Source organism: Equus caballus, chromosome 8, assembly GCF_041296265.1.
Source record: "Equus caballus isolate H_3958 breed thoroughbred chromosome 8, TB-T2T, whole genome shotgun sequence".
Taxonomy (NCBI): domain Eukaryota; kingdom Metazoa; phylum Chordata; class Mammalia; order Perissodactyla; family Equidae; genus Equus; species Equus caballus.
In genome coordinates, this window is record NC_091691.1 from 82,483,454 (window position 1) to 82,554,745 (window position 71,292).

A 71,292-nucleotide genomic window follows, 5' to 3' on the forward strand; every position below is an offset into this window, starting at 1 on the left:
CTGATGAAGGCTTCCAGAAGGAGGTGATTACTGAGATGGAAAACAGTGACTAGAATTAGCCAGCCCATCAAAAAACTTTTGTAACTACGTATGGTGATAGATGTTAACTACACTTATTGTGGTGATCATTTCACGATATATACGTTATGGTGTATACCTGAAACTAATTAATGTTATATGTCAATTATATCTCAATTTAAAAAAAAGGAATGAGCCAGCCCATCAATTTCTGTCCTTTTTTTTCTGGCTTTTTACATATCCTTAACCCCTTTCATGATATTTGGACAGAAAAGAGGTGGCTGGGGACAGTGTCACCCAGAGGGACTTCCACGGGGGGAAGGAGGGCCCGGGGACACCCTGTCCCTTCACTATTCGATCGTTCTTCTCCTTCCACTCCTAAAAGCAAACAGTTGAATCTCACAGGCCAAGACCAGAGAGTGGGCCCAGTGCTTGTTTCCAGCCCATGACCTTGCACTACGCGTGCCTTAGAGAAGCAGGGTAACTCGACACAGGCAGTCTGATCTCATTTGGAACACCTTCTGATAGGGTTCAGTTCCCCTTATGGCCACCATGTGGTTACAGTGCTTCTTGCAGCCCATTGGCCCCCTTGTGGCCCCTCACCCGACAGTCCCACATCTCCCACAGGGGCTGCAGATGTTGACGTCCTATTTTAGACTGTGGCACGAGGAAGTGGATCGATCTGGACAAACGGGCCTCATACCTCGGGGGACAGCATCAGGACCTCGCTGCCTCTGCCGCCTGCTTTGGGTCAGAGTCCTCGCCACTCTTTACAGCACTTTACAGCTTACAAGGCATGGATGGCTCTTGCTCTCTCGCCGACTGAAAAGCCAGGAGCTTTGAGGCTATGAGGGGAACTGTCAAAGGTCACATAGCGAGTAAGAGATAGTCTGGACTGGAACCCTGCTCTCCCACTTTGATCCGTGTGGAGTGTCCAACTGCCAGCAGAACTAGAAGGCATTAGCTTTAGGGAACCATTTTAAAGGAAGAAACCTTAAAAGGCCATGGTTTCCAAAACAGAAGATGCACATTATGTATACACATATTCAATTACTAGAGCAATTATACTTTTTCAAATCCTTAGGAGTTTAGGGGTAGAGATAGAGAAAATAGTAGAGAAAGGTAGAAAAAGAGAACATTTCACATTTGTTTGATCCTCAGTAAGAGCTGTCCCCTCCATGCTTGACACATCATTGACACTCAATAAATATTTGTTGAATGAATAAATTCATTAAACACAGGCCACATAGAGTAGAATTAGTACATAGATATGTTGGCTGAGGCTTGCCTATTAGGTAATGTTGACAACAAGAAAAAGAGTGAACAAGCCCATGAAGTAACTACCTACTTCTGTTTTTATAGTTCGGTTTCACACACAGTGTACTTATATTCTACTCGGTATTTTCTCCTAATATAGTTCTAGTTTGAAAGTACCAGCTGCACCAGGCTGCCCAGTTGTATATGACTCAAGAAATCAAATATTCTTCCCAATTACTAAAGTGTTTTTATGCAATAGTGGTTACTTTTGGTCTGTAATCAATGCAGAACTTGTTAGATAAACAAAAAGCTATCTCCTTCGCTTTAAGTGTAGGCTAACAAATCAATTTATTATTTCTTCTCCCTTGCTGTCAGCCTTTGGTCTTTAGCCCTGATCTATATTAAATGGTACGTGAGTGTGTGTGTGTGAACACATACAGCTATGTTCATTACTGAGACACATGCAAATACATACAGCATATTTTTGATTCCTGGGATCAGTATAGCACCATATTCTTATACAGCCGTTGAGGTAAATGCACATACTCTAAAATTTGTACAGCCTCTTAGTGGGGAAAAGCTCCAGAAGCAGCACAAAAAGTCATATCAGCTGCTGAAGAGGAAGCAGCCTGGGCCTTGAAACATTTCTGCACCTGGGCTAATGTCCACGATATTATGTCATTAATAAGCATCCATCATCCTATCCTTGTGCATCTGAATCTCATTTTTAAAATGTGCTTTTAATTTTTGTCCCCAGACTAATCTGCATTTCCCAGGTCTTGCTGAATTCTGGGCAGAAAGAGGAGAAGAGACGGGTCCCTCCCTCACTTGCCCACAGGCCTGGAACACTTAGTCATTTTGTCTGGTTAAGAATGCAGGCAGGAGAGCTACCTCAGGAAAAGATTAGAGTGTTCCAGATCATAACAAGTGATAACACTTTACAGGTTTAAAAAACAAAAACAAAACGGAACAGAAAAACCAAAAAATGTAGTCAGAGCAGGTTTCGATGTGTGCAGTTCACTTGTCTTTTATTGGCAGCTAAAACTCATCTTGTCTTTAAGAACATTTTGAAATTTGTCCCTGTAATGTTTCCACTTAGAAGCTTTCTTGCATGCGACGCATCAAGGGAAAAACAACACTTGGAGTCAGAAGGAAGGTGCTCCCAGAGACAAATATGATGAATGGGATAATCTTGTAGATTACAATAGTTAGAGGCAGTCGCTGCCATTCCTCGCTCTCCGAGGACTGAGACTGCTCACTCCGATACAGGCAGCTGCGCATTCCTCAATACCATTATTATCCAACGCAAGGCTGCGTTCGGCATGTTCAAATTCCAATAATATCCACATTTGGCAATTTCCTATTGTGCAAACTTCAGTTCCAGAAGTAAAAGCCTCAAGTTCCATGTGATTACTTGATAGAGTTTACAAACGGAATTGATTTTCTAAAGCGTCATTAAAGGTTGCTCTGTGAGAAACCAGACAAAAGAGTGTTCCAACAAGCAAAACAGCTTTTATGTGGCACATTGAAAACATAAAGGGCAGTCCTGTCATCTGCCAGTCAGTCCCCCAGAGTTCCCCTGAGGGGCAGGTGAATGTTTTTATTCCTAGTTTACAGGGAAGAAACAGCCACAGAGAAGTTAAGAGACTCGCTCCGGGCTTGGCTGAACTGACGGTGGAGTCAGGATGAGGAATGCCAGGTTCTCTCTCTCTGACATCTATGCTCAGCCCACCAGGCGAGCCATCTCTGTCTAGGACGATTGCTCAGCTCCCCAGTGAGATCCAATGCGGAAAATATCCGTTCCCCTGTGTCTCCATAGCAGATGCGAGTTATAGCGATTTTGGCTGGAATTTGATTATAACCTTTTCCTTTTTTCTTTCTATGGTGGAGATAAAGCCTTTAAATAATCTTTAGTAAACTTTTGAACAAACAATAATTCCGTCTTACGTTTGTCCCACTCCATTTTCCACGTTAAGCCCTCTTCCTCATTATTAACATTTGGGGAACATTCTGACGAATCTTCACTTTTTCAACTCTAAGCAGAATCTTCCCGGTTTAATGTGTTGCACCCTTCAATATTTTGCTGTTTGCACCGGAGTTTTTAGCTTCTCGACCTTCCCTCTGCAAATTCTCTCAGATAAACAAGACATAAAGCTTGCCCTGAGTAAAACTGTAACTCAAAGGAAGTTTTTACTCAGTGCCCTGCTCCCTCCTGGTTGCACTGTTTTCCTCTCAAAAGGTAGAGAGATCCCCCTACCCCCGACCTGAAGGTCAGTGTCTTGAGTCCATTTTCAAGTAAAAACAAAAATGTGAAACTGTTCATACTAAGACATAAATAACTGATGACAGCTTAAAGTGTTCATAGGCATTTGTGTCTCGAAATATCCAAAGCTTTAAACTATAGAGAAGACGTTAGTTTGATGAAAGTTCAGGTGTGCAACAGGTGCAGGGAGATTTGAATGGTGTGGAGTGAGGGAGAGGGGAGTTCTTGTATTCCTGAAATCATTGTGTGTATATCAGCGGTTCTTAAACTTGAGCTTGTATCAGCATCATGTGGAGGGCTTGTTAAAATAACCGGCCCCATCCTGAGAGTTGCTCATTCAGTAGGTGTGGGATGGGACCCAAGAATGTGCATAATTTAACAAATTCCCCAGTAATGCTGCTGGTTGGTGGACACTCTGACATCGACACTGCGTGTTCCATGGACACAGGAAGATAGACCTCTCAAGAGCTATTCGTGATGCCCAGAATCAAATAAATTAAGCTTTTAAAGAAAGGGTTAGTACCCAAATCTGAGAAGGTAAGATGACCTAGGAAAAGGTGGGTAGGTGGAATGGAGATTTTGGCTAAATGGACTTGCTTTGTAATTCTTTCTGACCCAAGTCATCCAGGAAAGGAGACACATGAGCTAGGGGTACCTCATCAAGGACAGCTTTTCAGCGTGTTTAGATAGGAGGACTGCACTCTAATTGACCTCAGCTGTCACAACGGTACACAAAGAGATGCAGCTCGGTACCCAGGGATCAAACATCGGGGGGTTACAGATCAATATCCACACCTTGAACTGCACTTGAAAGCAAATTAAAAGCCTGTGTGGATTGCACAGTGTACAGCCCAAGGTGTAAACAACAATTCGCAAAAATTCTTTAATTAGAGTCAATAAGAAATGTCTTTTGCTTTTTTTTCTTCTATTCCACCCAGCTTGCTAGTGATTTTATTTTTCTTTCAGACATCATAGATGTTGTTTAGGAGGATGGTGCAACATTGACCATCTAAAAACCTGAGCTTTTATAAATTTATACCAATTGGAACCTATTACCACATAGGAAATATACGAGTCAACTTATGTACTATAAGACCTAAATAGAGAAAACAGTTACTGAAATCCAACTGGTCTTCAACATGGGTGTTACCGATGTCTCTAAACATCCACATTATTAGGAGGTTACAGAGAGAGAGAGAAAGAGAGTGTGTAAATATAGACTGCCTCCTTACCTCTCCACCTGTAGAAAAATAAAAAACATGTTGTTTCCATTATGTACAGTGAAAAAAATGAAGAAGAAATGTGACATTAATCTTCAATGTCTATAGTATACCCTTTGGTATAAAATACATCTAAATCAATTTTTTGTCTCTCATAGAGTCAGAGAGCACACCACAAGTTTTCGGATTTAGAAGAATATAGCTTCTCCCTGCTCCTCTCCCTTCAACAGAAAACTTCCTAAGGAACTTGAAAGGCAGGCTTGGCTATAACTTCTGTTTAAATATACATGTAGACTTTTGAACTAATATAAACATCTTCATTACGTTTGTTTTCCTCTTTTATTCTAGCTATGTCCACTGTGGTTTCAGGCTTCTCAATGCCAAGTTGTGGGCAATCATTTTCTAAGACAGTTAAAAGGCCTTTAGGTGAAGCAGTAGTTTAGACTATAATAGTCTGTGGTGGTTTCCGAATGCAATCCTGCAGAGGGAAAGAAAACACGTCAGTCCTCTGGAATTCCCCTTCTCTTTTTCCAGGGCTCAAGAGCACGTTAGGTGCCTTAAACCATGAATATCCCAAAATTATACAATTGGGTGGAAAATTAGATCAATTCCTTTTTTTATATATTGTTCATATTTTGGAAAATGAATAACTTCCCTTTTCTAAGCTGAAAAGTGTGCAAAAATGAATTGATACCTCAATGTGTTTGGGGTTAAAATGTTTAAGTTTACTGAGTGTAGTTAGATGTACAAATAAGAATCAAGATCACCACCATCAACTTACTCTTGTAAAAATCCTTAAATGGAACTTTCTCTTCCTCACTGACTTCTCCAATCTAATATTCGTTTCCTTTTGGAGGGGTGGGGGCAGGGGGTTGAGGAGACTTAAAATTCTAGTCTCCCAGAAATGGTCATATAGTAGTTTAGCAGCATTCAGAAAACTGAACCTATTCAACCAAACAATTGGCTGAGGACGATTGCATGCCCCAAACTATGTTAGGTACTATGGGAAATTCAGAGGTATTTAAAGAGACAACATTAACACAAATGCAAATACTGAAGAACGATGAAAGATGGCATTTGACTGTGTACTACATTGTGAGATGCTGATTGTAAGAAAGAACAGGAGAGTTTAACCCTATAAAAATTCTGGATTTTGTAGCTAGAATCAGATTCAGCATTCTTCTCTCACTTGGCTGAGAATGAGTGGAAAGCAGAGTTCCAGGGTGGAAAGTGGACAGATTTGACACCCCAGGCACTAGATGTGTGAACTCCATCGAATTCTGTAACCTCTCTAAGCCTCTCATAGTGTAGTGAGGATTAAATAACACCTCATTTATAAAGCAGGAACAGTAAGGCACAGAGAAGTTACACAATTTGTCTCAAGTCACACAGTGAGAATAGAGCAGAGCCGGGATGACAGCCCAGTTCTCATCCACAGTTCTGTGTGACTTCCACTAACATGTTGCACCTAGAGCTTCTTGCAGTATTTCATCACTTTTCCGGGAAACCCTTAAGACCATAGCCTGATATTGTGTGGAACAGAGTGAGATGGTTTATGTTCAGTCGTGTGTTCCCTCAATAAATATGCATTGGGTGCTAACTATATGCCAAGCATTCTTATAGGCACTAAACACCACAGTAAACCAAGGAGACAATGATTTCTATCCTCCTGAAGTTTACATTCTGCTGAGGGAGAAAGACAATACACAGGTAAAATATTTGAGTTCTTAGGAGAACCTAAACTGATATTGATAAGAAGAAAAATAAAGCAGAGAATAGGGGTGGAAATTGGGGGAATTGGTGAGTTTGTGGTGGGAGGAGGGGTGTTGCGATTTTAGGTAGGATGGCCAGGAAGAGGGCAGTGAGAAGGTGGTGCCTGAGTAAAGACTGGGGAGGTAAGGGAGCTGTGCTTTGAAATATCTGGGAGAAGAGAGTTCTAGGGAATAGCAAGAGCAAGCACAAAGGCCCAGAGTAGGGACTGTTCTTGGAATGATTGAGAAACAGCAGGTCCGCTGTTGTGACTCAACCCAGAGAGCTGAGTGAGTTGAAGAAAGGAGTGGGAGACGAAGTCAGAGGAATATGGGGGCGGCCGGGGCAGGAGCCAGATTGCAGGCGGAGGCATGAATCGCTGTCAGGACTTGGCTTTTGCTCTGGGAAAATGCGGAGCCTGTGCAGAGTGTGGAGCAGTGGAGTGTTAAATGACATTAACAGCTGCTCCGGTGAGCATAGACTCAAGGGGGACGGGGCAGGTGGCAGCAGGGAGACAGTGAGGAGCTACTGCAATAATCCAAGGGAGAGATGATGGCGGCTTGGGTTGTGCCCTCACCTCACACCTATTCTATGATGAACCACAGGTAACTCAGAGAGTGGTGCTAATGAGGTCAAGGCAAAGGAATCCTCCACGTAGCCTTTGGGCCGGTATTATCAACCTGAGCTTCCAGAACTCTGGAGGTCCTCAACTGGGTCCTACGTTTCAATCATCCTAAAGGAAATCATGGGAAAGTTTACTCAGGCTAAAACACCAGGTTTCTTTGCAGTGAGCTGGGCTTGCATCACCCTGGCTTTCTACACTGATCAGAAGTTTGGGTTGATAGCAATGCCTGTCTATAGGGGGTTTTTTTAGTAGGAAAATAAATGAACACTTAACAAATGAGGTTTGTTTTGTAGACTTAATTTTTCAAAGCATGAGGCCCACTGTGGGGGCCAATGAATACATTGATTCCTGAATGGTAAAATAGTGAGAACCATTCAGGTAGATGATGGCAATAGATCCTTTTTCCACTCCTACCTGGGCACCTCTGTTCTTGATTTTCTGGAGGAGAAGTTGAAGGTGTGTGCCTGGGTCAGCATAAATGCTTCTCTTCACTTCCAGCACACAGCCTCCGGGAAGGACACAGTGTGCTAAAGGGACAGTGAGCTGCTAGTCAGTACAAGTCACCCAGGGCCTCCGTCTGCTCATCTGTGGAATTAAGAGATTGGGCTAAACGATCCTTGTGGTCCAGCCCAGCTCTAAGCATCTATGATATGGTGGAGGGTTTTCATCCATGGGGAATGAAGGAGAAAGGATCTCGTTTAACATCCGGTCAAGAATCCAGGTAAGCAGTCCAGCATTTAACTCTTTTGCACACCCGGAAAATGTGAGCATGTGTAAATCTTTTTCACTCTGAGCATAAGAAGGAAATTTTAAATCCATCTTACAGGCTAACCATGTAATGTTTTACCAAACTCTGAGTTTAGAAAGATGTTATAAAACCTGCCTTTTACTGAATATATTTGGATAGATGATCAAGTCATGCTCCTGCTATATATTGGGGTCATACCCCATACCTCAAGCTCTGGGGTGGGCTTAAGCCATATCTCTGCCATAGTTCTTCTTCTTCTCTGTTTTTTAAGAGCAAAGAATATGTGGAAATATTTTGTTTTGTTTTTTATCAGTCTCTGGCGCTCATGTGATATACTTAAGGGCCAGCCACACTCCGGCGCTTGTTCTTTTGGCAGAAAAGCCAACTGTTAGAAGGTCAAATAAGGGCCCATTTCCTCTCCTCAGGCCAGCCCAGAACTTCCATTCCCAGCCTGACTTTTATTCCTTCAGTCAAGCCTTAAGGCATTGTTCCCTAATAAAACACCACACGTTGAGAAGATTGTCACCTAAGTTACCCCCAGATTTACTTTTTAAAGATTGAGAAAGATTGAGTCAGGGTGAACTTTTGGTTAGAACAGGAGGAGCGAGTAGACCACATGCTCTTGCGAGAGAAGAGATGCGCCCCTGGGATGCAGAGGATTTAGGAACCGGGGCCTGGAAGCACCAAAGTTGAATGGCCCCTTCTTGCTAGAGGCAGAGTCCCCTCTTGCAGGCAGAGTCCCACAAACCAGCCCTGTGTGGCTCCCAGTGCTCAATTTTCCTTGGTTAATTAAACTCAAATATTTATTCATATTTACCTAAGCATACCCTCTCAACTCTTTTCGTGCTGCCTTCTTGATTTTTGAATGATTGACATCATTGATCGTGGCTCTGAGACTCCTACAGGTCACTAAATGCAGATTTCCACGCCAAATGGAGCTTCGCTTTGGCCCACTGAGGGCCACTCTGTTTGTGCTTAGATCTTTCCAGTGACAAGGACCCCACTGCTTCATAAGGTGCTGTGCTTAAATGATGGGCTATTTAATTCTTTAGGAAGTTCTTCCTTATATTGAATCAAATTCTCTCTCTCTAAACTTAAACCTATCGTTTCCAGTCTCCCAGAATTACTTTGATTAGTAGATCTCAAAGTCTAAACTCAAACATTGTCACCTGATGCTCAAGGTGGTCCTCTTTATTGTTCCTTTCACTGGCCTAGTTTTATGAAAAAGCCTATGAAGTCTTGGTGACTGCACATCTGACAAGCCCACGGCTCTTTCAAAAGGCAAGGAAAGGTGAGGGATCCTAAGCTAAGCTAGTACAGAGTAGACCTTAGTTCAGCTCGGATACTCCGCGAGGCAGGTGACATGCTCCCTGGAGACACGCCTAATGCTTTAACAGGTTCTTTTTCCACGTTTGATAACTGATAACATCTTCTAATAGTTTCTAATATCTTACTTAAAATTAATCCACAATGACTATTTTGATACAAAACCCCAAAGGAAATTGCTTCCTATCCAAATTAATGACAAATTGAGAAAAAACTTTGAAAGGTTCTTCTAACAGACTGCACATGGTAAGACTATATTTCTCTGGGCTCTTCGTGACATCTAGTGGTGAAGTCTGGAAGAGCTTGCACTGCTCTAAAAGCTACCGAGAAGGTGGGAAAAAAAAGTTTAATCTTATTTAATATTTGCTCTTTGAATATTTATTTTGTGAAACTGTAAATTGAATTCACTTTTAAATCCACTATAATGATATACTCATCTTTATTTTAGGCATCTTTACTGCTTTATATGTTTTATATCTGGGCTTACTTTGAAATCAATCAAATCTATTTTTTCACAGATGTCAGAGAAACACACCATCCTCCTTTAGAAAAAAAGGCATTTTGGGTAGGCATAAATAACCGTATTTTGATCTGGAAGCACATTACAAAAATGTTTGCATAAATACGTTCATCTTCAAATGTGGTTGTAAGACTGGATTCCTGTGAAATCTGACTCATTTATAGCTAACCTTGAATGTATTGTTATTCACAATTAGAAGCAGATAAATTTCACAGGCAGAGAAGCTGACAAGTCTTTAAGACTTCACACTTAGTTTTGCAGGAAGAGCTGAAGTTAATTAGAAGCGATTATACATACATGGCATGTGTGTGTGTATTTGTGTTGTTGCACACAGACACCACAAAGGCCTTGAGAAGGTTGCTTTTTTTTTTTTTAATGTTTTAAAAATAAACATAATCTCCTTCCCATGTGTTGCTATAAGCCCAGTAAATCTAGGAAGCTCAGCAGGATTGAACAAGGTCATTTCTTGTCAGGACTCCAAGGGGGAGCAGGAAGCAACCCTGTGCATCAGATGCTGGCATTCTAATCCCCGCTCAGCACGGGCTTCCCGGGCATGGGGGACGGGTCGTGCCAGCACCAACACACTGGCAGACTGAGGCTTTGACGCTAGCATGATCCGTATCAGGACCATGGCTCCCTACCTATGGAAATATATCCTCACCCTGGTAATACAGGCAAAATTCCAACTGAGTTTGCTCACTTCTTGTTTCTGGTAAACAGGAAAGCAATTATGAAAACATATATCCAATCACTACCTCAAAATCAAACAGGCTTTATTGATTTGTTCTGCTTTTTGTTGAATTTATATATATTTAATATATTTTTTAAATTAAATATAATATGTATATCTAATTCAAAGGCAAAGCTCTTCACCAGTCAGCTTGTCTAGAGATTCTGGGTAGCCTATCTGATATTGTCCAAGGGTGGGCTTGTTGCTAGAGTCCTTGGGTGGGCAGGTCCGGTGCCTGGGTCCACAGGAGCAGGCCTACAGCCTGGGTTTACTGGGTCAGGCCTGGCATTTGAGTCTCTGGTGATGGGCGTGGACGTGGGTGTGTGTGGTTGGACCTGGATCTGAGCCCACAGGAGCCAACCAGCCATGAGGGACCATTGGGACAGGCCCAGCTTCTAGGTGTGTGGGCACCAGTCCAGTACTGAAATGGGCCTGGATCCTGGTTTCATGGGAGCTATCCTGAAGGCTGGCACCATAGGGGCCCGCCTGGTGCTGGGGCATGTCAGAAGCCTGGGTCCTGGGTCCTGGGGCCGTGGCCTGAAACCTGGGGCCTCAGGGGATGGTCTGGCACTGGGGTGGCCTGGGGGCCTGGGTCCATGGGAGCTGGCCTCGAAGCTGGGGCTCTGGGGCCAGCCTGGTGCTGTGGAGAGCCAGGATCCTAGTTCTGTGGGAGATAGTCTATACTCTAGGTCCGAGGGGCTGACCTGACATGGGCTGGGGATCTGGGGGCGGGGGAGCAGGCCTGGTGCTGGAGAGGGTTAAAAGCCTGGGTCCGTGGTAGTCAGCCTGACGGTGGGCCCAACTGAGAGCCTGGGTTCACCAGTGCCCGCCTGGAGCCTGGGATCGGTGGAGCCTGGTGCCACAGGAGCCAGCCAGCGCCAGGGTTAGCTGGGAGCCTTGGTTTGCAGGAGGTGCCTGGGGCCATGGGAGCCAGCAGACAATGGGGGAATCAGGGCCTGTGTGTGCAGGAGCCCACAGGGAGCCACCCATGGCCCCAGGAGTTGGCCTGGTGCTGGAGCAGTCTGGCTCTGGGGTCCACGGTGCTCACTTCACTCTCCTTCTCCCATAGGAAGGGGGTGTCTCTCCACGCTGGGCTGTCCAGGCTTGCGGGAGGGGTAATGGGGGTAGTGTGAATTTCTTTCCTACCCAAAAGAATGCTAATATACTACATTAAAGACAGACAAACTAGACTTTAAGGCAAAATCATGACTAGAAATTAAATTCACTTCTTAAATATAAAGGTTTGACTTACTATAAAGATATAGCAGTTCTAAATCCATTTGTATCTAATAACATGATATCAAAACCAGGAGTTAAAAACTGACAGAATGTCAAGGAGAAACATACACACACACAAACTTGATCTGACATAAAAAATGTATCCAACAATTAAAGATACACATTCTTTTCAAGCATATTTTCAAAACCCACATTTATAAAAACATTTACAAAATTGTATTATTATAATGATAAGAAATTGATTATATTATATTAAAATTTATGTATTATAATACATACATAGGGCCATAAGTTAAGTTTCAACTGATTTCAACAGTTAAATCATATAGAATATGTTTTCTGACCTCAGTGTAAATAAGCTAGAACTCAAAAACAAACATATCTAGAAAATCTCCATTTGTTTGGAAATTAATAGATATACTTCTACGTAGTTCATAGGTCAAAGAAAAAATTAGAAAGTATTTTGGTCTAGACAAGACCACATCTTGTGGGATGCAGTTAAACCAGTTCTTAGAAATACATAGCTTTAAAGCATATATTTTAAAAGTAAAGCTGAAAATTAATGAGGTAAGTCTCCACTACAAGAAGTAGAAAAAAAAGTAAAAGAAATGTAAAGAAATCTATAATAAGGGAAACAACAAAGATAAAAACATAGATTAACAGAGCAGAAAAAACAGAAAATACAGAGATTCAATAAAACCAAAGTTGTTTCATTAAAACATCTAATAAAACTGATAAATCTTTAATGAGACTGATTAAGAACAACTCAAATTTTGATCAACAGGTGAATAAACAAGTAAATTTTGGTGTATACAATAGAATACTACACAGCATTAAAAAAGAATAAACTATAAATATACCCAACAACATGGATGAATCTAAAAATAATTAGGTTGAATAAAATAAGAAAAAAAGACGTCATATTGTATAATTTTATTTACATGAAATTCTAAAAAAAGCAAACTAATCTATAGTGACAGAAAGTTGATCAGTGGATGGCTGAGGGGGAGGGTAGCAAGGGTTATGAAGGGCACAAAGACAATGTTGAGTGTGATGGATATGTTCACTCTCTTCATTGTGGTCGTGGATTCACAGGTGTATACATACACTAAAATGTATCAAATTGTAGACAATGTATAATTTATGTGTCAATTATACCTAACATTATTTAAAAGACCATTAAAAAGAACAAAAACGTGAATAAAAATGAAAAGAAACAATGGTCCATAGAAACAGACTCACAATAACTCAAATAATTGAATTAACAGACACAAACTTTAACCTATAGTTAGACTTCTTTATCTATAAGACTTTACCAGTATAGACTCCAGCTCCATGACGGAGTAATTCGTGGCAAAACCAATGCTCCAATGACAACAACTGAAAAAACAGATAAAATGTGATTGCATCCACATCGGAAAGTTCTTAAGGCAACCAAGACTTGATGGGCTAAGATCACAGAGGGAGGAGCTATTGAAAGATGAGTCAACATTCTGTAGCCACATTTTCTCTCATTGCATAAGGCTGAAAGTCTGGACAAAGTTACAAGCAAAAGGTTACCACTGGGAAGCAGAGAAACCAGAATAGCTTTTGGCCATCCCCCAGAACTGGACAGACAAAAATTGGAGATTTGAGAATCCAGGATTCCAGTGAGAACAGAGGAATAGAGAACAAATCCTGACACATAGCTGATAATTCTTTCAAGATATTTGCCAAATTATGAAGCTGCGTGGGACTAGAGATAAGAAATTAGAGGAATTCTGAAAGCAGTGTTCATCACTCTCACAGTATTAAGGAGATAAGAATAAACGTTCAAATTTTCCAAGGGGAGGGACCTCAGTAAATACATTAGGCTGCCTACCCTCAGCTTATTGGATAGACTCATCAGATAAAGTAATCTGCCCCACAAAGTCTGCCTAGCAGAGGAAATTGTAAACTCACTCTGAAGGAAGACAATATCATCCAGAGCCTTTACTAACTGTTCATACGCAGTGTCTAGCATGGAATAGATATTAAATACATATTAATAAAACATTATCAAGTGTACCAAGAGAGAGTACCAAATGACTGAAATCCAAGAGGAAAAATAGACGATAGAAACAAATTCACAAGTGATTCAGATATTGGAGTTAGCAGAAAAGGACTTTAAAATAAGTACAATTGCTATGTTGAAGGAAACAAATGGAAATTTTTTGTAAATGAATGAAAAGACTCGAGAATGTCACCAGAGATTTGGAATCTTTTGAAAAGAATCCAACTGCAGAATATACATTCTTTTGAAGTGCACATGGAACATTCATCTAGATAGACTATTATGCTGGGACATAAAACAAGTCTCAAATAGTTCCAAAAGATTCAAGTCTTAGAGTATGTTCTCTTACAGAAATAGAAACAAATTAAAAATCAACAAAAATAAGATATCTAGAACATCCCCAAATATTTGGAAATCCAGCAATATATTTCTAAATTACCCAGGAATCAAAAAATAAATTATAACAGAACTTGAAAATATTTTTAATTGAATGACAATAAAAAATAACACATCGAAAATTTTGGTATGCACTTGCATAGCTCATCAGGAAGTTTATAATTTTAAATGCTTATATTAGAAGAAAGATTTCTATTATGATCAAAGTTTTTAGATTAATAAGATAGAAAAAAGAGCAAATTAAACACAACTTAAGTAGAAACAATAATAAAAAGAAGTGTATAAATTAATAAACTAGAAAAATAACAAAACCAGAAATTCAATCTCGATAAGATTAATAAAATTTATAACTCCTTTGCAAGAATGATTCACAAAAAGAGAGAAAAATTTATCAATAATAGTAATCAAAAAAGGCCAGACAGATCTTTCAGACATTACAAGTTAACAAGGGAATATTGTGAAAAACTTTATGTAAATAAATTTTGACAACTTAAATGAAAGACAAATTCCTTGGAAAATAAAACTCACCAAAGTGGACACAGGATGATATAGAGAATCTCAATGACTCTAATATCTATCACATATAACAAATATGTATTTTAAAATCTTCCCACCAAAAAACTGGTGAGTTCTATCAAACATTTAAAGAGTAACCAGCACATCCCTGATATCAAAATCTGGCAAAGGAATTACAATATAAGAAAAGTATAGAACAATATCCTTCATGAGCATAGACACAAAAAATCATTAGTAAACTAATTTAGCTAATTTAATCCAGCAATATATGGAAATAAAAATACAGCAAGACCAACTGCAGTTAATCCAGAGAAAGCAAGGTTGCTTTAACATTTGAAAATCTATTTACATTATTCACCATATTAACAGAATAAAGAAGGAAATACACATAATCATCTCAAAAGATGCAGAAAAAGCACTTGGTAAAATTTATCCCCAACTCACAATTTTTTAAATTCTAGCAAATTAGAAATAGAAACAAACTTTGTCAATTTGATAAAGGACAGCTTTCAAAAACCTGCAACTAACATCACTTGAGCTATCCTCCTAAGATCAAGAACACAGCAAGGATGTTTACTCTCACTACTTCTATTCAATATTGTTCTGGAATTCCTAGGCACTGCAACAAGACAAGAAAACGAAATAAAAGGTACAAAGTTCTAGAAAGGAATAATTAAAAGTGACTGTATTTGCATATGGTTATTTACATCGAAAATAATAACGAGTCTATAAAAAAATCACTAGAACTAATAAAGGAGTTCATGAAGGTGATAGACGACAAGGTCAACATTAAAAAATTAACTGTGAGGCCAGCCTGGTGGTACAGTGGTGAAGTTCACGCACTCTGCTTTGGCAGCTGGGGGTTTACAGGTCAGATCCCAGGCATGGACCTAGCACTGCTTGTTAAGCCACTCTATGGTGGCATCCCACATAAAATAGAGGAAGATTGGTACAGATGTTAGCTCAGTGACTATCATCCACAAGCAAAAAGAAGAGGATTGGCAACAAGTTCAGGGCCAATGTTCTCACAAAAAAATAAAAAATAAAAATAACTGTATTACTATATACTAGCAGCAAACAATCGGAAAATGAAATGTTTAAAATTCTGTTTGCAATAATGCCAACAAACATCAAATAGCTAGGAGAAAGTCTAATGAAAGAAGGGCCTCCATGTTGAAAACTATAAAACATTGCCTTGAGAAACTAAAGACGATCTGAGTAAGTGGAGATTGTATATATCAACCATGTTCAGAGACTGGAAGGCAGTATTGTTAAGATGTCATATTCAAGGCAATCCATCCATAAAGCTTTCTTTAGAAATTGATGAGCTGATTCTAAAGGAAAAATGCAAAAGACCTAGAATACTGAAAAAAAATCTAAGAAAATTGGAGGAATTACACTACCTGACTTCAAGGCATACCTATGAAGCTCAACTAATCAAGACAGCATGCTATTCACATAAAAGTAGACAGATCTATGGAACAGAATAGAGAGCCCAGAATTAGGCTTATACAGGTCATTATTTTCGGCAAAGGTGATAAAGTTATGTATTCACAAATACAGCTAATTCCTGAAGTGGCATACCTACATTAGAGTCCTGATACCAACCGCATTAGGGCACTCTGAAAAGCGAGTATGTTGGACCAAAGTTTTTAGCTTTTCCCAAATTCAATGGATTCCATATTTTGATTGGTAAGAGGAAGCTTTGTGGGTTAAGAATTTTCAAATTGCCAGAAAAAAAAATTTTTTTAAACTCAAACCAAAATGTGAACACCCAAATAGCTTCCCCTTGCAGTTGCTAGAGTCAAATGAAAACTCAGATGAAGTGACACCTATTTGCTTCTGTACAAGCCTATCCCCGTGGTTTGAGTTGGCCTATGCACTTACACCCAGACTCCCTGCCGTTGTCCTTTTGGAGTTAAATACACATTTTTAAACTTAAAAGTCACCTGCAGCCAAGACTAAACCCATGCAGAAGCCATCCTAAAGCTGTCAATGTGCTGACGCCTTTGAGAGAACTACGTGTCCAGGGAAATGAACTGCGCCACTATTTTTACTATCCTTTGTCACAGGGAGATTACAGGGCTCTGATAAAGGAGGTCCCTATTACTCCAAACCCCAGGAGAGCAGGTTTTAATAACTTACCTGTTTACTACTACCCTATAAAATTAGAAATTTTATTACTGAGCAACCTAAATGACCCATCCAGGGCCCAGAGGAATTATTTTTGTGAAATTAGAAACTTTTAGGAGAATAAAAGCAGTTGTGAAAGAATGTTCTAGAATGACAGGACAAAATTTATGATTACAAAAAATACCAGAGGAAAAGCACTTGATTATGAGAAAAGACTAAAGCCCTTAATGACAACTTCAAAGAGTTTCATATTCTCCCTTATGGGATGTTGCCATCAATCTCCACACCTTGCTAATTGTCTCGTAAAACTATTCAATGGTAGACTATGAAACCTAAATTTCTTTGCAAGAAGGGTTTCAGAATAGTTCTGTCTGCTGATGTCCCCTTCAACCAAAAGATTATTAATATAATCAATGATTCTTATAATTAAGCACTACAAACTTTTTTTCTGGGGCTGGCCTGGTGGTGCAGCGGTTAAATGCGCATGTTCCGCTTTGGCAGCTCGGGGTTCTCTGGCTCGGATCCCGGGTGCGGACATGGCACCGCTTGGCAAGCCATGCTGTGGTAGGCGTCCTACGTATAAAGTAGAGGAAGATGGGCACAGATGTTAGCTCAGGGCCAGTTTTTCTCAGCAAAAAGAGGAGGATTGGCAGATGTTAGCTCAGGGCTGATCTTCCTCAAAAAAAAAGAAAAAAAAAGATTTTTTTCTACAACTTAATGGATTGACAGTTGGATATCCCTACTAATTTCAATTTGTCTACATTTGATAATGACTCTTGAATTCGTCTAACACTTTACCAACTCCTCGTTTTTCCTTCTACATTCCCGAATACTTCTGCTTTCTGGGTTCCTCTGCAAATTCCTTAATATTTATTAGTATTCCGTAGTATTTATTCTTTAGTTTCCTCCTCTCCCTTTACATTGTCTAGATGATCCCATTAATGAACCTAGTTCAACTCCCATCACCTGACTCCTAGATTCCTATTTCTAGCCCTAAGATGTAAAATCCCATTCCTGTGTACCTATTAGACCTGAAAGCCAAAAAGGCATTTCAGACACATTAATCTAGGCAATGAATCCAAAACGATATTCGCCTTCCCCTCCAAACTTGCTGCTTTTCCTAAGAGCCAACATTTCTGCATCCAATTGTAAAAGTGAGACTTATGCGTCATCGTGGACTCCTCTATCTCCCTCCTCCCATAAACTAAGGGTAGCCTTATCTCTTCACATGGCAAGGAGTTCCATGTTATGGTTTCTACTTGCTCTTCCAGCTTCATCTCCTTCCTCATTTCCCTAAAACATCTTTTATTTGAACCTCATTCTATGTATACACCATGCACTTGCTTTACTTCTGCTAATTCTCTTTCTTACCTTGCTGAATTACAAACTCCTACAATCTCTCAGCTTTACCTCAAGGGTCTCCTCTGGAACCTCAAAATTTGTTCAATATTATGTTTATTGATAATAGAGCTCAAAGTAACTTTGGTTTGGCACTGGGGACAAATCCTCGCATTACTGCTTGTAAGCTAGTAGAACAAATAAGACTACAAATAATTACAATGTAGTTTGGTAAGGACCAGGATGAAATGACCACAGGGTGCTATGGCAGCAGAGGAAGCATATGCAATCATCATGTGTTACCTCTATCAGTTTTGCTTCGGCTGAACCTTCTGGACAAGGAGGAATTTGTCAAGTGGACAAGTTAGGCCAGAGGAAGGCATTAGCTATCTGGGTACACTCTGGTAACTGCTAGTAGGGTGCAGCACACAGGGGAGGGGGAGAAGGCTGCAGAGGGAGGGATCACATTATAAAGACCTCGAAAAAGAAACATCACTAGCAGCCATGTGGAGGACACATTACAGAGGCCAAATCAGAGGCAAGGAAACAATTACGAGGCTACTGCATTATGCCTAGCAAGAAATGATGGCCTTTAAAAAGCAGAAAAGCAGCAGTAGCCAGATAGGAGAGCAGGGTGCAGAAGATTACTACTTATCCTTGTTCCAGATACAAAGTAACATGCATTTAACCTTCATAACAAGCCTAAGAGGTAACGTTCCTATTTTTTCACAAGAGAAAATTCAAGCTCCTAAGGATGTTACTTGCTCAAGACCACACAGCTTACAAGTAGCAGGAGATTCAAACTTCAAACTTGCTCCTAAGTAGCATAAATGTGCCAATATCTCAAATGCATGTCCAGGTATAAATCAACAAACCATGTTTTCATAACTAATTCTGGCCTGCTCGACTTACCAGAATTAAGTCCTAAATAAACTTCCTCTTCCATAGAGAAGCATAGTAAGTGTAGAGAAAGGAGAAATACTCCAGCAGGTTTTGGGTTTCATATCGTAAGATTTTAATATTATTCCAAGCTGTGTACAATTTTACTAGCATATTCAAATTCTAAAGTTATCTTATGGGAATAATTTAGTTACACATTCTCCAATTAATAATCTTGCATGGGGCACAAAGTTTAAAGGTAATCTTATTAGCCTGTAAAATCTCCACTCTGCCTACTTACTCTTACAGTGCTGAACATATTAAAAAATGTATTGACCTAAAAACAACTTGAAGTGAAAATATGCTTAAGATGACATCAATAGTCCTCCTTAAGCAATACAGATTTAATTAGGGAATAAAATATTCACTATTTTTAAATTCATTTCTCTGAGAAACATGCTATATGTATATTATAAAACATGTTTGGAAAACTTTGTAAAATTCAGAGTAACACCTCTAGTAATGAGGTGTTAAAGCTAAGTGAACACAATATTCCTCCAAAGTTTTCCTTTAGCATTCAGTGAATGGATTTCTTATTCTAAGTTACTTTTCTTAAAAAACCCCAAAAAACTAAGGTTTGAAATGATCAATTCCAGAGGAGACATATACCTAACACAAAACTTAACTGACCAAATTGAACTTTATAAATACTACTTAAAAGCAACATAGGTGAGCCCTATTATTTCTTTCATTCTTTAAAGCTTACAAAGGAGAGGGTTTAAGTTGACTAATTTACAACTCCAATGCTTTATTCTTATTATAGTATTACAGATTTATTTGAGACATTAAGAACTCAGGAAGATCTTAACTGCTTTAGGCAAAAAAAGCCCCCTCATATCAAACGTATTAATGGCAGCCATAAATAAAATGCAGAGGCCAAATGTACAGTAACAACACAGCTGCAAACACTACAAGAAATACACTATACATCCTCAAGCCTTGAGACAAAGATGGCAGACAGGTTCCAACTCATATGTCAAATCCAAAAGATTAAGTGGCCACCTCTAACACAAGATTGGGAGACAATTTGGCCAAAATGGATCAGGAAGGCCTGCCATGGGCACAAGAGTGTGGGAGCCTGTGTGCACTACTCTTGCCCTTGGCCTTATGCTGACAAGGACTTTGTACTGAAATACTTCTGTTTCCATTACGGACAAGGTATTTTTCATGGTTGTTTCACATCAGAAAATGCATCCTGACGTGAAATATAACAAAATATGCAAAATCAAGGGAAACTTTTTTGTTTTTGCTATGTCTGACAAAACAAACAATAAACCTAATATGAGTTTTCTAGAAAACACTATCTAATGGATGGCTTTGGTTAAAATAACCAGGGTTACATTTTTCAAATGCTCTTCTTACTCATCTGGAAAATTCAGGGTTATATATAAATATGTTATATATATGTATATATATGTGTGTGTACATATATACACACAGTTTTAGGAGAAAACACTAGAATTTCAGCTTGGTATTTTAAATAATGTCAACTATGCATGTTTATTTGTAAAACTTCCCATAGTGAAACATGTTACAGTTACCTATAAACATTCATTTTTCACTATTTACAATTTGAATAATTATGGAATGGTTGTATAATGCTGGAACCAACTGGGTTATAGAAAAGTCACACAAACAATATAAATCTGATGCCTTATCCTTTACAAATATGAACTTACTTTCACTGGGTTTTCAAACTGTCAAGTATAAATAGGATGAGGTCAGCAATACTTAAGATGAGGCACTTTAACAATTTTAGTTTACAAAATGTAAAACAAAAAGGCTGTTAGTTTACAAAAACGTAAAACAAAACTCTTAAGATATTAATCTTGGGGCCAGCCAGGTGGTGTAGTGGTTGGGTTCACCGGTTCCACTTCATCGGCCTGGGGTTCACGGGTTCGGATCCCAGGCACAGACCTACACGCTGCTCACCAGGCCATGCTGTGGCAGCGTCCCACGTACAAAGTAAAAGAAGATTCACACAGATGTTAGCTTAGTGACAATCTTCCTCAAGCAAAAAGAGGAAGATTGGCAACAGATGTTAGCTCAGGGCCAATCTTCCTGAGCAAAACAAACAAAAAACAGAAGATATTAATTTTATCCTTAATTTCAGACATGATTAATCTGAGATGGTCTATATTAAGGAGTGTTACAAACTTTTATTTCTTGCCCTTCTGCCTCCAGTTGACCCAAGGCAACATAACTGAAATACATGATATAGACATCACCACAGGCCAGTTATGTGCTTACATACAAAGGAACTAAACATTATCTAATGACTCTAGGGTTTCAGAAAGCGACTATTTTTAACACAAAAACTTCTCCACAATTTTTCCATAAATGTGTATAAATACATTGGTCTCCCAAAGGTAAACAGTATCTCAACCATGTTCTTAGACAAAAATGCCCTCAAATGTATTATTTAAATAACTGAATCAAAATTAATAGTCTTATGTACTCTTTTCAAACACAATTTTTAAAATACTCAGAAATTTAAAAATTAAATTTTAATTTTAAAAAGAGAAATTAAATAATTAAAATTTTACCAATACTTTCCAGATTACAGTTTTGAGATCAAAGAAAAAGTAGTAAGAAACAGATTTTTTGCTTTGCCAGCCTTTTGTGAAAGACCTTTTAAACATATACATTTGGTCAATTCATTGTCAACCTTAAATCATATTCTGTGTATTTACATTGATTATTTTTGAAGTTAAGATAATACATACTTGATTAAAAGATACTAATTCCTGTTGCTTCATGAATTCATAGTACCATATTTTCCCCTACCGTCAGATTTCAACATACCTCCACTAGTACAGAAAATGGCTGACTTGAATTTTTAAGGTCTTTCCAGAAAGATTAAAATCTGTGGTCCCATTAACTAACAGTTTAGGTGAAAACAGTTAAATTTCATTTAACTTGTGTTTATTTCTGGTAGTTTATAATTTGAGTAATTTCTATTGCCCAGATACCCAAATGCTGTTTAATAAACATATGAGTTAGTACTCATTTGAACACAGTTACCTGTTCCAAGCCCATTTATCAAAATCACTTGCTGTGTGTGTGTGTGTGTGTGTGTGTGTGTGTGTGTGTGCATATGAACACACACACACTCCTTAATTCCCTAAAAGAGTTTTGCTCCTCTAAGGAGAGAAACTGGCTTTTGATCAATATGCTACCAGACACTTAAGTCTCTTCTAAGGTCAAAAGTTGGCCAATTTTCAAATAAATGGAAAGAGAACACACTTATTTAGAATGACAAAAATTGAGCTTGGCAAAAGTAGTGACTTTTATTTACAATTGCATGTATCAAGATTACAATAGAAACACTAGTGATATCATCTGAACAAAAGCAATGATTTATTGGTAATGGCAATGAATGGAATATTGACAGTCTCTGGCGAGAATCAAGCAATTATCCAGGAGCTGTAGATCTGATTGCAACATGGTCTTCCAGTGTCTTTTGTACCTTAGTGGCTTTCACCTTTTTTGCCAACTACCTAGAAAAACAAAAATAACTTTTATATAATCTTATTGATGTAGAAATATGGGTTATTTTCAAAATAATATTACTAATTGGTAATCATCTTTAAAACCAGGTATTAATTTTCATCTCTGCATTTTTTTGGCATGCAGTATATTTTCATTGTTGAAGCAAACTGTGTCCCTCCCTCCCCTCCCAGCCTCAAGAAATTAAAAATAAAACACATGCAGGCTATTTCTGGTTTCCCACACTGTTTTAAGAAAAAGTAATACAATTTTTCAAAACAAGGTTAACAGTTTAGAGAAGTTAATAAAAAAATGATGCTATATAAGTAAAACATATTGGGCATACCTATTTTTAGGCAATTAGAAATCAAATGTCAATCACAAAATAATCTAGAATTAAGATTATGCTAAACTTATGTCTTCATGCCCAAGATGACAGGTTTCTACACTTTTCTCTCAGTATATAGACATGCAATGAAAACAGATTAAAAATGATTAATTTTGCTTAGTTTCCATTTTTAAAACACCCTGGTTGCTACAAACGTACTATTAAAAAATATAAAGAATAAATCTTGTTTCTGTCAATGATTAGAAAATTTCTCTACTGCAGTGGCTTAAAAAACATCCTACTTGCTATAAATGTGGCAAAAAAAATGCAGAGTAAACTTGGTTTCTACCAACAGATTTAGAAAATAAAGCTTCTGCAGGAGTGTTCTATAACTATGTTCTGATTGAATACTTTACTTCAAATCTAAAGGTTATCAATAGATACTGTATTCTCATAGCAGAAATGCCTCTAAAGAAATCTACTCACAAGCTATTGAATATATATTTGTATACAAAAAGATTTCTACGTATATTTGTAAACGTAATTTTCATACTTTATATTGATTCTGTTCTAAATAGCAGTGTGCCTGACTAAAGCAAGACTCATAAAGGTCTTCAGTACATGTCTGGTCTAAATCAGAACATGCCTGGGTCAATGTCATTCATGAGGGAAGATTATAAAAACTTTTTCCACTGAATTCCCAATTACATGATGCTAGAAATACTATTTTCCCCACCTTGAGGAAAACCACTTTTATTACTTTGAAAGAACTCCTCTCTGATCGAAAGAAATCATGTGTTAGAAAGTCCAAAAAGCCAGAAAGATGAAAGAGATAGTTTCATAAAAGAGTATGTGGATGAAAATAAGAAATTTAGGTTTTCAGAGCCAAGGGGAGCCTTCTTAAGAAAGAAGGGGAGGTGGCACTATTTGTATCACAAATAAATTTAAGCAGATAAACACTGAAAGCATTATTCATCATTATATCACTTGGGAACATGCAAAACACAGAGCTATTAGATTAAGCAAAAGAAAACAAAAACAACTAATATTAAAAATTAAAATTTTAGCAGATGTGATACAGAAGACACAAATCTGCATACTGTTTCACAGGTTGATAACTCTCAACTTGCCAATGTGTACTCTCTGTAAAAAAGAAGAAATTCAGCATTCCAATATAGATTTTTCTCACCCCAATGGTAAAGCTCTTTTATTCATTTTTAAGGCTTTATATTACACCTCAGACAAGCAAAAGTCTAGGTACATCAAAATTAGATGCCAAAAAGAATCCAGTGATCTTCTATGTTAATATTTTAACCCAGCCTAACATTCAGTCCATAAGACTTTCAACTGGCCTTTAGCTCACTTGGGTAGGCAAAGCAGAGGACACGCCCACAATTAATCAGCAAAAAAGCTTCTGGCCAACAGTTCTAATGAGAAAAGAAAACTCACATCTCTCAACTACAGCCTAATCAATATATCATACTAGTACTGGTAAAAAAGAACTTGAGGAAACTGTTCATATTGATTTCCAAAATGATTCTATAGTTCCTAAAAAACAAAATTTAAACTTTAGATTGGATTAAAACATTATCCAACAAATAGTTATATCTGAAAGCATTTACAACAACGTAAGTTTTGTAGCAGTATTATTTCTCAAAATGTAGTACAAAATTTAATATGAGACAGGAGAAAGTTAAAAAAATAACAAGTCGGGGGAGCAACATGGTATGGTAATGAAATTAAAGCACACCTAGTTGCAAGCCCAAAACAAAACCAAAACAAAACAAAAGGCCAATTGAGAAACATGACTAGAATGTGATGTGAAGAGAGAGATGGTTGAGGAAATCTAGGTAACAAGGCTGATCCAGATGACAGAAGCTGTAGAAATCTTGCACCAGCAATGGCGAGAACATGGGAAGGGTGAGAGCAGACAGGTGCTAGATGAGCAGAGAAGCAAGGAGGGGAGTAGAGTGAGATAAGGCCAATCTTTATATTACTTCATTTTAAAAAATCTTCTGTTTTTAGTTCATTTGAGTTGGATTAAAAAAGCTGAAAAATAAACAGACAGAAATGTTACAAAAATAGCTGATACGGTGAACGGCCAGTTTAGAAGTCTATTTTTATTACAGTGATAGAAAATCTGCTCTGCTTTTCACATGCACCTCATTCCTTAAAAAGCAGAAGTCCCTTCAATTTTGCTCATTTTTGTACACTTACATTTTATTACTTTTGTATTAAAATAAAGCAACCCATGTAAAGAGCCTATTTTAGCAAAGAAAACATCTACTTCCAATTCAGATGGCAAGCTTCTCATGCCGAAACACAAAGAATCCATTTACAACTACAAACAGCATAAGTGTATATTATAATCTGTGCACAATGCCCATACGAGCCAAAACCAGACAAGTGAAAGGTGTGTACTAGTCTATCAAATCTTAAAAGTATAACCTAATAAAATGGTAATAGCATGCAAGGTGGTCTAAGATTTCTATCCACATCCAAGATTCATCAGCTTTACCTTAGCTTCTGCCATCTTAGTGACATAAGGAGAAGGTCAATGACATTCTCAAAGCTAAAAATTATCTAAAAACAACTCATACAACATAAAAACGTAAACTGAAAATGCTAATTGTATTTTATCATTCATTAAACTATTTTATATGGCTCTCTTCACTACACAAAAAGGTATCAAAACTTTCCTGTCGTGATAAAGTACATACCAAATCTATTTTGAAATTTTAAATTCTAATTACTATGGGTTCCCTTTAAAATTCAGACTAAACAAAGGGAAAGAAGTGCTGTACTTGACCTGTCCTTGAATGAGTCGTGCACCTTCCCACTTTCATACCCAAATTCCATTTCTCCATTCCACCTGGAGTGCCCACTGCTATCTTTTCCTCTATCCATTTCTACTCTCAAAATTTAGTTCAAGGCCCTCTTTCTCCACAAAATATTCTCATGCTTTCTCACCCATTTTGGGGAAGAAGGATCTATCACTGGGCTGGGAACGTAGAAGAGAGAGAATACTCTGTGGAGGAAGAGAACCTTGAACTAAGCTTTGATTAATTTTGATTAACTTTCCAAATGTTTTGCATTATACTTCAAGAATATAAACTCGATATAGACAAGGATCATGACTGTACCTAGAATAGTAATATAGAGACAAGTCCCATACATGTATTTGTTATTTCCTTCACTAGAAACCAAACTCATTTATAACTTCTAACCAGTGACTCTATCCATACAAGGACCAAACCAGCTAATTGCAGTTAAACATAAACTAATTTTTTTTGCAATTTTCCTACATTGAAATTGCTGATTTAGCATAATACAAAAAAAACACTGAAATATTAGCTTACTTTTGAGGAATAACCCTACAGGGCAATGAATGACACAAGCAGAACAAATCTCATTCAGAAACTATTAAAAGGAAATGTAATATTAACGTACATAATAAAATAATTCAACCAATTAAAATTTATCAAACACTAAAGCAAGCGACTAAGAAATCCAGAACACCAAAAAGGGAGTCCATTATAGTATTAAATTATTCTTGCAGCAGTTCTCAGTGTGGTCCAGGCTGGGGCTCCCTGAGACTCTTTCACGAAGTCTTCAAGGTCAAAACTATTTTCATAATAATGCTCAATTGTTATTTGCCTTTCTAACTTTCATTGTCTCACAAGTGTACAATAAAGTTTTCCACAGGCTACATGACCTGTGACAGCAAAAGCGACTGAATGCAGAAGCAGATATGAGAATGAGATGATTCTATTAACTAGACAGTAAAGAAATTGATAAAAGTATAAAACAATGCTCCTTTTCTCACTAAATTGGTTTTGTCTTGGAAAATATGTATTTTAATTTAAAAATATTATTTGTGTTAACATATGAGCTTATTATTTGTAAATATAAATTTAAATATTTTTAAATTTATTTTTAATTTCTTAAATGTTAAAACATTAGATAAATATACCCCACATAAATAAAAGTTCTTTTTGGCCTTTAATAACATTTAATACTGTAAAGGGGTCCTGAGACCAAAAAGTTGAGAACTATTGCTTTACAGTAATTTTAAATCAGGTAAAAAACTATTTAGTTAAATGAACAAATAGCCAAAATATAAAACAAACACAAATACTCTCAAGCAAGAAAGGTCTAACACTTGTGCTATACCAAAGACAGTCCAAAAAAGGTAGTCTGGTAGTCAAAAAAGAGAAAAACGGGGTGGGAGGCAGGATGTTAAAAACAAAGAGGTGAAGACAGATTCTCAGATGGACAATATTAACGCACATTAGAAAAACTATAACCGAATGGCAGGTTGGTAAGAAGATGAACAAGAGAGAGTAGTGATTACTTAGAGAAGAAAACAGAAATCACATAGCATAAGTTGAGATGAGACACAGAAACTAGAGACAAATTAATCTATGAGGAAACAATGGGATTTAGAGCAATAGATTTTATGAAAAGATTAAGCTAACAAACTATGCAAGGCACAAGAAAAGTAAAATCCAATGGCATTTAATTCAAACGAGCAAACTAACAAAGCAGGCAACCAAAAACATCTCTGCTGCTCACACATTTTCCCAGCACAGCATATTTCATATCATAAAAACGTAGATGTTTAATCTCTGCTTCTTCTGACCTGTCATTATACATATGTCAAACACTTGACATGACTGATCTAAGTACCTAATTGTTCCTACAGCTCCCAAAAGCGAATTATACTGTGAGACAGTAAGACAGTAGTTGAAAAATGACCAGTTAAACTATCTATTGTCAGGTTATCAATTTTGTCAAAACAGCATACAATTTTACAAGCTCATCCACCATTACGCAATTTTATGAATTCTTCTGTAATTGAATTAAAATTAGATCTATAGATACCACTAAAAGAAGCAAGTTTTCAGGATGTTCCACTGCTCTAACTCCCCAAACTGGGGTCTAAATTGTTAAGCTGGGTGCCTCTTCCTCCATGTGCCAGCAGCCCTAGGGAAACTCTTCCTCTCTCATAATAACCTCAAGTCCTAGATTCTGCTACAGGCAGCTATCAGAAACACAGTGATACCTACATCTCCTGTGCTGCGGCACGTTTCATCTGTGTGTAGCAACTGGGTTCTGTGCTGATAAAGCTCTCAGTGGTACTTCTATGACCTGTGGTTGTATATTTTAAGAGTCACCCTAAGAAAGTGTTACCAATTAGAAGCAGTTCCACGAATGTACAAAATGTTCTCATTCCTAAAGTTCCCATGTACCTTATAAATTCTTTGCAAACCTTAGGACTGTGTCCTCAAAAAAAAAAAATTAAATATATAAAAATAAAACCTGACTGTTCACTGAAAATTTGTTTGCTGAAATGTTCTTTCAGCACACAGACATGGTTTGAAAGCATTTCAGAGTAGTAAAACTGAGTCCACTCTTTTTGACCAAAATTATTCAAGTCATTTTAAGTATGTTTTCATCAGAATGATAATCATAACCTTAATGTAGCAAAGTTCTTAAAAATTGACTAATAATAATGATTTAACTTACTTCTATTTTTCCATTATTCCTAACTACTTTCTGTAACCAAACAATTATTCTTACCCTCTTATTTGGATGCCATTCATTAACAGACACTATTATCAGCAGGACTTACCATTTTTTATTACAGATTTCTTTTAGTTGGATATTTAAAAATGCGATTAGGAGAACTTACTGTCCTAGTTTAACTTTCAAAATTTCATGACACGATATCATTTTGGTCTTTACGAAATTATTTCTTTAAAACTGTATTTTTACTTCTCCTAAGCATCATTCAAACAAACTTACTCGTTTGAAGTCATTCATATTTGTTGCCTGGACTGGAGTACCAATAAAAGTAAAATATGAAATTCTTGTTGTTTCTTCTTCACCTTGATTGGACTGAACAAATATCTACCAAAAAAAAAAAAATTTACATTAACAATTACAATTCTTTTTTCACAAACATGTTTTAAGATTGATTTCCTTATATTATTAATAAAAATGCCCTCCATTCTTTTTTTTTTCCTTAAAGATTGGCACCTGAGCTGACATCTATTGCCAATCTTCTTTTTTTTGCCTTTCTTCTCCCCAAAGCCCCCCAGTACACAGTCGTATATTCTAGGTGTAGGTCCTTCTGCTTGTGCTATGAGGGACCTCACCTCAGCATGACCTGATGAGCGATGCCATGTCCACACCCAGGATCCAAACCAGCGAAACTCTGGGCTGCCGAAGCAGAGCACACAAACTTCACTCAGCCATGGGACCGGCCCCTGCCCTCCCATCTTTTTAAGGATGAATCCAAATTACATTTAGACTTGGTACTCCTACAGAACTACTGATTCCACTATTTGCTCTGCTATTCTCACCCTCTCCAGGGATGTCATGGCAAGACACCCAGACATACAAGAAGTTCCTGACAATTTAGTGTAGTCGTGGGAGGGGTCATAATTAAATTCTTTACAGAGAATGAATGTTAAGAGAGTATGAAATTCATGATTACAATGCGCAGATCACTGTTGAAATTTTATTAAAATTGTAGTTTTTCACTGAGGAAAATTTCTGTAGTTATATTATTTCTGATACTCATTCATTCACTGTATTTCCAAGGATATTAAGAGGGAAAAAACAGTATTGGAAATCATCTGCTAAAAAGATACTACAGCCTGCATATTTTTCTAAGCTTGATTCTTTATTTCTATTTAAGAACTAGCCTGGGTATGTTAGGAGACAGAAGTTTTACTCACAGATCCTTTTTCGATATATAGAAATTAATTTTATTTGCTCCATTTTTTAAAACACAATACTTTAGATGCTGTCTGCTTAAGAACATTGCTTCTCTGGATTTGGACAACATACTTCTTTCATTCTCAAATGGCATTCATGAATTTTTATTGTTATAGGCAACCACACATTCATCTCAAACTGAGATTATCAATTAGAAACTCCAAATCTTTAAGTAGACTACTAAATAAGCTCTCCATTCATTTATTTGTAATGCTCTCTAAATCTAAGCAAAAGGTTATATTCACACTTTTGAAATTCATGTACTGGGGGTGGGGTGGCCCTCTGCAGGAAAACCTTCGCTCTCCAAGTTCCCTCACAGCCCATGGCAAAGTCCCACACAGAGGTGGCTAATGTATTGCAGGGGTGTCTTCATCAAGCCAGTACCCCAGGACAGCAGAGAGTGAGAGCAGAGCGAGAACAGCCCTGGGATCATGCAGGCAAAAGAAAGTGCCCCTCTCACCACCTGGCACTCAAGCTCAGCCGGTGGGCCACAGTGCCAGCATGTAGGATAGAAAAGCAGCAGCAGCTGTGATCGAGCGAGCTAGGGTCGCGGCAGGCTCAGAATATATAGCTTTTGACCCCTACCCTGTGGGAACAGGTGGAATCTGCAACCAAATACTATCACAATGCAGAGGGACAAATCCACATCATCAAACAGTATGAAAAAATATATTAACACTCCAGACTAGCAGGAAAATGACAAACAGCTAGAAATCAATCCTGAAGGCACAGAAATTTATAATCTAAATGACAGAGAATTCAAAATAGCTATCATAAAAAAACTAATGAGTTACAAGAAAATACAGATAGACAGTTCAATGAAATCAGGAACTTCACAAAATAGATTGAAACTATAAGGAAAAATCAATCAGAAATGTTGGAGATGAAAAACAAAGGATGAGATAAAGAAAAATCTGGACTCCCTGAATAACACAGCTACTATTATGGAGGAGAGATTCAGCAGTAGGGAAGACAGAAATTTAGAACTGCTTCAGGCGGAGGAGGAAAGAGAACTAAGAGTAAAAAGAAGAAAATTCTCCATGAAATATCTGACTCAATTAGAAAACGCAACATAAGGATTATAGGTAATCCAGGGGAAGAAGAGGAGAATGGAGCAGAAAGCTTGTTGAAAGAAATAACAGCTGAAAACTTGCCAAACATGGGGAAAGACCTGCAAATACAAGTGAAGGAAGCTAACAGATTTCCTAATTATATCAATGTAAAAAGACCTTCTCCAAAGCATATAGTAGTAAAGCTAGCAAAGTCAATAACAAAGGAAAAATATGAAGGGCAGCAAGACATAAAAAAAAACTTACAAAGGAACTCCTATCAGGCTTTCAGCAGATTTCTCAGCAGAAACCTTACAGGCTAGGAGAGAGAGGAATGATATATACAAACTTCTGAAAGACAAAAACTTTCAGTGAAGAATACCCTATCCAGTGAAAATACCCTTCAGATATGATGGAGAAATAAAACTTTCACAGATAAACAAAAGTTAAGGAAGTTCATCACAACAAGAACCCCACCACCTACAAGAAATGCTCAAGATGGGCCTCACACCTGATAAAAACAGGAAACAGTTTATGAAGCCTTGAGCAAGGACAGAAATAGGTAGACAAAATCAGAAAATTGCAGATCTCTATCAGAACAGGATAGCAAACAGTTTTATAACGTTAAAGATGGAGGGAAAGAAAACACCAAAAATAAATCTAATTTTATCATTTTAAGCACAAACTCACAAGACAAAATTGAATAAGCTGTGACAATAATAACTTAGAAAGGGACAGAATCAGCTTAGTCTAAGGAAATAAGAGGATAAGAGAAAATGGACTATCTCATCTAGGAGATTTTTTTATACAAACCTCATGGTAACCACTAAACAAGTAACCAGAGCAGAGACACAAATGATAAATAAAGACAAAACTAAGAAAACCATCACAGAGAACTACCAAACTGAAGTGGTAGTCTGAAATACATGAGACGAGAAAAAAGAGAAAATGCAGAAGAACCAGAAAACAAGCAATAAAAATGGCAGCATTCAGCCCTCATATATCAATAAGCACTCTAAATGTAAATGGATTGAATTCTCCAATCAAAAGACAGAGTGGCAGGATGAATTAGAAAACAAGACTCAACAATGTGCTGTCTGCAGGAAACAGATCTCAGCTCTAAAGACAAATACAGGCTCAGAGTGAAGGGATGGGAACACAATACTCCAAAGTAATGGAAAACAAAGAAAGCAGGTGTTGCCAAACTTTTATCAGACAAAGTAGACTTCAAAACAAAAAAGGTAGTGAGAGACAAAGGGGGACAGTATATAATGATAAAAGGGACACTCCACCAAGATGACATACACTTATAAATATATATGCAATGCACCCAACATATGGGCACTGAAGTACATAAAGCAACTACTAACAAACCTAAAAGGAAATATTAACAACAACACAGTAAGATCAGGAGACATTAATACCAGACTTACATCAATGGATAGATCATCCAGATAGAAAGTCAACAAGGAAATAGTGGATTTAAATGAAAAACTAGACCAGATGGACTTAATAGACACACATATATAGAACACTCCACTCAAAAACAACAGAATACACATTCTTCTCAAGTGCACATGGAATATTCTCAAGGACAGACCATATGTTGAGAAACAAGGCAAGCCTCAATAAATTTAAGAAGATTAAAATCATATCAAGCAGCTTTTTGGACCATAATGCTATGAAACAAGAAATCAACTACAAGAAAAAAGCTGGGAAAGTGACAAACATGTGGAGACTAAACAACATGCTAATGAACAACCAATGGATCATGGAGAAATCAAAAAGTATCTGGAGACAAATAAGAATTAAAATAGACCATACCAACTCAAATGGGACGCAGCAAAAGCAGACCTAAGAGGGAAATTCATAGCAATACAGGCCCACCTTAACAAACAAGAAAAATCTCAAACAAGCAATCTTAAACCACAGCTAACAGAATTAGAAGAAGAATAAACAAAGTCCAAAAATACACAGAAGGAGGGAAATAATGAAAGAGCAGAAATAAATAAAACTGAAGCAAACAAAAAAGGATCAATGAAACAAAGAGCTGTTCTTTGAGAAGATAAAAATTGACAAACGTTTAGCAAGACTCACTAAGGAAAAAAAGAGAGAAGGCTCAAATAAATAAAATTAGAAATTAAACAGGAGAAATTACAATGATACCATGGAAATACAAAGGATTATAAAAGGATACTATGAAAACCTATATGCCAACAAATTAGACAATCTAGAAGAAGGGGATAAATTCTTAGCCTCATACGATGTCCCAAAACTGAACCAAGAAAAAATAGAGAATCTGAATAGACCAATCACAAGTAAAGAGATCGAAATAGTAATCAAAAACCTCCCCCAAAAAAGCCCAGGACCAGATGGCTTCTCTGGAGAATTCTACCAAACATTCAAAGATTTAATCCCTATCCTTCTCAAACTATTCCAGAAAATTGAGGAAGAGGAACACTTCCTAACACATTCTACAAGGCAAATATCACCCTGATACCAAAGCCAGACAAGGACAATACAGAGAAGGAAAATTATAGGTCAATATTGCTGGTGAACACAGATGCAAAAATCTTCAACAAAATATTGGCAAACCAAATACAATGATACATTAAAAAGATCATACACCATGACCAAGTGGGATTTATATCAGGGACACAAGGATGGTTCAACATCCAAAATCAATCAACGTGATACACCACATTGACAAAATGAGAAATAAAAACCATATGGTCATCTCAACAGATGCAGAAAAAGCATTTGACAAGATCCAACATCCATTTATGATAAAAACGCTCAATAAAATGGGTATAGAAGGAAAATACCTCAATGTAGTAAAGGCCATATATGACAACCCACAGCCAATACCATACTCAATGGGGAAAAACTGAAAGCCATCCCTCTGGGAACAGGAACAAGAGAAGGATGTCCACTCTTGCCACTCTTATTCAACATAGTACTGGAGGTTTTGGCCAGAGCAATTAGGCAAGAAAAAGAAATAAAAGGAGTCCAAAGAGGCAATGAAGAAGTGAAACTCTCACTGTTTGCAGACCACATGATTTTATATATAGAAAACCCTAAAGAATCCATAGGAAAACTATTAGAAATAATCAACGACAGCAAAACTGCAGGGTACAAAATAACTTAAAAAGTCAGTTGCATTTCTATACTCTAATAACGAACTAACAGAAAGAGAACTCAAGAATACAATCCCATTTAGAATGGCAACAAAAAGAAAATATCTAGGAATAAATTTCACCAAGGAGGTTAAAAACCTATACAATGAAAACTATAAGACACTATGGAAAGAAATCAATGATGACATAAAGAAATGGAAGGATATTCCACACACATGGATTGGAAGACTAAACAGAGTTAAAATGTCCATACTACCTAAAGCAGTCTATAGATTCAATGCAATCCCAATCAGAATCTCAATGACATTCTTCACAGAAATAGAACAAAGCATCCCAAAATTCATATGGGACAATAAAAGACCCTGAATAGCTAAAGCAATCCTGAGAAAAAAGAACAAAGCTGGAGGCATCACAATTCCTGACTTCAAAATATACTACAAAGCTTTTGTTATCAAAACAGCACAGTACTGGTACAGAAACAAGCACACAGATCAATGGAACAGAGGTGAAAACCCAGAAATAAAACCACAAGTATATGGACAGCTAATCTTCAACAAAGGGGCTAAGAACATACAATGGAGAAAAGACAGTCTCTTTAATAAATGGTGTTGAGAAAACTGGGAAGCCACATGCAAAAGAATGAAAGTACACCACTATCTTATGCCAACCACAAAAATTAACTCAAAATGGATCAAACACCTGAAACCACAAAACTTCTGGAAGAAAATATAGGTACTACACTCTTTGACATCGATCTTAAAAGGATCTTATTGAATACCATGTCTTCTCAGACAAGGGAAATAAAAGAAAAAAACAAGTGGGACTTCATCAGACTAAGAAGTTTCTGCAAGGCAAAGGAAACCAGGATCAAAACAAAAAGACAACCCACCAACTGGTAGAAAACAATTGCAAGTCATATATCTGACAAGGGGTTAATCTCCATTATACATAAAGAGCTCACACAACTGAACAACAAAACAACAAACAACCCAATCAAAAAATGGGCAGAGAATATGAACAGACATTTCTCCAAAGAAAATAGGCAGATGGCCAATAAGTACATGAAAAGATGTTCGACATCACTAATCATCTGGGAAATGCAAATCAAAACTACCCTAAGATACCATCTTACACCCAATAAAATGGCTATAATCACTAAGACAGAAAATAACAAATGTTGGAGAGGTTGTAGAGAAGAAGGAACCCTCATTCACTGCTTGTGGCAATGCAAACTGGTGCAGCCACTATGGAAAACAGTATGGAGATTTCTCAAAAGAACTAGAAACAGAAATACCATATGACCCAGCTATCCCACTACTGGGTATGTATCCAAAGAACTTGAAACCAACAATTCAAAATGACTTATGCACCCCATATTCATTGCAGCATTATTCACAATAGCCAAGACATGGAAGCAACCCAATTGCACACTGACTGATGATTGGATAAAGATGTGGTGTATATATATACAATGGAACACTACTCAGCCCTAAAAAAAAAAAAAAGAAGACAAAATCATCCCATTTGCAAGAACATGGATGGACCTGGAGGGTATTATGTTAAGTAAAGTAAGCCAGATAGACAAAGACAAACATCAGATGATTTCACTCATATGTGGAAGATAAACAAACACTTGGACAAAGGGAACAGTTCAGTGGTTACCAGGGGAAGAAGCTGGGGGGAGGGCACTGGGCATGAAGGTGAGCACATATATAGTGGCACACAAGTAATAATGTACAACAGAAATTTCACAATGTTGTAAACTAATAACGCAATTTAAAAGAATCTGAAAACACACGCACACACACACAAAAAATGGTGTTGGGAAAACTGGACAGCCACATGCAAAAGAATGAAAGTAGACCATTATCTTTCACCATACACAAAACTTAACTCAAAATGGATCAAAGACTTGAAGGTAAGACCCGAAACCATAAAAGTCCTAGAAGAAAATATAGGCAGTACACTCTTTTGACATTGGTCTTAGCAGGATCTTTTCAAATACCATGTCTACTCGGACAAGGGAAACAAAAGAAAAAATAAACAAGTGGGACTTCATCAGATTAAAGAGCTTCTGCAAGGCAAAGGAAACCAGAATAAAAACAAAAAGACAACCCACCAACTGGGAGAAAACATTTGCAAATCACATATCCAACAAGGGATCAATCTCCAAAATATATAAAGAACTCACACAACTGAACAATAAAAACAACCCAATTAAAAAATGGGCAGAGGATACGAACAGACGTTTTTCCAAAGAAGATACACAGATGGCCAAGAGGTACATGAAAAGATGTTTGACACCACTAATCATCAGGGAAATGCAAATCAAAACTATATGAAGATATCACCTTATACCCATTAGAATGGCTATAATCACGAAGAAAAAAATTACAAATATTGGAGATGATGCGGAGAAAAGGGAACCCTCACACACTGCTAGCTGGAATGCAAACTGGTACAGCCACTATGGAAAACAGTATGGAGAGTTCTCAAAAAATTAAAAATAGAAATACCATACAACCCAGCTATCCTACTACTGGGTATTTATCCAAAGAACTTGAAATCAACAATTCAAAGAGACTTAAGCACCCCTATGTTCACCGCAGCATTATTCACTATAGCCAAGAAGTGGAAGCAACCCAAGTGCCCGTCAACTGATCACTGGATAAAGAAGATGTGTTATATACATCCAATAGAATACTACTCAACCATAAAAAAGACAAAATTGTCCTATTGGTTACAATATGGATGAACCTTGAGAGTATTAATGTCAAGTGAAATAAGCCAGAGAAAGACAAATACCATATGATTTCACTCATATGTGGAAGATAAACTAACACACGGACAAGGAGAACAGTTTAGTGGTTACCAAAGGGAACAGCATTGGGGGGTGGACACAAAGGGTGAAGGCGAACATTTATATGGTAACTGACAAATGATAATGTACAACTGAAATTTCACAATGTTATAAACTATTATGACCTCAATAAACAAAAATTCATCTACTTAATTTGATTAGACTTTCTGATCAAAACTGTCATTTCGATTTTAACGTTATCAACAAAAAAGTGACAGCCATGTTTTCTGTGTCTTAAGTCACTGACTAAAACTCTGATTGAGACAGGACACAGGATGTAGAGACTTGAGTCTATTACAAGATAACTGCACTCAGAGATTCTCAATGACAGAGGAGATTACATCAGGATGTCTGGGTTGAAAGGGCTTTTTCCAACAAATAAATGCCTTCCTCCCATCACTTAAGAAACAGGTGAGGATATGTTACAAATACAAGTATGGTCAGGAAAATATTTTATAACCAGTCTTCTAGTTTAATATAACCATTTTCTTCAATTTCATTTGGGTAGAACATTTCAAATACTGAAAACTCAATTTAATTATAACCCTTCATCTTACTACTAACGACAGTCCGTGAAACTCCATTGAAAACCCCCTAAGGACACGTGCTACAGCATTCTTCTAATTTACAAAAACAGAATCATTCCATTAAAACAAAGAAATCACATTAGTTTGGCAAGACTTCTTCTCAGTGAATGTGCTGGCTCCTAACTCTTTTTCTAGGTGTTCTATGATTCTCTTCTAACCTTCCTGCCTCCCCCTCTGAAGGACTGGGCTGGGGGGGGTGGGGGGCAGGGAGCATGTGCTGGGTTTCAATACTAAAATTCACAAAAGCAATTAATAACTGCTAGGAAGCAGCTGACAATATAAATTAAGACGATGTAAAATTATCTTTTTAAAAAGTCATTTTTACTGAGATCATGATCATTGCACTATTAAAAACTCTATGTTCTAGAAAAGTTAATTGGATTTTTACAATGTATCATCACTCATCACCAGGTATGAAGGATAAAGCAGGAATATCTTCAGTGTAAGTATAAAAGTTCTAGAATAAACTTTTAACAAAAGTTGCCAAATACATATAAAATAAATAAACTGCTAAGTCCACAAATTTTTAAAAATTAACTTGTCCTGTCTCTTTCGGGCATATAGATAATTAAAAAGAAGAAAATTTAATTAGCTTATTATTCATTTCAAACCAAGTGGACAAATAACTACATTAAAGGATCATTTAGAATCACCTACACCACGAATTATAACCCACAAACTCATGAAATACATCTGGATAAAATGCTACTTACAGTTACACTGTTAACATTCTGAAACTTAACATAACGAAGTGGGACAATGCCATCTTCTTTAATATCATCCTCTGTTAGTTCCAGAGCTTGAGTTGGTTCACTTCTTTCTGCCTCTTCAAAATCCATAGATCGAGGTAGATTGATAAAAATTTTTACGTATTTAGGACCCTGACCTATAAAACGGTAGAATAAAATTAAATGCTAAAAACTACAAACATACAGTACTTCTTCCCTTTATCATTACATTCACACTATACAGACACACATACACACATACCTACATATATACACCTTTGTAGACCTCTATCTTTAGAAATTGTAAGAAAGTCAGTATTTTTATAGCCGTTTTGGTTTTTTCAATAGACATTTACTGGTATACCCCTTGGCCTGAAAGCATTATACTAAGTATTAGGAATACTAGACTAAAACACATACATACATATACATGTACATACACATACAGAGTTCTCAGCTTCAACTACAAAAAACATACTATGATAAATGTAACGCTACTAGTGAAGAGGTACAGGGAGGGAGGCAATGGAGTCTGACAGTATATGGATGTTAACAAAAGTTTCATAAATGCAGTAACATTTGAGCTGGGTCTTGCAAGTGCCAACAACTGGTACAGTTTGTTAGTTAGGAGGAAAGCGTTATCTGTGACAACATTTAGCCAAAAGGAAATGAATTATACAAACTGCCAAATTTCATCTTAGGGATTAGGATGTGCTCAGTGGTAAGAGCACTTTTATAGAATGTCTTAGGTCCTTTAACTTCATGGCATAGTCTAAGGTCCCTATTCTATGGCTGATTAAGGAATCTTAAATATTCACATTGCTTAAATACTCACTTCTACAGTATTTTCAAATATTTTGTATTTTCAGAATAAAGGTACAATTTTATAAATGAAAAATCACGAATACATGAAAACTTAGAATAACAAATGAGAAAGGAATGCCATCTGATAAATAGGGTGCTGGCTGTTTCTCCCAATCAATTAAAAAAAAACAAAAACAAAAAAACACTCTAGTCCTCCCCCACCCATCCCCTCAACAAAAAAACCTCAACAGACACATTAAAAAAAAGGGAGGGGTGAATAAAAAATATTCTTATTTAGTAAAAAAAAAAAAAAAAAGAAATGCCAGGTCTGCACAATCATGTTTTCAGCATCCTAATATGTAGAAAGAAGATGAAATTATTAATTGAGCATAAATAGGAAGATCTAGAGCCTCAGTTTTATCATCTAAAAGAGGAGTTTGAAATAAATGTCTCCCAGTTCTGATCCTAAAAAATGGCTGCTTTGAACTTAGAGTTTTAGAGTAATAGTTGCAGGAAAGGGTTCAGTAGTTTTCAGATTAAGAGGGAACTTAAATCCTAAAATAAAAAACTTTAGAATTAAGATAAAAGTTTCCATTTTTTTGCCTTCAGTCCCTAATAATCTCATATTATTTGTCCATTCATTCATATCCTTGCTTTGCTCCAAAAATAATTTTACTCTTTCCCAAAACAAGGAATATCTACCTTTATTTAATAAAAAGTTTTAAACATGTGCTAACAGGTCTACAGAGCAGAAAGTTAGTTTAAAGAAAAGCTGTTCCTTACTCACCATTATCTGGCCCTTGAAATTTCATTGAATAAAGCTTAACAGGTTGATTGAATGCTACAGTAATAAGTAGCTGTGAAGAAAAGAGTTTCATTTTAAAAGGACACTTGAATACCTTGAATACATACAAAGCTAAGTAAAACAACAGATGCAAAAGAAATTTATTTCATCTAACAAAATCAAACCAATGTAATAAGGAAAATCAGTAAGTTGAAAGTAACTTGACCACATTGACATTGGAGAAATACAATCATCTATTATTCATATACAGAAGTGATAACAACAAAATTTAACACAATAAATTAAAATTATACATAAAAACCTAAGGTCTTCTGACCTATAAACTGACAAGTAATCTGCTTTCCATAAAATCCCCAAATTATTTAAGCTATATATCTTAGCCTATGAGCTGCTTTTTTTCCAGAATAGTTTATTTGTTAGCACCTACCCACATCACTGGACAACTTGGAAACAATGCACAGGTTACGTGGAGAGACTAGCCCTCAAATGAACTCTGATCCAAAACTCAAAACAAGAGGACTCTCACAGCTCCACGGTAACCTCTAAACCTCTATCCTAACTTATCTAACTAACTAAATTTGGAAGGCGACGTAAGGGAACTGGGATACAAAACACTGTCAGAAGGCCTACTTCTCAGAAACTCTGATTCCTTTGCTCAATCTTCTTTCTAGCTGAAACCGTGTCTGATGTAGCTACCCATGCTTCCACCCCAGGAGGAAGATTTCAGGGAAGGGATAGCCAGTCCAGCTGACAAGTGTCATCAGGTTACATTCAGGGCTCCATTTACAAGGAACACAGTGTGAAGGATACCCTCAAACCTACATAGTAAGGTAGCTCTGGTTGGAGCAAAGAAATACGGAGTTTGGAGTTATAATTTCATAATTATTGTGGTCTGGTTGCCTAAGAAAATACCTAGACTATTTCCTCTGGTTACATAAGTGCTTTTTATACTTGACCTGCAACAGTGTGTCAAAAAATATCAAGCAAGGTATATTTAGGGATTTGAACCACAGGTGTAGAGGAGATGAGACTGGAAGGCTAGAAACAAATCAAGTCAGCAACAATCAGACACCCTCTTCCTGAAGCCAGTGAACTTTTTCAAAAAGCGAAGCATGCTCAGATTTATATTTTAGAAATATAATTTTTGTGAACATGTAGAAGATGATCTGGAATGGGGACAAAGCAGAGACAGTGAAACAGAAAGTAAATTAAGGAAAATAATAGTCAAGATGAAGATAACGATGGCTTGATCAAGGCAGTAACACACTACTTCCAATGTGACAATAATGCAGGGAAGTACAGAGAAGTACAATACAGGTTCACATCTGGGAGTGAGGACTAGACATGTAAGGAGTGCTCATTTAATTAGTCTCTGCTTCTCAGAGACAAACTCATCTGGGTAGGTAAAAAGTATTGAAAGTGGGTCAAGAATGAACAAAAGGACTTAAGAGCAGTGAAGGCTCACTCAGCAGAGGAGCCAATCCAAGAGTTCTGCGGCTCTCCCTTGTGCAGCTGGCACAGAACAGAGAAAGGAGGTGGGTCTGCACCGTCCAAGGACAGGGGTCAAAGAAACTGAAAGTTATAAAAAGGAAGGAAGAAGTTGTCATCCGGGAAGGAGAGACATAAAACCGTAAGATGGAAACAGGATAAAGAAACAAGAGCGGGCATAAATATTGACAATCTCTACAAGCCTTAACTTAAGCGTTCAATTACCTGTTCATCACAATCAGATTCTAAGAAGGTCAGGTCTTTTCGTAAACAATTGTCAAATCCATGCTCATCGCTTTCATTAAGACACTCACAGCCAGCTTTGTTAATAAAAGGCATCAAATCCATCTGAAACAAATTAAATCAAGACTTTAGGCAAACCATTTGGTATAAAAAAATCTTAAGAAATTTACATACGTGATTCTCTCTAGATTAGGCAATTTTAAAGAAAACTTTTCTCTCTTAAAATAGTCACTAAAACTTTTAGAATAATCCTTTCACTTGAATTTCTGACTGAGATCTACCACTAATTATTAAAGCCAAATCTAGGCTTAGTCCACTCAATAAAATATCAGAAGCCAAGTCTTTAATACTAAGACTAGCAAGTGTTGACTTATACTTTTTTACCAACAGTGTTTTGCAATGGAAAATACACAAATTAAAATGTTTGCAAGATCAAAAAAAAGCTTACTTCTTTCTTCTGGAAGCCATGGACTCTTTAAACCTACATACATGAAGAGCTTAGATTTAAGATTAATAGCAAATAAGGACTTAAAACACTTTTTATTATGGAAAATTTCAAACATACATAAATAGACTACAGTGAACTCCATGAACCCAACTTCCAACTACAATAATCATTAACTCATGGCCACTCTTGTTTTATCTTTATCCCACAACCAGTCCCTAACCATTCCCGATTATTTTCAAGTAAATCTTAGACATTCTTTTATTTCACTAACAAACATTTCAGCGTGTATTTCTAAGAGATAAGGACTCTTTAAAAAAAATCCTCAATATTATCATCACAACTAAAACAATGAATAACACTTTAATATCACCTAACATCAGTGTTCAAATTTCATCAATTGTCTCATAAATGTTTTACAGTTGAATTTTTAGAATCAGAATAAGGATCCAAAACAGTACAAACAAATCTGTCTCTTAAATCTCTTTTAATCTACAGTCATTTTGGCTGTAGATTTCTTACATTCTGAATTTTGCTGACTGCTTCCCTGTGGTGTCGTTTAACATATTCCTGTCTCCTGTATATGTGTTGGCTAATACTTCCACACTTCCAACAAAACACCAAAGATTTGTGGGGACAGTGGTTATCCTTGTCTAGTTTCTGACTTTAGAGGGAATGCCTCTAGTGCTTCCCCATTAAGATTTTATTGAACGCTTTAGTAATAAATGGGAATTGAATTTCATCAAATGCCTTTTCTGCATATTAGGAGATTATGATTTTTCTCCTCTGGATTGCTGGATTTTGTTTACTAATATTTTATTCAAAGATTTTTATACCAATATTCCTAATTGGAACTGGTTAGTAGCTTTCTTTTTTGGTGCAGTCTGTCCGATTCTGGAATCCATGTCATACTTACTTCAAAAAGAAATCTGGAAGTTTTCTTTTTATATAGTCTTATGGACCTGGCCGCCTACTTCTGAAAAAATTGGCCACAAAAATCCTATGAATAGCAGCGGAGCATTGTCTGATACAGCGTCAGAAGGCGAGAAGACGGCGCAAAAAGACTGGGCAGGGTTCTCTCTGCTGTACCTGGGGTCACTAGGAGTCGGAATTGACTAGATGGCAGAAACAAAATATGGTCTTAAGTAGCTGTAGTAACACTAACTATTGATCTTGAAGATTTGGTAGAATTCCCCTGTGAAGTCATCTTGGCCGCTGAGGAAGACCACTTTTACTATTTTCTCTATTTCCTCTATGATGATTGTTCTATTTAGGTGCTTCTAGTAGAGTTGATTTTGATAAACTGTGTTTTTCTAGAAAAGTATCCGTTTTATCTACTAAACAAGGACAACTTTCAAAGTTTAAAAGTATCATCAGTTGCATGTTCACCTTTCTATCACAAAGTGCCCTTATTATATTTTTTATCCAATCCAGAGAATACTAATGCATGTGTATCTAGTTCTGAAAGACTAAAGGAAACGCTTTTACATGTCAAATAATTATCAATGTGGTAATAATCCATTAGAATAGACTCCTAATTATTCATGGAGTAGCCTAAATGTTTCCAAAGCCAAAATGATACTGTGTTATCTTAAATGTTGCATAACATTAAATGTCAAATCTATTACTCAGAATAACATACAGTAGCCAATTAAGAGAAAGGAGGAGGGGAAAAAAGGAGCACTACAGAGCAAAGCTCCACTGTTGCAGAATTAATCTGAACTTCAAGAACATCTGCCTTGAAGAGGTAGTTTTGACAAAACCTTTTCAATGTTTATGTCTACCATTCTACCAAGATACCTCTTCAACACTATATCTAAGATTAAGACCCCAGGCATGAGCACTGCAGTCATACTTCCAATACCTTAATGATGAAAATAAAAATAGTTTTTAGATTTATTTATCATGGGGCACACGAAACAAGTATCAGATTCAAACAGTTGCATTAAAGTGCTTTGTTATACAATATTGTCTGGAACAAAGTGGCATTATATTGTATATTTGACATAATTGCAAACTGATATATTCCAACAATATGCAATGGGAAATAAATATCACTACCTATGTAATTAACTTGCCAAAAATGAGGAAAAACTCAGGAGAAAACAATCAGACAAATCCAGATTGTCGGACATTCTATAAGACAGTCTAGACCTGTGCTGTACAACAAGATAGCCATTAGCCACATGTGGCAATTTAAAATTTAATTAAAAGTAGATAAAACTAAAAATTCAATTCCTCAGTTGCACTAGTCACATAACAAATCCTCAACAGCCACATATGCCTAGGGGCTAGTGTATTAGACTGTTGCTGGTTAAAAGTTTCAAAAAAGATAGTCATGAACGAAAAAAAAGGCAGAGAGAAGTTTCTAGACTAAAGAACACTAAAGAAAACTGACAATTTAATGCGATGCATGATCCTTGATTTCATCTGAGATGGGGGAAAATAGCTATAAAGTATATTTTGGAGATAATTAAGGAAATCTGAATGTAGGCTGCATATTAGAAATACTGTATGAATGTTAAATTTCTTAGCAGTGATAATGGTATCATGGCTATATAGGAGAATGTTCCTGTTCTTAAGAGCCACATGCTGAAATATTTAGAGATGAACCATCATGACATCTATAATTCACTTTTAAATGATTCTCAGAGGATAAAAGTAGACAGATATCTAGGTAGAGCAAAAATAGCAAAATATTCAGAACTGACAAATACAGATGAAGGGAATATGTCTTTACTGTACTACTCTGCCAACTGCTTTTTTTAAAAAAATAGGTTTCACCTTTTTTTTTGTAGAGGGGGAGGAAAACTCCAATAAGAGACACATAGGAAGTTAGAAAAACCTTTCCATACTTCAAGCTTTGGGTTAAAGAAAGATCTGTCTACTGACTACATAAATTAGGGTCATTTAACAGTTGATTTCATTTTGATGAATGACGATAAATTCATAGACCAAAGCTTAGAGTTCAGAGGTCAGAATACCAAAATACACCAACAAGCCTCAAAATTCAGAACACATGCAAATGCAAGTTCAATTTCAGAGTGTTTAGCATTCAAACTTCTGGAGAGGACGACTGGATTTAGAGGGCATAAGGGGCTATTTGAAGCCATACTGTTCTTTTCTTAGCAAACATGAGAGACGAGAGATATAATGTTTTAAACTTTCCCAACTTCAATAAACATTTCAAGTTCACAAAAACACTCTCTTACTTCTGAATAAGAATCTATTATGATTCTTAGCCTTTTGAGTATCATGTTTACATCTTTTGTAATATCTCAAATCTCCCTAAAAGAGAATACACGCTCTCTCTTACTCTGGCTCTAGTCAAATTAGGAGTTTCAAAACTACAGATGTATAAAAATAATTGCATAGCCTCTTAATGTTAAAACATAACGACTAAAAGTATTTATTTCAAGAAATGTCAAGTTTTATTTAAAAACTGTCAATACACTTTTGCAATGCTTATACTTACAACTTAAGATACACGTTTTCATACAGTGACTCTCACTAAGTTTCTATTTTCGTGTGAGAACAATGACATTTCTTGGGAACACGTGACCAGTTTTAAATATTTAATAACCCTGTTAAGACCTTAATAGTTCAAAACTTTAATGTCTTGATTGACACCTAATGAAAAAAATGAAAATGTTTTAAATAGCTTTTCACATTGTATTCATAATATTTGCATGAAAATTAAATTCTTTTTACTTCTTAAAATTTCATTTATTCCTGCTTATTTCCTACCTGAGGCCAAAATACTGATATCACACTTAACTGATGTATAATAAGTGGTGGGACTGTTGCACTTATAAGACTTTTTCACGCAAACACTCTTAGTAATAAAAAAAAATACAAAGACGTAAACACAACCGTTATACAAGTCAAACGATTTCCAAAATTTTCCAAAGGGTGTCACAACCCTGACTTACATGTTCATACTTTCTAACAGATTACAATTTCAAATTACTATTTAACAGTCCTTTTTAAATACATACTAATTGCACTTCCCTAACTAAAAGTAATTAACATTAGTACCACATGTTAAAGACACTTTTTAAAGACATAAGTCACCCCCAACACACACAAAAAGAATCTCTCATACTTACCTGAATATAGATTCTCCTTATTCAGCATGAATTTAAAGGGCTTAGAGAAATGACTTGTAGCCCCATAACACAGATCTGCTTTAATGTACTTGATACATCCTTTTTCATATATTAGCTTTAACTTGAAGTAACACTTAAGCCAACACCTGGGCCAGTCTTCCTCTATTTTGTATGTGGGTCACCACCACAACATGGCCACCAACGAGTGGTGCAGGTCCATGGCTGGGAATTGAACTCGGGCCATTGAAGCAGAGAGCACCAAACTTAACCACTAGGCCACAGGGCCAGCCTCTAAAAAATCATTTTTTGATCTGCCAATACAATAATTTAATAACAAGAAAAATTAAGAAATATATATATATTTTTATTTTGGTATGCACACTTTTCCAATTTGCATAAACAAATTGGCTACCACAAAGTGCTACTTCTGAATTTTACTTCCTTCCTGAATAGCTCTCAAATATAAAGATATTACATTATAACTATTCATATTATGTAGTTTTCAGAACTTTTAAGTTCTTAAGTCTTTGAGTTATTATTTAGAATAATAACTTACTCTCAAAACTCAGAAAAACATATGCAATACCAAAGTCACATCTGCTTCTAAAACAAAATCAGTAACTAGATTTTTTTAACAGTGTCAGAAAATAGGGGATACATTTAAAGAGAGAAAACTATAGTAAACGGCAGGAAATGGAGTTCCGTATATACTGGTCATACATTAAAATCTACAAGTCATTTTACACAATGGTCAAAAACTGGAAAATGTTTCCAACGCACATTTCTTCACTTTTTGGGGGGAAAAAAGGATAAAACAAATGTTTAAAAATGGCTATTAAGGGGGGCTGGCCCAGTGGCACAGTGGTTGGTTTTGTGCACTCCTCTTCCGTGGCCCGGGGTTCACGGGTTCAGATCCCAAGCATGGACCTGCACACTACTCATCAGGCCATGCTGTGGCGGTGTCCGACATACGAAAAATAGAGGAAGACTGGGACAGATGTTAGCTCAGCAACAATCTTTCTCAAGCAAAAAGAGGAAGACTGGCAACAGACGTTAGCTCAGGGCCAATAATCTTCACACACACACACACACACACAAAGGCTATTAAATAGTTCAGAAAACAGATTTTTTAAAAAGTGGCAAAGAAAATTAGCAGCAGAAATTTAGGAAAAATAGTTTATCATGGGGGCTTAAGGTTAAAGTATACACAAATAGCCAAAACCCAATAGTCAGCTAATGAATTTACTTTTAAAGTTATTTGAAAGTATTCTGAACTAGTAGAAGATAAAATATAGTCAATTTAATTTTAACCAAACAATGACAAATGCAAGATACACCATGATTTCACTTCTGAGTCTACATACATAGCCTTTCGGAATATCTGTGTCCTCATTGCTTCCAGGGTCATTTTCTAAGTGCTGCTTGATTTTTTCTTCTAATCCCACAGCATCTGCTCCTTGATACTGATCAATTCTCACTTTGTTTCGAAAAAACAAAAATGTTGGTGTTGCTGATATATTGTTGGTGGCAGCTGTTCCCTAGAATTGGCAAGTTAGACAGCGTTATAAATTAAAACTAATTTTAAAGCACTTGAATATTCATTCTACATCTCTATGGAAGTTAAATATCACAAACATAAACTAAAAACATATAAAATCATTTATTCCTAATTGTTATTTAAGAAAAAGCAGATCTATTCCTAAGAGGCACAACTATATTATATTAGCTTTATATCCACAAAGAAGAACTACCCTGCGTTTTTGTCAGTTTGCATTAAATATTTCATTCAGTAGAACAATTAGCTTCCAATACAGAAATGGTGCTTTACAACACCAAATAGCTCTCTCGTAAGTACATACTGTTTCCCAAATGAAGTAATCAAGAAGGGTATTGATAGGTTAACACAAACCACTGGTAGTAGGAAAAAGCACACACCTGAAAACCAGTAGACCATCTGTCTGTGAAAAGGAGGTAACATCCGTTGCACTGAAATCACCCAATTCAACTCTTATAGAAATGATTTCTGGTCTCCCATCAAACACACTGCAACAGCTATCTTTTTAAATTCTGCTCCAACTCCACACTATTATAAGACTAACTACTGAACAGAAATTAGCTAATAACCACTGATTCATGGTTTAAACTTTTCATGAGAATTATACAGTAAATAGTAAAGCAAATATGTCATCTTACATATTCAAATACTATGGAAGAGGTACACTATATTGTTTAGGGGAAAAAAGCATAGTTTATATGGAGATATCTTCTCTAACCCTAACAAAAAAAACCCAAAAAAATATGATTGAGCTTTTAGAATAGTGCTGTCCAAAAGAACTATAATGTAAGACACAATGTGAGCTATATATGTAATTTTAAATTTTCTAGTATCCATAATAAAAAAGTAAAGAGAAACAAGTGAAATAAATTTTAATAACACATTCCAGTGAATCTAATATATGCATTTTCAACACATAATCAACATAAAGAGTTAATGACATATTTTATATTTCATTCTAAGCCTTCAAAATCCTATGTGTATTTTACACTTACAGCACATCTCAATTTGAACTTGCCACATTTCAAGTGCTCGATAACCACAGGTAGCCATGGCTACCATACAGCACAGCACACTCCAAAAGACAGCACTTTCAGATTAGAGGTAATGAATACTTAAAATAGGGCCAGTGCTACAGTTCAGTAGTATGTGACATAGTAGTGCTGGACAATAAACACGCAATATAGGGTTTACACCAAATCCCCAAACTACTAACTGCAAACTATATAAACATTCTTAAGTTTTCTCACACTCAGAAAGGTAACAAAGACAAAACTGCTAAAGAGCTGTACCTTAGTCAGAGCTGAAGACTGTATTTTTAGTGTTCAAAAGAGCCTTCCTCAATTTTTTTTTCCAAAACGACTCCCCCATATTTCTACATATGCAAATGTAGAACTGTCACATAGCCATTCCAACTAAGTGATCAGGGCAATCTACCCACAACACTGTGGCTCAATCAACAGTAAATAACATTTTAAAGTTTTTGCTGAGTAGGTATCTTTGGAGCTAAGATTACAAACTGATCAGTTCAAAGCAAACTATAACCAAGAATTCTTTGCCATGGCTTTCTGCTCAGCCAATACCTCATTAGCAAAAGATATAATTCTAGACTTGCAAAAGATAAACAAAGACGTAAAACACAGAACTGCTGGGTGACCTATTAGTTTAACAACATAATATTAGTTTTATATCAGAAGGATATTAATATAAACAAACCCAGAAGCAATTAATGTTGGACTACCCTTCTTAACTAATGCAGCCATAAAGACATTTGCAATAATCATGTCAATGTAACATTTTCCTATCTTCAAAAGAATAAGTAATAAGTGCATAAAAACATAAATAAATGAAGGATGATATTAATGTTGAAATTGAAACCAATTTGCAAATAAATTTTTAATGAAAGGAGACTCTTTTCCCTTACCTGACACTGATGTACATCTACTTCCAAGAAAACTGCCTGTGGATACTTATTACTCATAGAACTGAATGCTGGGGCAATCCTCAAACATGGTCCACACCTGTGAGAAAGGTAAAAGAGATGCTTGCTAAAATAACACCAAAGATTGTATCAATTTATACTCTAAAGAACCTGCCAATTAAAACACAAAGCAAACTCTGATACCTGGCTTTATACTTTCTAGTCTGTTCCACTGGACTATTTAGATACACTTGCATCAATACCACATTGTCTTAATGACTACAGATTTATTTTAAGTCCAATAGTGTTAAAGTCTTCCAGCTTTGTTCTCACTGAAAGAAATTAAGTATCTAAATAAATGGAGGAGTATACTATGCCTATGAACTGCAAAACTCAATATTGTCAAGGAGTAAATTCTCAATTTGATCTTTAGAATCAATGTAAAATCCCAGCAGGTTTTCTTGGAGAAATTAACAAATTTAAATTCTAAAATTTATAGGGAAATACCAAGAATAGCTCAAGTTATTTTGAGGGTTAAAACTAAAGAGATTACATTACCAGATATTGAGAACTATCACAAAGCTTTATAAATTAAGAGCGTACAGTATTGATACAAGGATAAACAAACTGACCTATATAAAAAGAACCGAGTCCAGAAACAGACCCAATCCATAACAGTAACCTGATTTATGAAAAAGTTGCCACAGCAGTATAGTGGGGAAAGGACAGTCTTTTCAATAAACAGTGCTGAGTCAACTGGATATTCACATGGGGAAAAAAATGAACAACCCATACCTGACACCATATCTAAAAACTGATTCCAGGTGGATTACAGATCTAAATGTGAAAGGTAAAACAATAAGGTTTTAGGAAAAAATACAGATACTTTCAAAACCTCAGAGCAAGCAAAGATTTCTTAAAACAGAAAAAGCACTAAAGAAAAAAGGAATGGAGGCCGGCCCCATGGCCAAGTGGTTAAGTTTGAGCGCTCTGCTTTGGCAGCCCAGGGTTTCACCAGTTCAGATCCTGGGTGCGGACATGGCACTGCTCATCAGGCCATGCTGAGGCAGCATCCCACATGTCACAACTAGAAGGACCCACAACTAAAATATACAACTACGACTGGGGGGATTTGGGGAGAAAAAGTAGGGGAAAAAAAAAAGCTTGGCAACAGTTGTTAGCTCAGGTGCCAATCTTAAAAAAAAAAAAGAGGAATGAATTGACATATTGGAATATACTTGATAAACTGGAAAAGATTAAGACCTTTTGTTTATCAAGATACCACTTAGAGGGTGAAAAGACAACCCACAGACTGGTAAAAATTATCTGTGAACATATCAAACAGAGGACTTATACCTCTAATAGGTAAAGAACTTCTACAAATCAATAAGAACAATACTGACACCCAAAAGAAAAAGAAGGGTAACCCTTGAACTGATACTTGACAAATGAGTTTATCCAAACTGTCAAATATGAAAAGGTGTCCTACTTCATTAGTCACTAGGGAAACCAGGGAAATGCAAATTAAAACTACTCCCACCAAAATGGCTAAAATAAGAAAGAATGAAATATTGTCAAGAATGTGGAGCAACTTAACTGTTAGTGAAAGTGCGAACAGGTATAACCATTAAGAGGGGCAGAAAAGAAACTGGCAATATCTGCTAAAGCAAGACTTATGCTCATTTCTGGGGTATACCAACAACAGAGATGTCTCCATATGTTTGCCTTATGGTATTTGAAAAAATATTGATAGTAGTAATATTTCTAATAGCCAAAAAGTGGAGATTACCCAAATTCCTATCAATAAGAGAAGGAGTAAAATTAACTGTAGTTATTCAAACAGAGGGATACTATACAACAATGAAATGACTGATGTATATCCTCGTGCAAAAACATGAATTAACCTCACAAATAATACTGAGGAAAGAAGTACACTATAAGATTCCATTTATACACCGTTCAAATACAGGCAAAACAAATCAATGGTATTATAAATCAAAGCAATGGTTAGCTTTGTGAGAGTTAGTGACAGAATAGAGGAATAAGAAAGATTTCAAGAGGCTAGTAATGTTCTCTTTGTCCAGAAGCTGATTAGACAGGAATATGTGTTCAGTTTGTGAAAACTGATTAAGCTATACATTTATAATTATGCACTACATACATTATATGCTAATAAAAGCTCAAAAAACATGAGAAAAATCTTGGCTTTAGTAGACAGGAAAAGTAAATTTTAAAGCACAAAATGTTCAAACTCACAAATGTTCAATCTCAAGATGTGACTCCCTCTTCATTCTTAACATTTAATCAGCATTTTCATCCTATGCCATCCTTAAGCCTCTCACCGAAAAGCTAAGAAAATAACTATTAAGTTCCTAAATATTAAACTTGGTGCTTCAGAAATCAGATTTTTGGATTTAACAATCCTCAAATAGGCTCTGAGACTAAATTATAAAGAAACAAACATTTATAGTTGAGTAAAACTAGGTTTAGTTTAGCAAAATACTTCAAGCTATTAATAAGTCAAACATTGTAAATAGGAATACAAATTGGTAGATCCTTTTGAAAGGGCCATTTGGTCACTATCTATCAATTTTAAACGAATACAACCAAGATTAAGCAATCTAATTTCTAAATGTCAACTCTATCATAACACTCAATTTCAAAATAACATGGAAGTTCAATGCAATGTTTGTAATAGTAAAAAATTAGAATGGCAATCTAAACGGCAATCAAGAGAGAGAAAGTTTTAAAAGTTATGACACATTCACACCAGGGGATAAGGATAATTTGTACTGTTTAAAAGAAAACTAAGTCTCATGATAAAATGTTCTGTATGATCACATTAAAAGGATGTATTTATATATATAAATACATACTAACAAGTTAGGTGGGTCACACAATAAATAGTTAATTATTTCTGCAAAGCAGGATTGGAAAAGGAAGAGAGAAAGTCTAGGAGAGACTTTTTAAACTATTCATGCGTCTGCATCCTTTACTTTTTCATAATGAAGAGTTTATCTTTTAAAATATTAAATACATTGAGAATAGAAAATTTAACATTAACTGCATTTAAACAGATGCCACAAATGAAGCACAGGTATTTATGCTATACTATAATATAATGCTATAATGCTATACCTCAGCATAATCACTACTGAAAAGTCTTCCTTCTGCAAAAGCGTGCACTCAAAAACAGAAGGCTTATAAGAAAAACAAGATTGAGGCAAACCATTTAAACCCACGCAACTTTGTAAAAATATCCCTAAGAAAAACAACAACTAGTACTCAGGAAATACCTGAAGAGCCAGGCAGGTGGCTCAGACCCAGAGGTTACCTCAGAGGATATTCAAAATGAACAAGAACAATCAAGTAGAAGTGCCCACTTAGCGGTGCTGTGACAATCCATATGGAAGTGGAGCTCTGAGGCATGGGGCTGCCATTAAGATGAGGCTAGAAGGAAGTGCAACACTGAGAATGAACCCCTCTGGGGAATAAGCACTGGGTGCAGACACACATGTTTAATTTTATCAACTTTAACTTTCTTAAAATAAACCTGAAAGGGAGCCTGCCTGTGCAGCTGAGGACTTTTCTCCTTCCTGCTAAAGGTTCTATTTCTATTCCTGCTCTTCAATACCTAGGAAAAATAGAATATGATCCAACTCAACTTCCACATTATACTGACATCATGGCCCTATTCACCAATCAGGTGTCCACTAACTGGTGTTAAACACTTTTTGTAGCTAAACAGACAGTACAAAAATAATGGCTACATCACAAGTAACTGTTCCCTTTGAAAATGTAACCTCATCTAGAGTCTTTAATTTCAGTTAGCTATCAAAGGCTGGAACTTCAGTCAAAAGTCAAAATAAGTCACAGAACACAGAAGCACAAATATATACAGCAGCATACTTTCACACTATACTCATTTAAATGAATTGACTGGTTATTTTAAGCAAAATGCTTGCCTTGCTTAACATTAGCACTTAAGAGCAAACAAATTTCCACTATTATCTGAGCTTATGAACGAGTTATCTGATTTCTCTATAAAATGAGAAAAACTAGATTCTCCAAGGACCTTTCTCATCTCTAAAATATTATGGCCCCAAGTATGCCTAAATTTTGCGATTGTTCTTTTTTTCTTTTGCACAGACCTTGATTCATAGCCCTTAGATAGTACACAATCACAGGACCTTTGAACTTGCTGTAAAAGAGACCAGAGCCCATCTAGTCCAGAGTTCCAAAAGAGAAAAAAAAAAGTTCTTTTTCTACCTCTGAACCTCTTTTTGACAGAAAGCTTATCTGTTAAGTCCAACATGTAAAATGAATACGTAAGGATTCTGAGTTACGGTTTTTGAGAGAAAGAGAAGACAGGAGACAACCCTCTACCTTTCTGCAATAAATACACAAAGAACCAAACCCACAAAACTAAAACTGTAAAACTGACCTAACCTAACACAATTATTCATAAGTGAGAACTAAAAAACCAGAAAAGTTAAACGACTTGCCCAAGATCAGACATTCTAGTTAATGTCAGGGCTACAGCTAGAACAGTTAACTACTAAAACCAGTCAAGATCAGCTTTCTTCGAATGTACCACATTACGTTCTTCTTCTTAAGTAAGGTTTTTGTTTAGTCATAATATAAATAAATTCTATTTTATGAACTTGATGTTTTTTCCTATTTGCTGAAATATCCAATGAGCAATAACGTGTAAACACATTCAGCTGGTAACTGGGTAAGGAAAATGTATGTGCTTTCTGAAGATATATTTCAAAAGTTTATTTTTCTGCAGGGCATAACTTTAAAATGGGTAATTTCTAGATGTATTATACTTATTAATGGGTAGGCATAATCATAATTGGTCCTATTAATAACACAAAATAACTGGCATTCATTGAGCACTTAGGATATGTTATGCAATTTACGAAACCCTTAAATTCATTCAAGCTTTACAATTCCTCATTTTAAAGACAAGAACAATGAAGTACAGTGCTGGAATTTGATCAAAAAAACCCAACTCTTAACTGCTATTCCCCAAACCCCAAAACACTGCCTACACAGTCCTTTTTGTTGTTATTTCTAAATTAACTGCCAAGAATAAAACTATTTATATGCTCTTGAAAAGAATCCAGACAGATTACATACTGCAGGATACCATTTTTATAAAGTTTAAATCCAGGCAAAATTAATCTGTACTGTTAGAATTCAAGAGAGACAACAAGGAGCCTTCGGGAGGTTGGGGGAGAGAAGGTGATTCGGGAGTGCTGGCATTGCTTAAACAGGTGTAACCACTTTGAAAATTTATCAAATTATACACTTAAATGACTTGTGTACATTTTTACATGCATGCTATATTTCAATAAAATAGTGTACTTAAAAAAAATTCTCTACATCTTTTCTAGGGCCTCATTGTGCCCTAGTTAACTTACAGCTACCTACCTCACTCACTGTTATCTGCCTGGTCCTCACAGACTGCTGGGCCTGCTAACTCTGTAATATGGTAAACTACCTTCAGTCTGCAGCAATTTTGCAATATATAATGAATACAATACACATATAATATATTATTTGGACAAGCTACCATAACCTTTAGAACTCAACATCCTAACATACACTGACATTCTTCTTGGATAGTAACGATAAGACCTCACCAACTACAAAGACCTCCTTTAAGAAAATTGGATATATGCTAAACATATCTACAAAAGTGATACATTCATGAATTCAAGACAAAAATCATTCATGTTGAGTTTTATGGAGGAGAAAATGTATATTCTTTTAACCTTGGAGCTTACTCACCAATGATGATGACAAAACACACTGCTTCTAACCACTAAAACATATCTGGGTATATTTAGGAAGTAACAGTTTGTAGAGAACAGTTACAAAAATACATTACCACAGCATATAATTCACATATATTATTTCATTCTTTAAATTACATGGTTAGGTTACATGCTATTATTCCCATTTTACAGGTAGGGAAGAGAATATCAGAGAGCGGACTGAATTATCCTCAGTCATAAGACTAATTTGCAGGCAGAGCTGTAGCTAAATCATTCAAGGCAACAGTTACTGAAAAATGTCAGGCTCTAGGCAATACACAGAGATGAACCTGCATTTCCTTTCTGCTTAGGCTGGGAGAGCAAGGATAGCACCTAACAATCCAAATAGTGCATTCAGCAATGGGACCCTTAAACAAGTTATTTAACCTCTCTGTGACTCAACTTTCTCATTTGTAAAATGGGGATAACTTCAAAGATTATTTTGAGGATTGAATGAGTCAATATAAGTGCTTAAACAGCTCCCTTACACAGATTAAATAATATGTAAATGTTGACTATTTTAATTGCTTTAAAAAATACTGGAGGAGGGTGCCGAGACCATTCACTGGGGAAAAGAGTTTTTTCAACAAATGGTGCTGGGAAAACTGGATATCCACATGCAAAACAAAGAAGTTGGAGCTCTACTTTACACCTTATACAAAAATTAACTCAAAATGGATCAAAGACCTAATTAAGAGCTAAAGCCATAAAATTCTTTGATGAAAACATAGGGGAAAATCTTCATGACATTCAATTTGGCAATGACTTCTGGGATACAACACCAAAAGCACAAACGACAAAAGAAAACATATATAAACTGGACTACAACAAAATTTACAAACTTTGTGCATCAAAGGACACTATCAAGAAAGTGAGGGGCTGGTCCAGTGGCGCAGCGGTTAAGTTCGCACGTTCCACTTCTTGGTGGCCCAGGGTTTGCTGGTTCGGATCCCAGGTGCGGACATGGTACCGCTTGGCAAAAGCCATGCTGTGGTAGGTGTTCCACGCATAAAGTAGAGGAAGATGGGCATGGATGTTAGCTCAGGGCCAGTCTTCCTCAGCAAAAAAAGAGGAGGATTGGTAGTAGCTGGCTCAGGGCTAATCTTCCTCAAAAAAAAAACAAAGAAAGTGAAAAGGTAGGGGCCTGCCCCATGGCCCAGTAGTTAAGTTCACACACTCTGCTTCGGAGGCCCAGGGTTTCGCTAGTTCGAATTCTAGACAAGGACATGGCACCGCTCATCAGGCCACGCTGAGGTGGCATCCTACATGCCACAACTAGAAGAACCCACAACTAAAAATACACAATTATGTACAGGGGGGCTTTGGGAGAAAAAGGAAAAATAAAATCTTTTTAAAAAAAAAAGAAAGTGAAAAGGCAACCAATGGGAGAAAACATGTGCAAATGTTATCTAGTAAGGGATTAATACCCAAAATATATAAAAAACTCTTACAACTCAACAACAAAAAAAGCAAACAGTCCAATTCAAAATGGGCAAAGGACTTGAACAGACATTGCTCCAAAGATAAACCATGGCCAAGAAGCACATGAAAAGATGCTCAACATCATTAGTCATTAAGGAAATGCAAATCAAAACCACCAGATACTACTTCACACTCAGTTAGGCTGGCTATTAAAATATAAAAATTGTTGGTGAGTAGTAAGTATGTAGAGAAATTGGAACTCTCATTCACTGCCAGTTGGAATGCAAAATGGTGCAGCCACTGTGGAAAACAGTTAGATGGTTTCTCAAAAAGTTAAGCATAGAATTACCATATAATCCAGCAATTCCACTCCTAGGTATATACCCAAAAGAAGTGAAAGCAGGGATTCAAATAGATCCTTGCACACCAATGATCATAGCACTATTATTCACAATAGCCAAAAGGCAGAAATAACCCAAAGGTCTATCAACAGATCAATAAACAGTATGTGGTATACACATACATTGGGAGTATTATTCAGTTTTAAAAAGGAAGGAAATCAAATAAGCCAGAAACAAAAGGAGAAATATTGTATGATTCCACTTATATGAGGTATCAAGAATAAGCAAATCCATAGAGACAGAAAGTGGAGAGGGGTAACCAGGGACTGGTGGGGTTAGGGGAGATTCAGGAGCTATTGTTAATGGGTACAGAGTCTCTGTCCGAGATGACGAAAAAGTTACAGGAAAAAGATAGTGGTGATAGTGGTACAACACGGTGAATGTACTTAACGTCACTGACTTGTACATTTAAAAATGGTTAAAATGGTAAATTTCATGTTACATATATTTTACAACAATTTGAAAAATTGAAAAAAGTATACTGGAGAGCCACTGAAGATTCTTAAACAGAAGAGCAAAAATCTGCATAGTGTTTTAGTGAAATTAATAGAATGGATAAAGCATGGAAGTACAGAATAAACAATAAAGCTTAAAGTAGGGTTAGGAAGAAATGGTTGCTGGAGAAAACTATGTTCTTGGCCTAAAATGGGACATTAACTTTGATCTAAGAGGTTTCTTACATGAGTTTACCAGATATAGTTGTTTGAGAGTCTAATACCGATGCCCATATATGTAAATCTGGGGTCACACCGGCATAAATTTCCTGCAGGAATGTATTTAATGTCCAAAATGTTAAGGTAATTTTAAAGGCAAATACAATCCTATGAGACTTATGAATGTTACCTAAATATACTTTTGAACTTCAAAGTTTCTAAATTCAAACATTTTGTTTGCTTTCAGTTTTTACAAAGAAAATAAAAATTTTCATCCACCAAAATACCTTTTTAAAAGTAAATAACACAGTGCCTTATCAATCAATGCCTGTAGCTATGTTTATGGTTAAATGATACCATATTACTACTGGAAGTGTTTCCTTAGTAGCAATGTTTCCCCACTCTTCTCACTTCGATTAATAAATTATTTACTACTTTGTCATCTGTCCCTCTACTATGGTAAGGGAAAAAAAGAATCTATCATTGGGAGACAAAACTATAAATGCTCCCGGGGCTGGCCCCGTGGCCGAGTGGTTAAGTTCACATGCTTCGCTGCAGGCGGCCCAGTGTTTCGTCAGTTCGAATCCTGGGCACGGACATGGCACTGCTCATCAGACCACGCTGAGGCAGCGTCCCACATGCCACAACTAGAAGAACCCACAACGAAGAATATACAACTATGTACCGGGGGGCTTTGGGGAGAAAAAGGAAAAAATAAAATCTTAAAAAAAAAAAAAAAAGTATAAATGCTCCCACTGACTAGAATTAGAAAAGTGAACTAAAAATGAGATTCACTGTTAAAATTATCTCTTCCCTTTTCCAACTTTGGCATAAGTACTTAACAAATGTGTAGATATTCTCCCATAATAAGAAGACAGACACTACAAAATTGCAAAGCTGGGAAGACGCACTAGAATCTTGACATTTCTTTTAGACACGTCTTTATACATGAAGTCTTTATCCTCTTCAGTTCAGTAAATGTGAAAGTTTATGTCAAATGAGTACTCTATTCCACCCTATAAAATCCAATGTACTGCCCCTTTTCAATTCCGTACTAGAGAGAACTGGTGCAAAAAAAGTCCTAGCTCCAAGAACAGTTTAGTGGATACCAGGGGAAAGGTGGGGTGGGGGGTAGGCACAAAGGGTGAAGTGGTGCACCTACAACATGACTGACAAACATTAATGTACAATTAAAATTTCACAAGATTGTAACCTATCAATAACTCAAAAAAAAAAAAAAAAAAGTCCTAGCTTTTCTTCATCGCTATCTGCATCCCTCTATCCCCTAAAACTACCTAATCCTAATGCCACCACTTATGTACTCAACATTTACTGAATCATGTACCCGGAACTACACTTTTTGCTTTGAAATTCAAAATATTGCCTTACGTTTATAAAGTTACTTGGACAATAAAATATGTTACATGAACAGCGATACCTGTAGATTTCTCCAAGTTAGTCTAAGTGTAAACAACGCCAGGGAGTCAAGATAAAGCAGGTGGAGACCGCTAATCCTTCTGACTAGGCGCTGACATACACAAGGGAGCTCAGTAAATACACGCACTCGCTGTAATCTCGGTTCTGAAAGCCTAGGTCCAATACGTCACTCTCACACAGGAACACTGCACACCCAATATGGAAGATTCACCTGCTCTACGACCCATAAATTATGTTGAGATTAACCAAAGACAGTTAATATCTTCCAAGATCCCTGTCCTTATAAATCACCAAGTCAAAAATGGAGTTTATTTGGTCAAACCCAGACGTCTGGACACCTGTCTACCTGTATCGTATACACACCTACTATAATTTCTGCAATCGGATGCAATCGCATACATAGGGGAGCCAAGTTACAAAGTTACTAACCAAAGAACTAACAAAAATGTTAAAAAAAGAATTAAAAAGCATCCTGCCCCAAGGTTAACTTAATTTAAAATGCACTAGCTGAGCCTTAGGACTAAGCACTATGCGGATTAGTCGGATAGCCCCATCTGAATCTCCCAGAGGCTTTACAGAAATGCAGGTGGTGAAGACAATCAAACTGTTCGGTAAATTAAGACTGCGGGGTTTCTAAAATGCAAGTGACAGGTGGCTCCCCGGGAAGAAGGGTCACTCCCGCAGACTGGGAGGAATAGAGGCGTATCACCCCCAAGAACAGAGCCGGTCTCACGATTCAAAAGGGGCGGGCGGGGATCTCCCTGGCTGGGGAACACCACTGGCCAGGCCTCCGTGCCCGCCAGAGAGGCCCCGATGCACAAATGGGGGGTGGGGGGGGGGGTTACACCCAAGAGCTGAGGCCTAACTGGGCAGCGGCCTGGGGCTGCGGCCAGCGCCGGACATTCCGGAGCAGGAGGAGACGGCAAGGCAGCGGGACCGGGAAAGAGTGAAGGGAAAGCACGGGCGGACAGCGGGGCCCGCTCACCCTCGCATGGTGAACTTGACCACGGCGAGTCTGGAGCCCGCGCCGCTCAGCTCCGGCTGGAAATCCGGGTCGCTCCCGACCGGCTTCACTCCCACCATTCTTACAGAGCCCGGCAGGGCGGCCGCGACGCCACCGGCTTCGAAACTGAAAGAGAAGACGACCCAGAAGAGGCAGCGGGGAGGCTGAGGAAAGCCGAGGCCTATACCGAGGAGACGGCGGCCGCGGCGTTTCTCCCGGGGATCGCAGTGCCGAGTCACGCCAGGGAGCACAGCGGCCGAGGGGGCGGGGGCGGGGGGGAGGGGACAGGCGAAGGAAGGAAAGCCCTGCGGTACCCAGCAGCCCCCGCGCGGCAGAGCCTCAGGCGCTTGCGCACCTTTGCGTCATTTCCGCTCCGTCCGCTCTGGCTTCCACCGTCCAATCCTAAAACGCGAACGGTGGCCCCACCCTCGGCTGAGGAGCCCCCCCCCCCCCGCTGGCTAAGCGGCGTGGGCGCAGCCGAGTAGCGGTCACCCGCGCAGGCGCAGACTGAGACTCGGAAGTTTGTGTATTCCTCCGCGATTCCAAGACCCGAGGCTTTTAGCGAGGAGTTTCCTAGGGGTGGGAAAGTGGAAAGCGAACCTGGTTTTCTCAGGGGTGGATAGGTACTTCCTAAAGTCTTAGGGCCTCCCGGAAGTGGTTTGAGGGTAGTCCTGTCTCATATTCGGGGCAAGTCGCCGGGCTAGACAAAACAGACTTTAGGAACATTTATTTACGGGTTTCATTCCGCATGGGCGCTCTGTGTGCAGTCGTCTAGAAAATATGCACCTGTCTTTAAGTTGTACCAGAAAACATGAAAAACTATCCTACCTTTAGGAAGCTCACAGTCTAGTGAGCAAACAATAGCTACAGGAACAAAGAAATTTGCAATGAGATAGGAGGAGGGACGGGGTAATCTTGCTAGGAGATGTGGCCCCTGAGCTGAATCTTGGTAAAGGGGATTGCCAGATGGCGAGAGGTGACGGGTATTCCAAGCAGAGGAACCAGCAGTGCAAATGCATGGGTTGAAAGAGCTGGTAATAATAGCTAATATTTAACAAATTATGTACCAGACAAGATACAAGTTCTTTATGTGTGTATTAGCTCATTTAATCCTTACAACAACCCTATGAAATATGTTCAATTTTCCCAAGTTTATACACCTAGTAGGAAGTCAAGCCAGCATTCAAGTTAAGGCAGTCTTAACACCTGCGTGGTCTTTGAAATGTTAGGCTAGATGACATCAAATGACTTGCTTTTAGATTTAGCTGGGGAGATGAAATTGAAGAGGAAGGTGGAGGTCAGATCAGAGCCAGCTAAGAAATTTGTATTTTAACCTGAAAGCAGGGCAATTTTTTTATTACACATGTCTTTAGAAAAACCCCTGCAGTAGCAGTGAGGAGGCTGGAAGGCACTGAGACCAGTTTAGAAGGTTACTGTGGTAATCCGGGAACTGAGTTATGGAAGCAGCTGCAGTGAAAATGAAGAGGAAATGATACATTTGAGAAACAATTATAAGATAAAAAGCACAGGCTTTAGTGACCAATTGGATCAATTTTTTGAAATGACAGAGGAAGGAGTCTAGGCTAATGCAGATGTTTCAATCTTGTGACTGTTTACTGAGTTAAGATGCCTGCAGGACATCCAGGTGAGGTGCACAGTAAATAGTAGGAAGGATGCATCTGGAGCTAAAGAAGAAGGAGAAGGCTAAAGTTATCGACTTGAAAGTCATTAGTTTGTGTGATAAATGAAACCCAAGAAGCGTGAAAAGAGAAGGGTGCTGCAGAAACATAAAAGAACTATTCCTAACTGAACCAAACCAGAGCAGAGCCATAGAAAATACATACCTTTCTCATGTGATACCAGCACAGAGTAATGGCTTTAGAGCCAAATAGACAGAAAGTCCATTAAGAAAGTTCTGCTAGTTATTTTTTGACCATGGTCAAGCCACTAACCTCTCTGAACCTCAGCTTTCTTGTCTGTGAGAATTGGCTTAATAATAACTACTTTCTAGGGTTGTGAGGGTTAAAAGTAATAGTAGATGATGTACACAAAGAACTAAAATATAAGGTGCTCAATAAAAGATGTGTTATAAATGATGATGTGTTAGTCAGCTATGGCCGCCATAACAAAATACCACAGACTGGGTGACTTAAACAACAGAAATTTATTTCTCGCGGTTCTGGAGTCTGGACGTCAAGGATCAAGGCACCCAGCAGGGTTGGGTCTCTCCTGAGGCCTCTCTCTTTGGCTTGTAGATAGCCACCTTCTGACCGTGTCCTCACATGGCCTTTTCTCTGTGCATGCATGTGCGTACACACACACACACACACACGCACACACACACACAGATTCCTGGTGTCTTCCTCTCCTTATAAGGGCACTAGTCCTATGGCTCCACCCCGATGACCTCCTTTAACCTTAATTCCCTCCTAAAGGCCCTATCTCCAAAGACAGTCACATTGGAGGTTAGGGCTTTAACCTCTGAATTTTGGGGGGCCACAACTCAGAACATAATGGATGGATTATTATTATTACCAATGGTTCTCCCAGTTTTGCCTAAGAAGCAAAGAGAAAGAGTCTCAACTAAGGCAGCTAAGGTGGATATTAAGAGAGTCGGGGTGGGGAGTTTAAGAAAGCAAGACCTCAGAAATCTATAGATTCCTGAAAGGCAAGATAAGAAGAGTTGTTGTAAAAGTTAGATAAGAGAGGGACATTTTGTTGTTTATTTTCCATGTGTCCCTTCACATCCACTCTCAACCTTTCTTCACCCTGTTCTCAGCCCCAGGAAGCTGACCTGTAAGGATTGGACCAATAGAATCCCTAATGGGAGCTTCTTGTTGGAGATTTAAGGGTAAAAGAGAGTGAGATCCGATTATGAATTCTCTCAGCTCTCAACCGGCTGTGTTGACACAGGTTGATTGTATCTGCACCAAAGGCCACCAAAGCTCCTGTCAGGAGGTTCTTCATACCATTACCCTTTGTGGTTTCCTGTAACCACTGTCTTCCTTTGTCCCTTCAGGCCCAGAAGCAGGAATTACTCCTGGCTGTTGGTAGCACCAACATACTGACTGAGAAACCTTGGCCTGGCCACCTTGCCTGCTGATGCTGGTGCAGTGCTGACTGCACAATAGAATCCTGATTTGTACACTTCAAATAATCAGCAGAGACACTGGTCACCAAAATTCCAAGGCCAGGATCTCTCAGAAGGAGCAGAGGTACCTGGAACCCATAATTCCTAGATGGGCTTCCGTGCTTATAGAAGGAACCACCTCCAGCCGCCTAGCAAGCTCTTATCTAAATGATAGGCCCAGATACTCCCAGCTAATCAGCAACACCCAGAGACTTCACTCTCTTAATACCAAGAGGTCTCTCAGTTTAAAAAGAACTATCATCTTTCTCCTTCCCGACTCTCAGCCCCCAGAGCCTAGTGTCATGGTGGATCCAGTCCCTTTCTTTACAGTAACACTTTTCCACACACCACTCAATCCCTGACATCTTTGTCTTTATTTTCTCTTTAGCAACACCATCCCTTTTTGCTTCTCCTAAACCCTGTCTATGGGTTTGTTAATATTCCTCTTTCTAAACTGTCCTCAATTACCCACTTTGAATGTGCCATTATTTTCCTGTTGTGACCCTGACATATAAAATTTTTTTTTCCTTTTTCTCCCCAAAGCCCCCCGGTACATAGTTGTATATTCTTCGTTGTGGGTCCTTCTAGTTGTGGTATGTGGGACGCTGCCTCAGCGTGGTTTGATGAGCAGTGCCATGTCCGCGCCCAGAATTCGAACCAACGAAACACTGGGCCGCCTGCAGTGGAGCACGCGAGCTTAACCACTCGGCCACGGGGCCAGCCCCGACATATAAAAATTAAAAAAAAAAAACAAAACGATTAAACACCGGGGAAATTGGAGACTAGAACATTAATATAGCAAGCTGCAGATAAATATTTAAGAGTTTCCAGGATAGAAGACAGGTTGATACCATTAAAGTAGATGAGTTCATTAGGAAATTTACAGAAAAGCAAGGAGTTAGAAATTTAAGGACAACCACAAATAGGGAGTAAAATGAGAAAGAAGAGGTAGCAAAAGGGCAGAAAGGCAGGAAGAAAATTACAAAAGTCAAAGGTCAGAGATGGAAAGGATGTGGACTGAGGAGCACCCTTTTTTTATAGCAAGGGGTTCATTGGTTATCATCCAGAGAACCAGTGCAATTCAGTGAATTAAGATGGGGAGCAGCTCAACAACAGCCACAGCAAATTCTCCAGAGCCTCCAGCTTGTCAGGCACTGTGCTAAATCCTCAGAAGTTAAAGATAATTCCTACATGTTTCTGTCCTTGGAGACACACGCTCTTGTGAGACACCCTAACACAATCTGGAGACACAAGCCAGGTGGCAGTTGTCGTCCCTCCTCTACCGATGACAAGGCTGACATTCAGAGAAGTGAGTAACTCATTCAATTATACAATTATGCAGCTGCTTCGTCCTCTCAAGGTTGCACTCAACATTATATAGAAACAGACTTTATATATGTTCAAGGAAACTTTTAGCAGACATTATCACATGGTGATGCTCTTGTAGGTGATATTTTTCTCATCTGTATTTTATAAATTTCTTCAATGATTATAAATAATATATTTAATAATAAAAAGGAAAAAAGCACAAGTAGGAAAGGAAGTCTCATGCAAAACGCTACAACGAATGTCCAGGTTTCTTCTTTCTCTTATTAGTAACAAGTAAAACAAAAATACTATTCACAATTAATTGATCTCCCTGTGTCATTTAGCTAATGCTTAATTTCATTAAGTAAAATAAGCTTTTGGTGGGTGAAATTTTTTTCAAAAGATGTTATCATTTTTCTTTTAAATCTGCATATGTCGCTCTGAAAACTCCATTTCCTGGAATTTCCATGAAAATTTTAGAAAAAACTTGCAGACTCTAAAACCTTTGCAAGGATGGCTTGTGATTATTCTTAAGAGGATGAGGACACTCTCTCCACTCCTGAGATTAACATATTCAGAGATGTCAAGTATGTTGCACACAAACTCCCCCCGCCCCATCCTTTATTTTGCCATGGCAGGCATCACTCTTAAATGCTGCAGTTTCCCAGAGTCTAGCCCCACCCTCAGAATTCTACCCAGCAGCACCCAGAACCAGAGTCAACACTCAAATTGAAGCATACTGCATCCCACACCTTGGGATGACTATCATACCCTGAAAGTCACAGTTCTCAAACTGTGGTGAGCTCATTAAACTGTGGGTTCCCAGTTTCACACCTAGAGACTCTGATTCAGTAGAGCTGGAGTGTGGCCCAGGAATCTGAATTTTAGCAAGCACCCAGGGTAGCTGCTGCAAGGAGTCCATATTTTGAGAAAGATTAATTAATGATATTTTGTCTACTATTACATAATATTTATTATGCACTTACTATGTACAAGGTAATGTGATAATTCTTTGAAGCACCTCTCCTCCAGGAACATTGAAAGAGAAATGACACTTCTACAAAAGCTAATAATAAGAGTTAAAATGTGCTAAGTACCGTAGAAGAAATATAAAGAACATACTATAGTGGTTCGGAAAAAGGAGAGAAAATTTCCAGCTGGAATGAACAGACAATGCTTTATGAAGGAATATGTTCTAATATTCAGGCCAGGATAAACATAGGAAGAAAATGCATAAACTTCTTCACTTCACAGAAATGCCTCCTGACTTTCCTTTTAACTCATCAAGAATATAATTTGCTTCAGACTCACTCATTCTTACCAAGTTCAGCCAGTCACTGAAAGAATGCCTCCTACCATGACTCTTAGCTGCCATGGTTCACTTTGCTGATTTTACAAATAGATCTGCTAGAGATATGTCATACATGGCTTTATCTCCCCCACAGTCCTTCGCACACAGTAGGTACAAAATAAGTATTGGTTGAATAAATGAATGGCCAGGAAGTATAATGAGTATGAATCTCAGTCCACAAAATCAGGGGTATAAGAAATATTGCTTTTTCTGTAAGTCAATTTCATTTGACTCCGGATCCTCACCCTTCTGCTACACCCAATTAGGACAAAACTTAACCTTATCTCCTCCTCTGCCTGCCTCAGAAATTGTGCCAAATTTCTGGGGTTTGGGGTGGGAATGGGGCTTTGGAGTGCAGATCTCTAGGATCACTGTCTCTGTCTACATACCCTTTTTGAGCCTAGCTCTTCTGCGTTTCATGTGACTACCTCAGGGAGTGGGACCCTTTGTTTGAGGCTCCCTGTGGACCCCTCTGCCTAGATGTCCCAGTCTGCCATTTCTCCCTGGGTTTTTACTTCTTTCCCCCACTTCAAGGAACCAAGACCTCAGGCTCTTTCTTTTTCTTCCACCTCTACAAGGGAATCTATTTTTACTGCAGAGGAAATGCCTCTGACTTCACCTTTATTCAAGGTATTTTATCTGTACCTGTCATCCCCTTCCCACAAGGCAGACACTAGAAACTATGCAGCCAGAGCTGACCCAGATTTCAGGTATGTTTTGTTAGGCTGCACCCTCTAATGTATATATATATACACACATATATACACTATATAGTATATGTATACATGCATGTAGATATATACTAGTGTACACATATGTTATATATATGTATACTATCAGGGACATATGGGACTTTATATTACAGCCATTTGTTTTCCCTGGCATTTCTAATTGCCTTCTTATTTTCTTATACTATTTACCTTTATCATAGTATTTATTTTTTCAAACTTTCTATTATATTGAACATCCTGTTTTGTCTAATTTTTTATTGGATATCTTCTTCCTGGAGCCTTATATCCTCCAGTTTAATCTAGATTGATTATCCTATATATCTGGTACATGGCTGTCATCCTGGGATTTCTCTTCACTGATTGTTTGGGTAAGCACTACTATTCCCTAAATCCACTGTTTTCCTTTTCCATGATTTATGCTCTTTTGGCTATTTACCTCGGAGTGGAACTGTCAAATTATACAGTAATTCTATGTTTAACTTTTGGAGGAACTGCCAAACTGTTTCCCACAGCAGCTGCACCATTTTACATTCCCATCGGCAATACAGGAGGATTCCAATTTCTCCACAGCCTTTCCACCACTTATTTTCCGTTTTTTTGGATAACAGCCATCTTAATGGATATGAAGTGGTATCGTATTGTAGTTTTGATGTGCATTTCCCTGAAGACTGAAGATGTTGAGCATCTTCTCATGTACCTAATGGTCATTTGTATATTTTCTTTGGAGAAATGTCTATTCAGGTCCTTTGTCTGTTTTTGATTTTATTTTGAGTTTCAGGAGGTCTTTATATATTTGGAATATTAATCCCTTATCATATATATCATTTGCAAATATTTTCTCCTATTTTGTGGGTTGTCTTTTCACTTTCTTGATAATGTTCTTTGATGCACAAGTTTTTAATTTTGATGAATTCCAATTTGCCTATTTTGTTTTTTGTTATCTGTGCTTTTGATGTCATATGCAAGAAATCATAGCCAAATCCAATGTCATAAAAATTTCCCTCCATGCTCTCATAAGTTTTATAGTTTTAGCTCTTATGTTTACTTTTTTGATCCACCATCCACCATTTTTGAGCCAAATTTGTTCACTTTGATTCTCATCATTTCAAAGTATTCTCATGATAGAAAATATAGGTACAATTTTCCAGTTTCATATATATTTGAGTGTTTGTTGGAGAGGCAGTATACAATAGCCATACAATCTCTGATGTCAGTTTTTTCTTTCAATTTAGTCCTCCTACAATAAGGTAAAAACCCTCCAGTTTCTGATTTTTTGAAAAGCAACAGCAAGAATATAATGAATAAAAGAACTTTTATTCTACAAAAAAATCCCCATAAATTCCTCTAAGATATAACGTACCTCTTTAAATAACTGAACTTGTATTTGCAGAAGCCCAAGATACAGATTTATTGATGAATCGCATAAACAATATAAAGTTCCCTCATTAAGTTATCAAAATTACACCTACCTCAACATTCTCCATACAAATAACTGCCGCTTAATAGCTTATTGTTACCTTGTTCCTGAAGAAGTAAAGAACTTATTTTATATTATACTAGTTTAACTCTGCTTATCAGCTGGGAAAATTATTTAAAAAATAGTTTCGAATGATATGCTTTGCCTTCTTCTTAAAGTTTCAAGGGCAAAAATATGTAATTTATGTAATATAAGTATGAAATGGGAAGGAACTCCTGTTTCATAATTTCCAAACCATTTCTAGCTGTGCTATTGAATCAGGAAATTGAATACCATTTCCCATAGTTGTCTCTAGATGGCGCAATATCTTTTCAGTCAAAGGGGTGTGATTTCCCCTTAGATACCAAATACGTCTTTACATAACGCCTCAAGTGACCAGATGGATCCTTTCTCCCACTTACACTGTGTTCTTTAGTTTGGGACACTAGGCAGTGTCTCGGAGGAGGGAGTTTCCTAGGAAGTCGTAGATTGATTTACCGTTGTCATAAATCTCTTCCTCTGGAACATACTGAAGAACATTACTGACAACTCCAAGAGTCAATTTTAGGTGTTTCCCAGAAATGTAAAATAGCTTTTTCTTCTGAAATTTTTATCTAAAGTTAAACGTTATTAGACTGCCTAGAGTTTGTATTAAGAAGACCGGATACTTAGAAAAACATTTCAGACACCTCCACTTCTGAAATAAAAATCCGTATTTTTATTTCTTTAAAGAGTGTATTGGGGTTTGGAATGAACTCTTTGGAACTGAAAACCTACATATAACTAGCAATCTATGTTTTCATTTAATCACTTGTAAAGGGAGTTCTTTTTTGCTAATGGTAGTGTAGTAGATATTGTCTGGCTGGAAAGAACAGGTAGGGAAGAAATTTATAAAACTCTTAATAGAACCTTCACTGTATTCAAAGCCCCTTCTCAAGCATGCCCTCCAATACACACACACAAAACATACACACCCTCATCAGTCCATTCTTGAGTAGCAATATCTGCATACTCTGAGTACATCTGAAGACCAGGCACTAAAGACACTCAATAAAAATAAAATGTTAGTGCCTTCTGTACGATAACAAATTGGTTATTTACACAATGTTAAAAACAATTATTTCCCACCCAAGTTCAGAATATTAGAATCAGGAGGAAACTAGGAGAATCAGGCCCATGGCAACTGATAGAAAGTACCAAGCCCATCACCTCTCATACTGTGCGGTACTCTCAGTAGACGGATCTGCTACACTCTGAGCAGCTTGATCACAGAACCAGGTCTTTGCATTATCTGCATTCCCAGCTCAGCTTAGTGCCTAACATCACTGGATGTTGAAGAAATGACGCTTTCCACTATGACAAATTAAATTTAGGATGAGTAAAAGAAAGTACTATTTCATGAAAATAGAAGTAAAGTTAAAGTACTCATAGCCACCACCCCGCTCATCCCAGATTATTGTGGAGCAAATGTCAGGCATCATAGAATTTCATCCATACATCTTTCGGCCTGCATGTCTAGAAGACAAGGATTCCTTTAAAAACTCACAACCAAATACCATTATCACACCTAAAATGTTAACAGTGCTTCTTTAATAGCATTAAATATCCACTTAAATGTTAAGATTGACCATTTTTCTCCTAATTTATTTCATAACTTAATTGAATCAATATCAAAATAGGGTATATACATTGCTTTGGGTGATGTCTCTTGTCTCTCTTTTCTGAAAACTTTGTTTAATCTTTCTTTTTTCCAATTTCTTATTTTAAAAAATGCAAAGGGACTGAAAAGAAGAAGAAGAGAAGAACAGGAGGAAGAAGAAGAAGAGGGGGAGGGAAGAAGGTCACTGAGAAGAAGGGTGTACACCTTCTTGCTAGTCACTGACTGGGGGACTCCCCAAGAATAGTGTGCTCTTGACTAACTTTGGCTTGCTTAGGCATTCTCCAGAGGCTGCCCGAAGAATGCATAACCTCAGCTGGAAAGCTCAGGTGACCCTGAAGACGGCAATAGCAGGAGCAGAGAGCAAACCGCTCTCCCTGGAGCAGGGAAGTGGTTCTTTCTGGAAGGGGAATCTGAGTGTGCATCTTTGTGTCTTGCACAGCCCACTAATGCAGCACATGGATCCCTTTCTCCACACAGGTTTGGGAAGCAACTATGCTGGAGTGCTGGTGGTCCTCTCATCCTGATGGGAAACAGAAGATGGAGGTTAGCAGGACAGACTACAGCCCCTGTTGCTGCAGCTGGTGACAGAGCTACAACTGCCACTTATCGTCTCTTCCTTTACTATCCTGATTTCCCCTTGCTGATCTTGGTAGCTTGGTGAGGGACCCCCAAACCCACATTAGTGAAGAGCTTGAGCACCCCCAAACATATCACCTTCACTCCTTCCTAGAAGGCATGAGTATGGAGCAAATGGAGATATTTCTAGAAAAAGACATCTTGTTACTTGGAAAGATATGATGTAATTCAGTGGAAGTCATGAGATAGGAAAAAAAAAAGAGAAGTTTCACCAGCTGACTTTTATGTCATGTGAGAAAATGCACAGGGAGGCTCTTGAGTTTTAATTACACAAAAACCACACAAAGAACACTTACCTAACTGCTCTGCTGCAACAAGATAAAGTGTGAGGACTCTCAGTGCTAACGTGAAGTCCCCAACCATGACATGACATTTAGGGGGATGGGTGCACTCAGGAAAGGAGAGAATTGGCAAAATACTAGGCAGGCACTGTGGGGAACACCAAACTACAGATTTACAATCTAGATGAGGAAAAAAATAACAGCTCACATGAAACAATCTGAAAATGACAGTAATAATGAAGTCACTGTTAGACCACTGGGCAGCATGATAATCTCCCTTTTTTGAAATTTATAAAATGGAGGAACAAATCTTCTTGCCTTTTGGAGAACTTGGAACTTAGGAAGTCCAAGAAGTATTGGTGTGTTGTAGTTTAATTGCTGTTAAATTCTAAAGATGAGTGATACTCAAGTTTTTTTTAATGCCAGTAGCTTGTTGAAATTCCTGACACTTACCCCATGGGTTCCATTTATGATTCTGTCTGGTGACAAGTGTACATTTTTGGTTAAAATAACAACAATGAAAGCTTTCCACTTGCCTCCTTGCCTCTCTGTCTTTCTTATGAAGTTTACCTGATGCATTGCTTCCAGATTGATATTTGTGGCTGACACACTCCA

The 71,292-nt window shown here is 37.4% G+C and overlaps 1 protein-coding gene across 5 annotated transcripts; it reads right to left on the minus strand.

Annotated features, from left to right (window-relative positions):
* Positions 1–22,314: 22,314 nt before the first annotated feature.
* On the minus strand, positions 22,315–60,505 carry TXNL1 (thioredoxin like 1). 5 transcript variants are annotated; one of them, XR_002809975.2, is made up of 10 exons: positions 60,107–60,459; positions 49,387–49,483; positions 47,272–47,445; positions 41,336–41,458; positions 39,605–39,674; positions 37,999–38,171; positions 28,675–28,779; positions 27,936–28,017; positions 23,967–24,009; positions 22,315–22,549 (listed from the first exon to the last, which is right to left on the minus strand). XR_002809975.2 is itself a non-coding variant. In XM_023647856.2 (9 exons), exons 1-8 carry the CDS (start codon positions 60,202–60,204, stop codon positions 23,971–23,973), a joined length of 879 nt encoding a protein of 292 aa, XP_023503624.1. In that variant the 5' UTR covers positions 60,205–60,479; the 3' UTR covers positions 22,315–22,549; positions 23,967–23,970. The 5 variants fall into 5 exon arrangements, 2 of the variants coding, with proteins under 2 accessions (XP_023503624.1, XP_023503625.1); XR_011441542.1 differs by having other exon boundaries at positions 23,967–24,915; XR_011441543.1 differs by lacking the exon at positions 27,936–28,017 and having other exon boundaries at positions 23,967–24,915.
* Between the last annotated feature and the right edge of the window lie 10,787 nt (positions 60,506–71,292).

Coding starts and splice junctions, on each gene's coding strand:
- TXNL1 (XM_023647856.2), bottom strand. CDS start 60,204: ATGGTGGGAGTGAAGCCGGTCGGGAGCGACCCGGATTTCCAGCCGGAG. Junction 49,484..60,106: donor GTCAAGTTCACCATGCGAGG/GTGAGCGGGCCC, acceptor CCTTTCTCACAG/GTGTGGACCATGTTTGAGGA. Junction 24,010..28,674: donor ATATGAATGACTTCAAACGA/GTAAGTTTGTTT, acceptor TCTTTTTTACAG/AGAGTACACATTGGCAAGTT.